Source organism: Camellia sinensis, chromosome 14 (genome assembly GCF_055761805.1).
Source record: "Camellia sinensis isolate YWXY chromosome 14, ASM5576180v1, whole genome shotgun sequence".
Classification (NCBI taxonomy): domain Eukaryota; kingdom Viridiplantae; phylum Streptophyta; class Magnoliopsida; order Ericales; family Theaceae; genus Camellia; species Camellia sinensis.
The window spans coordinates 73,620,812-73,685,819 of record NC_138974.1 but is presented as its reverse complement, the minus strand read 5'-3'; the positions used below and the strand labels follow the sequence as shown (position 1 = coordinate 73,685,819).

General features: G+C 35.6%; 2 protein-coding genes across 3 annotated transcripts in view; both read left to right on the top strand.

Annotated features, from left to right (window-relative positions):
- The first annotated feature begins 14,058 nt into the window (after positions 1-14,058).
- Positions 14,059-34,099, top strand: LOC114271345 (V-type proton ATPase subunit a1). Of its 2 annotated transcripts, XM_028212973.2 has the most exons (18): positions 14,059-14,516; positions 21,375-21,419; positions 22,709-22,831; positions 23,110-23,217; positions 23,847-23,960; positions 24,044-24,217; positions 24,446-24,583; positions 24,780-24,887; positions 24,993-25,100; positions 27,733-27,881; positions 28,588-28,741; positions 29,672-29,832; positions 30,690-30,896; positions 30,996-31,179; positions 31,269-31,352; positions 32,184-32,380; positions 32,469-32,528; positions 33,502-34,099. In XM_028212973.2, exons 1-18 carry the CDS (start codon positions 14,376-14,378, stop codon positions 33,704-33,706), a joined length of 2,460 nt encoding a protein of 819 aa, XP_028068774.2. In that variant the 5' UTR covers positions 14,059-14,375; the 3' UTR covers positions 33,707-34,099. The 2 variants fall into 2 exon arrangements, with proteins under 2 accessions (XP_028068774.2, XP_082761537.1); XM_082905411.1 differs by lacking the exons at positions 14,059-14,516; positions 21,375-21,419 and adding an exon at positions 22,327-22,494.
- Positions 34,100-63,970: 29,871 nt separating this feature from the next.
- LOC114271344 (Transducin/WD40 repeat-like superfamily protein) overlaps positions 63,971-65,008 on the top strand; it is a 6,713-nt gene continuing 5,675 nt past the window's right edge. The window contains exon 1 of the mRNA XM_028212972.2: positions 63,971-64,319. Within this exon, the coding sequence (XP_028068773.1) occupies positions 64,212-64,319 (108 nt within the window). The 5' untranslated portion in view covers positions 63,971-64,211. The remainder of the gene's footprint in view (positions 64,320-65,008) is intronic.

Here is a 65,008-nt window from a genome sequence, read left to right as displayed (position 1 = left end):
ACATAAATTTTCTATATTTGATTTAAATTGAAAAAATAAGAAATTGAGGTTGCGCATATAGGGCTCTTACATCCTTTCGCATTAGAAACTTCATTTTCCTTATATTAGAATGAAATTAATATAATAAAAGGACAATTTTACTCCTATTTTCTCCAAACCTAAAATTAAATTAATATGTTAATTAAAATATAATTAAGAATTGATTTAAAATATACTTAAATAAAATATAAAATAAACAATAATTAAGAATTGATCTAAAATGTGATTAAAAATTAAAATTAGATTAACATTAGAAATTATAATAAATAATTAAGAATTTAGAATTAATTGTGATTTAAAATATAATTAAATTAAAATTAGATTAAAAATTTAATAATTACAATAAATAATTAAGAATTTATAATTATTTGTGGTTTAATTGAATTAATACTAGATATTATAAATTATGTGTATGAGAGATGAGAGAGAAAGAAAATAACAAAAAATATAAAATTTGGGAGTGTTATAATCATTTTACATCTATAATTAATAGTGTTAATAGTTGTATTTTAATTTAAAACCGCATAGAGGACATATGACTATTTTTAAAAGATGGAGTAGGGAGGTAAATTGAATAGAGAGTTTTGCTTCCTCTATCTAGAATCAGGATCCTCTCATTGTTCTCTAGCCTTGTCTCCTTACTTGCTGGGCCATTGGGCCCAATTTCGATAATCTGAATTGTTTGTATTTTAAAATTTGTTGAGTATATCATACTTGTAAAAAATCAAATTGATTGGATATCAGAAACTAATTGTTTAGATCATTGAACTAAAAAATATTTTTTTTTTAAATTTAAAAAATAGTTTTCCGAACACATGCTTTCTGATATCCGATTAACTTAAGTTTTTATAGATATGATATACTCAATAAATCTTAAAATGTGAACGTTTTGGATTATCGAAATTGGACCCAATAGCCCAGCAAGTAGGGAGGCAAGGAGAGGATCCTTATCTCCCTACTTCATTAGACTCATTTTTTTTCGATGATTCAAACATTTTAAGATTTATTAAGTATATCATACTTATAAAAACTCAAGTTAATTGGATATCAGAAAACATGTGTTCGGAAAACTATTTATTAATTTTTAAAAAAAAATAGTTTTTAGTTCAATGATCCAAACACGTAGTTTCTGATATCTGATCAACTTGATTTTTACAAGTATGATATATTCATTAAATCTTAAAATATAACGGTTCGGATTATCGAAATTGGGCCCAATGGCCCAGCAAGTAGGAAGGCAAGGAGAGGATCCTGGGTGGAATTTGGATCTTCTCCTTGTCTCCCTACTTGTTAGATCATTAGGCTCATTTTTTAACCTAATTTCGATAATCTGAATTATTCATATTTTAAGATTTATTAAATATGTCATACTTATAAAAATTCAAATCAATCGAATATCAGAAAGTATGTGTTCAAAAAATTATTTATTAAATTTTTTTAAAAAATAATTTTTAGTTCGTTGATCCGAATATAAAATTTTTGATATCCAACCAATTTAATTTTTATTTAATAAATTTTGAAATATGAATGATTCGAAGGCCAGATGATTCGAAGGCCAGAGAGACTGGGACGATCTGAACTCACGAAATTAAACATGTTATTGGATCATCGTTCAAAAAAAAAAAAACATGTTGGATGTGCGGGTTCTGAGTGTGTACAGTTGGCGCTATTGTTATTAATGCTTGGAATAACAATGTTTGAGAACGCACATGTTATGTGCGGGTTTTTATTCTGAGTGTGTACAGTTGGCGCTATTGTAATTAATGCTTGGAATAACAATGTTTGAGAACGCACTCAATTCATTTATTATTTTGCATGGTTTGTATCTGACATTTTCCGTCCGTATTTAACTTATATTTGTTAATATGTTATATTAAAAAAATTTAACATTAATTAAAATAAAAAAAAATTAAAACTATTCACTACATGTTGATCTAATGAAACCAATTTATATTGAATCACAATTATTCATAAAAATATTTAATTTTAATTAAATTTAATTTTTAATTTCCAAGGATTATACTCCTATATAATATTTTACAAGATTATCTCAAATAGTAGACAAAAATTACATATATTCTCAATTAAAAACAAACCTTTATTAATTTTAAAATCTTATTTTACGATTTTTTAATAAGTTAGATGGATTATATAAAAGATTAAAAAATGTCATGTCATCTTTTAGTGAAAATAATATTAAAATGTTGTTTGCATCCATTTTTGTTAAATTTATGTCGATACGTAGATCAACCAAAGGGCGACGTATGATAAAGAATGGAAGTCTTCCATCAGTCAAAGGGATAGGTGGCATAAAAAGAGTTGGTCATGTGCATTGGATGATCCAAGTGGTGGAGCAGTTATTAGACTAAATCATGGACTTAGTGGGTTGCTCATAGAAACGAACATGTACAAAACAAGGAGCTTTACCTATAGTCAATCTAAGGCTCAAAGTGATGAGGAATATGTGACAACATAAAGAAACATTGGATCGACAGAGGAAGTTGATGATTGTAAAGTGTGAAGGCTTAGAAGTAAGGGAGCAGTTACAACAGTTCAGTAGTGACCGTCGCAGGGTAAGAGAGATCATGGGATCATGGATAAGTGGAAGTTACCAACCAATGGACATGTGGCAACATAACATGGCCAGTGAAACCATATAAGAGATGGAAATTCGAAGAGAGAAAGACTCTTCAACTAAATTCATAACACTTGTGAAATCTAAGAGTAGTGTAGTCTATCTAGGGGTAGTTCTTGTACTTAGGAGTAGATTATCAATAGTTCAGTATCTGTAACTCAATTAGGACCTGTCGATGCTATGAAGCTTGTAATTTAGTTCTTATAATTAAGTTACAAGTTTAAGTGTTGTTAATCAAATTTTCAGTTTGTTTGTACTTGTTTCTTCACATTACAACCTCCAAAGAAGTCTTTGAATCTGTCAAAGCATAGGACACCAACCACAACACTTTGATTAATCTGCTATTTGTGAAAATTAGTTTTCCCTGTCAAATCACCTCTGCCAATTTGGCTTAAACCTAATTTTTGCTAACATATGTGTAACTATTTTTTTTGTTAAATGGATTATTCATGTCAATTTCGTGTTATGCAGGTTCAACATTAACTCGACCTATTTAGTGTAGTTATCAGGTAGTGTTATACATGTGTTCATATTGAAAAATGATCAATCATAATCTGTTAATTTTATGTATGATTTAAATTATGTTATCTTCTTGTGTTGAGACATGACCTCTAATTAATTATTTGAGCATATATGTTGAAAAATGTTATTTGGGATTTTAATGTTAAGTCTATTATAGATACATTTTATATAATGAAAAAGTATTAAATACAATTTTATATTCCTAATTTTAATAGATAGAGACATATAATAACAATTATTACTATTTTTAATATGTTAACACTAACACAGACCAGAAATGTCTTCAATTGCATGATCAAATTTATATACTCAAAACTTAAATTTACTATAGATTCTTAATGGCATGCAATTTTATAAAATAATAATAATAATAATAATAATAATAATAATAACAAATTCACAACCATTTCAAACTCTTTATAACAAGTGACAAAATTCAGTTGTTATTAAAATTCGAGAACAAAAATATATATTTATTAATTTTATAATAATTATCTCCAGGTAAAATATGATTTATTTTTATTGTTTTATAATAATTATATCTAAATAAAATAATCAATATAAAATAGTAAAAAAAAAAAAAAGTTAAGTGAGTGATTTTGCTTTTCAAGCTTTTGCCTGTTTGTTTTTAATAATGCTTGCCACTTTTCTACCACTTCAAATATAGAGTGCTTGCTGTGTAGATGTACCTAAAATTGAATGTGTAGGATATACTTCTTTTTTTTTTTTTTAAGTATTCCAAAAAAATATTGTCACTAGGCAAGCATATTCAGTCATTCCAATTGGTTCAAACTTTGTGAGAAAAGTTAAAATAGAAGTCTCAAAAATATTATAAAATATAGATGATAATATTTTGTATTTTGTGGCCTGTTAAGATTAAATCTCATATTATAAAACTTGTAATGTCAACATCATAAATGGACCCAGTGTTGCCAAAATAGAAAATAAATAAAAATCTGGCAGTGCTAGTAAAACCATTTTCTTGTCTCAATGTGTTAAATTTTTCAGCAGTCAACTCTGAAAATACAGAGGTGATTTTATTTTTTATGTAAGTCTAAGCCAGAGAGTTCAGAATACAAGTAAATATTAAATGCAATAGTTGTATTATGTTACTCGTTGAAGTTGACCATAAAATGTCATAAATAAAATTATGTGGGTATTTTTATAAGTCATTAAGAAACAAAATGTGTATAAAATAAATGTAATTCAAATAAGAATCCTTAGATAGATTTCGGTACGACAAAGAAAAATAAAATTATAAATGACTATATTTATGAAATGATAGGAATAACACTTGTTAAGCATAAGTTGAGTGATAATAAATTAAAAATAGTTTAGTCATGCATAACAAAAAATTACATACATATACAGGTTTATTTTGGGAAGATAATTAAAAATTATTTTCTAACTTTCAACTCATTTTGGATCACATCACCTCTCATATTTTTTACACGTTTTTTTTCAAAAAAAAGGCAAAAAAAAATAAAAATAAAAACCAACTTTTAACTTTCTTTTCAAAACAACCCACAATGATATGGAATTAGGGATGCTGTTGCGCAGGCTGCGTAGCAACATCTGTTGTGTAGCAAAATGGGCCCATTTCGGGGCTCATTCTGATAATCCAAACCGTTCATATTTTAAAATACATCAAGTAGAACATGCCTGCAAAAAAATCAAGTTAATTGGATATCGTTTGCCTATTCATCCACTCAGATTTGTATCTACAAAAATAAATAGTAATTGTGATTTAAAGTATTAAAATGAATACAAATGTGAGTGGATGAATAGACAAACGATATCCGAACTTGATTTTTTACAGGTATGTTCTACTTGATGTATTCTAAAATGTGAACGGTTTGAATTATCAAAATAGATCCCAAAATGGGCCTATTTTTCCGCACAACAAATGTTGTTGCGTGAGCTGCACAGCAACATTCCCAAATCCCAACGTGTCATATATATATATATATATATATATAAAAGTAACATAATCACCATAAATGAAGTTGTAAAAGAAGGCGATAACTTACGTTCAAAAGGGATACAATGAAGGATTATCATTAGGCCACATGCTTATGGCCTAACCCAAATGAGAACATGCCTAAGCCTATGGTTTGAAGCTCGACCAGCTTGTGGGATTGAACCCATGCCTCGTGTGAGAGGAGACCTATTGAGCCATTTTGATGAAAAATTCTTTGATGAAGATAGCGTATAATGTGGTATGTCACATGATGCCTTCAATCAATCACAAATATCATGATCTCTCGTGTTGTCTCCCCATCACTCAACACATAAATGTAGTCCACACTCTCTCAACCAATAAAAAAAAAAAAAGAAGATACCACATGTCACCTGCTCTATCTGCACCCAAAAATTTCTCCATTTTGAGAGCTAGTAAAAAATCATGAAACAAAAATACACCTTAAATCTTAATTCACATTGAGCTAAGCTCGTGGATGTTTAAGCATGTTGGGCCTTTGAACCTAAAATTTTGACTTTGAAGTAGTCTGATTTGAGTGGGTTAGGTCTCTATTTCACAATTTGGTCTGATGTTGACCTCAATTGTAATAAAAAATAAAAATATAAAAAAATAATAATAATAATAATTTAATTAAATATATAACACTTGACTAAATTGATAAAAAGGTAAAAAAATTGAAAAGGTCAAACAATCATATAACTGAATGGGTAAATTATACTGACACCTCCGGAGGTTTATATTTATTACAGTTTCCCTTCATATTTGAAAAATTACACTGACCTCCTTGTCAATGTAATTATTTGACGGTGTTAATTTAAGTTAAAATGACATATTTATCATTAACCTTTACATATACTTTAAAGGATAAATTACATTGACACCCTCTAAGATTTCAATTTAATACGGATCCCCCTGACATTAAAAAAAAAAATTAATAATAATAAATATGAAGAAATATATTTAATTTGTAAAAAATTATTTCTAATCACTCGAAAGATAAAAATTATATAAAAATGATAATTATTTTTTATTTTTTATTTCTTAACCAAATTAATTTTTAATTTTTAAAAAAAATCTAAAAATCAAACCATACATAGCCTAAAAATCTTTTGATAAGTCATTTCTTACGTATTGTTAGGTCCCTTGTTGCCAATTCCATGAACAAACTTAATTTAATGGAGTTGTAATTTTTTCCTTGGTTTTGGTCTTCCCGTTCGAACGGAAACATTTGCGCTCGAGCAGAGTTTGCACCTTCTCAGTAGTTTGGCTTGTCTACACAAATACTGGGAGGCGTGTTTTTGCGCTCAAGCGTGAGTTCTAGCGCTTGAGCGGAGACCTGTTTAATCACATACATTTTAGTGACTCCGCTCGAGCGGTAAGTCCTGCGCTCGAGCGGGGTACGCGGCCCCTGTTTTCTATATATATGTGTTTAGGTCCGTTTTTAGGTTTAATGCTTCTAGATCTGTTTTGAGAGCTCTAGGGTTTTCTTTTAGAGATTGTTTTGATGATATTGGCCTTTCCTTCCACACCTGGGTTCGGTCTAAGTCTATCTCTGTTACCCCTGATCTTGTTAGAGAGCTCTTGATCTTATTAGAGAGCTCTTAGGCATTGACCCTGTCCGACCCACGTGTGATTTCAACGAGGTGACCACTGCCTTGTGTGGTACGCCTCGTAATTGGGTCAAGGGCGCTTTGATTAAACAGTTTAAACTCCTTCCCCAGTTCCGTCTGCTCAATTTTATGGTCTGTGCAAATATCATAGTCACCACTCATTATTCTGAAATCAATTAAGAACAAGGTTTTGTTCTCTTCTCTCCATCAATCTTGCCACCCTTATTCTTTGCAAAATGATTGTCGCTTTTGGGAACAAACAGTTAGGGTTGCCTTATGGTTATCTGATCAACCGTCTTCTGTCTAAACTTGAGATTCCAGTTTATGAGGAGGATGAGTATGCCACTTCCATTAAACCCTTTACTAAGAAAACCGTGTCTTAAAGTCATGCACATTTTAAGGGGGAGTCTTCTAGAGCCGGTCTTTCTTCTACAGGTGATGCTGATCTTACGGTAGAGGAGGCTGAGATTGATACTGCCACAGCGGGCATAGAGGAGCCAGATGTACCTCCTCAGACTATACGTGACTAGTTTCACTGCTTTAAGCAGTCATTGACTCAGCAGTTGGTTCATATGGATGCCCATCTAGATGCTTTCGATGGTCGGCTTAGCCATCTTGAGCAGTCAGCTACCTAAACCACTCCACAGCTGGATTAGATTCTTGTATTGCTTCAATTGCAACAGCCACATTTACCGCCGCCCGATCATTGAGTTTGTTTCTTTTTGGACAGTTTTTTGCTTCTCCCTTTTATCTTCTTATCTCCCAAACAAAAAAGGGGAGTAGTTTAGACTTATGGTGGTTGTTGATTTTGGATATTTTTGCATGTGGTTGTTATTTTTGGATATTGTTGGCTACTGGTTTGTACATGTTGGACACAGACACTGATTTTGGATATTTTTGCATGTGGTTGGCTACTGGTTTGTACATGTTGGACATAGACACACAAATCTTTGGATTATGGATTATGAGATATCTTGGATCTTGGAAATGCGATGGTTGTGGGTTTTTTTTTTACATTCATGCATTATTTCTATTTGTATCTCATCTCGTTCACAGTTTTAGTTTTTTTTGGTATTTGGTCATTTCCACAGGTGGATTGTTCAACATGTTTCTCAGTGTTTCTCTACCAACTCGGCATTTATGTTTTACAGTGTTTTTTTTTTGTGTTTGATAGGTTGTGTTAGTGAGTGTGTCTAGAGCGTGTGTGTTTAGGAAAAATTGTTAGAAAATTTTTGTCCGGAAATTGACAAAGGGGGAGATTGTTAGGTCCCTAATGCCAATTCCGCGAACAAACTCAGTTTAATGGAGTTGTAATTTTCTCCTTGGTTTTGGTCTTCCCGCTCAAGTGGGAACATTTGTGCTCGAGTGGAGTTTGCACCTTCTCAGTAGTTTGGCTTGTCTGCACAAATACTGAGAGACGTGTTTTTGCGCTCGAGGGTAAGTTGCGATGCTTGAGCGAAGACCTGTTCAATTGCACGCATTTTAGTGACTCCGCTCGAGCGGCAACTCTTGCGCTCAAGCGGGGTATGTGACGCCCCAAAATTTTTTTAAGGACATCATAATAAGATTTAGAACTTAAAATCAATGTTGCCACCAATATCACTAACATCCATTAATTAACAACCCAGAAATTGAAAGTTTTCAAATTACAATTCTAATAAAACTTAAAACTTAGTCTCAGTACCAAAAAAAAAAAAAAAACACAAATATAAAAGGAAACTAGAGAAAACTAGGAAACTTAGAAAATGGTTCGTGGAACTTGGGGACTCTCCAAGCTAACCAAGGCTGAATGTCACCTTGCAAGGCCTCGGTATTTTCTTCATTTTTTTCGGTACCTGACATAAAATGCCAGGGCAACGAGAATGCCACCGAGCGACGAGCTCAGTAATATAATACAACCAGAAAATGCCCACCCCGATAATAATGCTCACAATTAACAAATAATGCGTAGTAACAGAATAACAGGTAGCATTTAATAGGCATAACAGGAATGCCAACAGTTAAAATAATAACAATAGATAAATAAATAAATAAAAAATGGCAAACAGAAATAGTAATTCATCATAAGGAAAATGCATACTTTTCTTTTTAAATTCTCATAGATTTAGTTTATCAGATAAATTTAAGTAACTCCTTACGGAGCATTATTTCCATTCAACCGCTAAGCAATAGCCACGGGCAATTCTGACTCCTCCTTGGTCAAATATTCAAATGTTACTTGCTGTAACTACCAATGATGCCCACACACCAGGGTTACGTACCCGAGTCGTGACATCACGGTCTGCCCCAAAGGAACGGTCTATGTTGTGACACCAGCACCGCCAACCTTATATCGCCTACACCGATAAGAGCCAAAATACCTTCCTATGCCATGTTAGGGTTCGCAACTCACTGGCGCAAGCTTCTAAACTAGGCTCACCCCATCACTTTAAATTTTTAATGTAACATCGGTTCAATTTCGTGTTTCTTTACTTCGTCGAATTCACATTTTTTATGCATGTGCAAGTTTTAGCTTGATAACCACAGTGATATAATGTTTATATAGCACAACACAATCATATATGGCAACCAAAATAAATGTGATAGAATGTCTTTGGAATCATCACAAAATTTCTTAAGAATTAACACACTTTTTCTTTCAACACTGTATGGTCAGACAAAAAAATATGAAACCCATACCAAACCAAGTTCAACAATTATAATATTTTAACTACTGCTAGTTCATCGAGTTAGAAAAATATTTTGAGAAGAATACCAGGGCTAAAAATGATTTTAAAATGGAGAAATAATTTTTGGAAGAAAACTGGTTTTCTGGGACAGTGAGTTACATTAACCTCCAGCACAGGTGTTCTATGTTCAAAAAATAAAAAGGGGCCTCAAACGGTGTAAAAAAGAGGCATGGTCAAAATGGTTTGCTAAATTTTTGAGTTTGGAACATATTTCCAGAAGAGTGTGAAGACTGAAAGCTAGTGGAAAATGGTCAAATAATTTTTATAAGAAAATTGGACAGATTCTGTCATATTTTGGAAAAATTAGCGTTTCTCTCTCAATACTTAATAAAAAATTATGAAACCAATGGCATTTGAAAGGTAACTTAAAAATATAATTTTTCCAATTTGAATCACTTGAAAATTCATTCTATGGAATAAACGGTGACCTGGTAAAGTCAGCATTTGCTGTTGCCTCCAAACAGCAATAAAGTTAAAAATATATTTAGGCCATGAAACGTTGTCAAATAATTTTCTTCAATATTCTAGCACCATGAAAACATGTTAAACTAACTCCAGTAGTTTCAGATTTTATGAAAGTGTTCTCATGAGTTTGTTAAGGGTTTATTCAAAACAGATTAAAAATCTATTTTGATGGAAGTTCATTAGTTTGCGAAAAACACACTTTGTATCCACCATGAATCACATGCAAGAGTAAAAAAAATGCTTCTTACTATTATTCCCATGTGAAACTCTAACCCTTCATATTTACTTTCATTAGTGATAACAGAAAATAATATTTATGAAGAGTAAACACAAATTCAAAAGCATGCAAGATTGATTCAACAATGGAGAATACTTGAACACATAAAAAACAAAATCAGTAGCTAAACCATCTAATCCATACTTGTAAGAAAGGTAGAAATCACATAATTATAAGATTATCATTCTATCAAAATGTAAACATGCATTGAGTATTTGTGTATTATCAATGCACACTCTTGCATATTTTTAATATATAGATTTAGTTAAGAAAAATATCTAAGGGAGGATAGGGGTTGAGTATTTTTCCTCAAGAGCTCCTTACAAACTATTCTAAAAAATTTGTTTTGAATTGGTGACCACCAAGCACCCTCTCATCTTCTTTCTTTCTTTTATACTCTTTCCCTTCTTCTCTTACTCTGCCGTGTATCTCCTAAGGTGGCTGAAATGGAGTTCTTATGTAGGCATTGTGAAAAGGAAATAGGTGTTTAAATTATATTTGTTTACTCTATTATTTTGCTTTATTTTATCTTTACCAAAATTTCCTATTGGCTTCAATTTCTATCCTAAGGCATACTTGCTTCCCCTAATGAGGTTGCGTGCTGTTGGAGAGGAGCATGTTCATACTGTATATATACTACAAGCCTAAGGAAAGGCCTTAGGAGTGTGGCAGTAAGCATGTTGTAGCATGCATTGGAATTCTTGTTCAGCATTCCTTGGGAAAGAAGGGTGGTCAGATCCCTCTGCCCAAAAATTCTGATTAAATTTTTATTTTACTTTATTTTATTTATTTATTTTTTTACATTATAAGAATCAATGTATATAAAATCATTGTATATATATATATATATATATATAACATAGTCACTCGATGTTTTGCTTCCTACTATCATCTAACTAACTTAGTTATTATTTGATTAACTCATTTAGTTTCTACAACTGTATTTAGATACAAAAATTTTTATCACAGAAAGATAAATAATTTTATTTAAAGAATCTAATGTTGGTATTAACCATGATACTATTAACATTATAATTCGATAATTTAATAATCAGTGTTAACTAACTTAATATTATTATTAATCAAACTAATTATTTGTCTAAAATTCAGGTTCTTACCGGGTACGTAACCCCTGCTTTCTATATATATGTGTTTAGGTTTGTTTTTAGGTTTAATGCTTCTAGATCTGTTTTGGGAGCTCTAGGGTTTTCTTTTAGAGGCTGTTTTGCTAGTTTTCCTTTGATGTTTACTTATTAAACTCACATGGTTTGATAATTCACATTAAAGAGTTGTTTGAGTAATCATTTTCAAGAGTGTTCTTCTTTAGTGGAATCCGGAGATTCAAGCGTGGAATGTTTGAAGGTGTTCGAAGCTGTGCGCGGTCGTTGAGTCGACGTGGATGTTGTAAAATCAACATCAATCTAATCAATCCTGAGACAAAGGTTGCGGTGGAAGATATAAAAAGCATTGAAGACAAATTGACAGAGTTTGGGTAATTTGTATTCTTTCTTTCCTTCGTAGTGGATTGATTTGTGATGTTTCGCCCATGGTTTTTTAATTACAATTGAAGGTGCTCCGATAGTGATTTTTTCCATGTAAAAATCGTTTGTGTCTATTTATTGTTTCTGAAACAACAATCTAAATCACTTTCGTACGTGCTTGATGATTTAGATTGTTACTTTTAATTGTTTGGAAATTTGGTACAGTTAAATCTTGATCGAATCATGAATCACTTAGGTTTTTCAAGTAACTTATTTAACTATTTGTTAATTTTATGACATTTTTACCATCTAAGGCATGTTTGGTAACCATTTCGTTTTCAGTTTTCAATTTATATTTACAAAAATTATTTCTAATTACTCGAAAGATAAAAATTATATAAAATTGATAATAATTTTTTATTTTTTATTTCTTAACCAAATTATTTTTTATTTTTTATAAAAAAATTTAAAAATCAAACCATGCATAGCCTAAGAATCTTTTGATAAGTCATTTCTTACATTGGTAACTTATTAATTATTTGTTAATGTTACGACATTTTTACCATCTAAGGCCTATTTGGTAATCATTTCGTTTTTAGTTTTCAATTTATATTTACAAAAATTTTAAAAACTGTCATAAAAACTTGTTTGATAATTTTTTTAGTTTATAAATGGTTGTCTCAGTTTGTAAATTTGAGGAAAAAAAACGTAAATTCAAAAAATGAGTTTATGTTGGTTTTTAAACAGAAATTTAAAAATTTGACTAATAAAATTTTTTTTAATTAATTTTTTTTCAAATATTTTTTTTTTCAATGATTTTTTTTTCAACTAATACTAACCGATGGAGTAATTGGTAATGCTACTTTAAACCTTGTGGAGGGGATTGTAATTTCTAAAATGTGAGGGGTGTCAATGTAATTATCCAGTGAGGACAAAATTAGTATTTAAAAAAAATTAAATTGCTGACATTAGCAAAATTTGTTAGTTAACTTAATAGTCAACTAACTGATGAACCAATCTGTAATAAAACTTTAAACTTCAAGGGGATATAATTTTCAAAAGGTGAGGAAAACTGTAATAAACATAAATCTTAGAGGTGCCAATGTAATTTATCCTAACTGAACTCACTTGACAGTTAATTTAAACAACGGTGCTAGAGGCCTCGAATTCGAGGCCTCGAATTCGACTCGACAACAATTTTTTTTTTTTTTTTTTGGGGGTGGTGGCTGTGTGTGTTAGTTTTTTTTTTTTTATTTGGTTTTTTTTTAAGGGTGATTTATGTGGAGGGATGTGTCAAAAAATTAGACATTTTATACAAATTCGTCATATAAAATTATATGAAATTAATAAAATTTAATCAACAACCTAACTAATTAGTCAATGTTATCACTCAACCAGTCCAATCTAATTGACTGATCAGTTAAGCTGCTGGTTAAATTTTGTTAATTTTATATAATTTTATACGATGAGTTAATGCGAAATGTTTAGTTTTTTGACACATCTCTACACATAACCACCTTTAAAAAAAAAAAATCAAACCAACATAGCCCAACAAATAGAAGAAAAAAAAAAACTCAGCCTGCATAATTTGATAAGGTAAGTGAATTAGGTTGGACTTTATCAAATCATACAGACTGAGCTGGTGCGAGATGTCTAATACACATAACCACCCTTACCAAAAAGAAAATAAATTAAAAGATAGAAAAAATAAATTAAAAAAAATAAAACCAAACACCCGGCAAAAAAAAAAATTTTGAATTTCGAGCAATTCTGAGGCCTCAAGCATTAATCTAATTTAAAATGTCATGATTTGTGTTCTATATATCATCGAATTAACACTTAATTAGTCACTTTTGATTTATGTTCTATATATCATCAAATTAACACTCAATTAGTCACTTTTATACACTACTGTATAAAAAGTGAGAGGGTAAATCATCGTTAAATGCAAGTCATTAAAAATAAAAATAAAACCAACCAAGAGCAATATAAAATTCGCATCTCCGCCTTCATTTATTATTATGTGGGTGTTTGAGAAGTAAATTTTTATGTAAATTTTTTTAGTTGTAGGATATTATTGGAAAAAATATTTTTGTGTTTTGAAAAATAGTTGGGTTTTTTTTATAGTTGGATACGATGTTTGTGAGAGAAAAAGTGAAATAATTATGGGATTGACTGTAATATTTTGTTTGAATTTATTTTTTTTAATTTTGTAAAAACTTTGCCTTCTAGTGAAAAAAATCAAAAAAAAATCAAAATCCAATCTTCCCAAATACCGCCTATTATTTTGGTTATTATTATTATTTATTTAATTCAATTGACCATTTTTATTTTAATTTGTAGCGTATTTCTTCTTCAAAGTTCAACTATTCCAACACCACGATAAAAAGGACGTGAATGCTCTCTATTCCAATGGCAGTTGCCCATGGAAAACTGAAAGCGAGCCATTGAAAAAACTAAAGCGATACACACATAGAGAGAGAGAGAGAGAGCAACCCACACATATACACATTTGAGAGAGAGAACGACTCTCTGTTTGTATCATCATCAGATCTGGAGATCTAGGCAGTCCTTCCCTCCCTCCGTCCAATTCCATTATTGGAAGAAAGCACAGAGCAGTGTTTGGTTGATGGAAAATGGAATACATAGACAACTTGCCTCCCATGGATCTGATGCGCTCCGAGAAGATGGTTTTCATTCAGCTCATCATGCCTTTCGAGTCCGCTCAACGTGCCATCTCTTACCTCGGCGAACTCGGCCTTCTTCAATTTTCTGACGTACGCTCCCAATCCCCATACACTCCGATCCAATTTTATTTATTTATCCATACGTATATTTATATATTTATAATTGTGTTGAATTTTTGACGGTATTGATCTTGAATCGTGCGCTTGATTTTGTATTTGGACCTTGATTTTCCGTTGCGCGCAAACAACAAATTTCAAACGTTTAATATATATGCATTTTGGACCTTTGACTAGCTGTATGGACAATTGGACACAAATTGAACCCAGTAACTCTGGTGTAACTTGGATTATTATTATTATTATTATGATCTTGGATATTGTTGCAGTGGGTCTTTATATATGTGATGTGTTCTATCAGCAAAACGAACGTTTCACATATTGATTTATTGAAATTGTATGGGGGGAAATTTGCTTAAGGTACAATTGGGATGACATGATGAGTAACCCAAGCTTCTGCATAACCTGCTGGTTTTTTTTTTTTTTTTGAGTCAATCGGTAGGAGATAATTTACAAATATCATGGGAATTTCATGATACTTGACGTCTAAGTATATAAGAAAGTCCAACAACTCAATATGACAATCATACAAATAAAGTCAAGAACCCAACAATTATAAAAGAATGATCCCCAAATTTGGGAGTAATGACTCATATATAGGTGGGGAGAATTGAACGCTTGACCTCCTAGTGAGATACGGAGGTTATTGGCTAACAGACTAGCCCTGTTGGTTTTGGTGGGGTGGTCACTGATGCTTAAGTTAGTTGTATCTCTCAACCAATCTATGTACTCTTTAGTCTATGAATGTGCATTCATTAATCTATCTTAAGTTCCTATATTTGTACTTTTAGTTTTGTGGTCTTACGAAAGTTCTATTTGTGTTCTGGATACGATATACTTTTCCTTTCCTACTAGCTAGTTGAATCCAAGTACAACTCTTTTTGAGTTGTTGGACAAAGATTGTTATGTTAGATAAGATCATGTCTTGGCAAAGTGGGTCTTCTCTTTGTACCATTTTTGGCTCAAGTATTCTAAACATTGGTCTGAGCATGTCAACCTCTTTTCCCATTCCATTCTGGCTTGATTGGTTTTTATCCAGTCTCACAATGCCAAAAATTGGTCGGTTGATTGACTAGGATCCAACTTCATGTCTTAGTGGATTTTATTTGAAAAATCACAATAGTCAAATTTCTAAACACTTGATGTACAATTTAACCAATCAATCAAATGATCAATCCATAGTAGGATCACAATCAAATCTCATGTAATTAACAAAGGCCAATCACACAAGACATACGGAATTTTAACATGAAAAACCTCAATTGAGATGAAAAATCACAAGCCCAATGCTAACAAATCAATTCACTATATAAAATGAGCGATCACAAGAGTATCTTACGATCAACCTATGAATTCACGTTTCACAGGCTTAAGATGCTCTAGCCGAATCCACGACTTGATCACCTCCCCCAGATTTCACTAAAGGTTTTCACTATTGCCTTTGTAATCCACCTAAGGACTTCAAAATCAGTGTAGGAGAAGAGAATTGTTAGCTTGAAGATGATCAAATCAAGCTCAATGATCTATAGATCTGATAATTAACCTCCAAGCAATGTAAAACTCTCTCTAGATGGATGTATAAATATTTTGCACAAGTAGATAGAGAAACAATGTGATCAATTCTAAAAATGATGCAGTTTCACACATTTATGACTGACTTGCCAACTTAGACTGCTCAAGTGGTCAGTTCTAAGAAACATGAACACGTGACATGACACAAACATGACACGGACACTCCGACATGACAATTTTTTAAAAAGTGTAGGACAACACTTGTGGGGTACACATGCAAAATATATAATTTTATATATTTATTATATGTGTGCATCATTTAAAGATAATAAAAAAATAAAAATAAATATGCAACATAACCTTCATTCCTATAAAGTGACATTGTTTTTCTTTTATGATTGTATCCTAAATTATTTTGTTCAAATTTATAATTAGTTTCATGGATGTCTAACCGACGAACAAGTATATACTCAGGTGTTTGGGCCTAATTTTTTTTTATTTTTATAAAAAAAAAAGACACGTTTAGATGAGTGTCAAATATGTGTTGGGAAGTGTCTGACACAGACACGCCACTTGCTTAGAAGTGTCCATGCCACTTGGGGCAGATCACCACTTGAGTGGTGAATCAACACTTGCAATTCTTCACAAGCACGCTTCGAGATCTAGAAGGCATACATTCACTACTATACCATTGTTGGATCACTACTTGAGTGGTGGATTCTTAAACTCTGAATTTTGGTCTCCTGAACTGCTTTGGCTTGTCGACGACTGTTTGGTTTTCTTTAGATGATACCTAGACTTGCTTGTAACTTAAAAATGTAAACTAAAAAATACTTATGAGAGCTATGGTATATACAACACAAATGAATTTAGATTGCAACATAAATAAGTATTTGTCATACAGGATTGCCAAAACTACACTAGAGGGCCTCTAGGTCCTATCATAACATAATCCTTCTTCTAACACACATTTGCATATCTTGGACCTTACAAGTACACACACTCACCCTCTCAAGGGTTTATAATAAGGTGAATTTTATTTTTAAGTGAGTTCAGTATTTTGTGTAAGTTGAGTATGTGGGCCTCGGTGATTACTTGCTCGATGTGGTTCTGTGCATGGGAAACTGGGAAAAGCGGCATTCAATTGAAGTTAATGGTGTTAGCGCCCCTCTTTTTTATTTTATTCTAATTTTATGGGGGTAGGGGGAAGCATTGTGTTAAAATGATAGAATATCGGCTTAGTTTTCTCCTATAAACAGAACACAAAAATAAGATCTTTGCATATAGATTGACAAGAATGAGTTGCACTGCTTTCCAACTCAGATAAGTTTGTGTTTGCTTATGCAATGATTATGACAGTGTTATTATTACGAATTAAATTTTGACTGAATTAGATAGAACTGCACTTCTTGGTGGCTTGGTGTTCATGTTATTTAGAATCCATGGACAACTAATGCAAACACTGGAGACTGTTAACTTACACCCATATTTTTTGCCCAAATCAAATTTCTTTGATTTTTTGTTTTTTGTTTTTTGTTTTTTGTTTTTTTTGTTTTAATCTTGAATACTCATCTTTATGAATTAGTGGATCCAATTATGCTTCATTTCCTATTTATTTATTTATTTTTTCAAATTACTAATTTTCTTAGTGAATCTAAAAATAAAAGAAAAATAAAAAAAAATCAATTGTCTAGTTATCTAAAATTTTTAATCTGGCTATGGTTAGTTTTTTCTAATGCTTGACCTAATATATTCGGGTGTCCATTTGAATTATTTTCTAGAAAAATATGTGAAATTTTGGTCAATTTTATTTTATGTTATTCATTTATGAGTTAAGTTTTTAGTATGGAATGGTTTCACACCTCATGGCCATTTTCTGTTCTAATTTTTTGGTTCTTGTTAGAATTACTTATGACCAACACACCATCCTAGTGATAATCGGTGTGAGGATTGTGATTCATTTTGATCTAACCACCCGTTGTCCATTACTAATTGTAGAAATTTAATGTATAAAGAGAAATGATTGTATTATTGATTGTTGTATGTTGTGATGTATTGTATGTACATTATATAGGAGATGGAGATGTGAAGTGGAGGTGGAGTGGTGGAGTAGGTGAAGTGGAGTGTGTAGTGGAGTAGGTGAAGTGGAGGTGGAGTGGTGTAGTGGGTTAGGTTTAGTGGAGTAGGTTTAGGTGTACATTAACAGCCCCCCTCAAACTCAAGGAGGTTAGACACAAACCAACTTGAGTTTGAAGAGAGTAACAAAACAGGAAAGTAAACTGACAAATAAAATAAAACAGGATAGGAGACACGGTATGGTCGTGTCAGACCGATATAGCAGACAGTTTATGGGGTCATGTCGGACCGTTGTAGCAGACAGTTTACGGGGTCATGTCGGACCGTTGTAGCAGACAATGTTGTGACAGTTTACGGAGTCTTGCTGGACCCTTGTAGAAACTAACCGGAATCAATGTCGGGACAGTTTACAGAGTCTTGTCGGACCCATGAAGGAGCTAACCGGAATCAATGTCGGGACAGTTTACAGAGTCTTGTCGGACCCATGAAGGAGCTAACCGGAATCAATGTCGGGATAGTTTACAGAGTCTTGTCGGACCCTTTAAAAAGTCGCACTCTCAAAAGGTGTGCCCAATCTTTCAAAAGGCGTGCCATCAAAAGGCGTGCCCAATCCATAAAAAGGCGTGCCATCAAAAGGCGAGCCCAAGTCATAAAAAGATGTGCCGGACATGATGGCGAGGCGCGTCACCACATTGGCTTGCGCGCCCGTTTTGTCGTCTGGCGTCAAGTGGCGCGCGATGCGCGTGTCTGCCTTGGCTATTTAACCAAGACGGATGCTGAGGCTAAGGCAGAGGCTAAGACAAAAAACTGGCTAAAAACCTCTGAGAAACTCTTCGTTGTCTTGAGAGAGATACTCTGTAACACTCTGTAACCAACCCTTTTCTGACAGTACCAGTCGGAAATTGCTGCTTCGCTGAAACACTTAGCAACCCAAAAACATGGCCTCTTCTTCCCGTCCAGCTACCCAGAACATGGCCTCCTCTTCCCGTGGTCTGCTCACGCTCTTTCCAGACCTGAACGAGTCCACAAGAGAAATAACTGGTGCGGTGGCCAGTGAACCTCAACCAAACACCTCTGGTTTTGCTCCGTTAAACTTTCCAATGCGGTCTGTGGAGCAAAAAATGGCGGTGCAAACGGATATTGAGGCCAATCAGTATACTTTGAAGTCATGTGTGGAGACCATGACGGCGGTCACAAACTTGTCGCACCGGCTTCAGAGTAGGACAAATGAGGTGCAACAGTTAAACGCCCAACTGGCTCTGCTCCAACGCATGTATAAGGATGTGCGAGCAGAGATAAGTGTGCTAAAGGCGGAAAACAAGGAGCTGAAGCGGAAGGCCACCGTGATGTTCCGATTTGGAGGTCCGCCATATGCTGCAGTGGAGGAGCAGGGAGTAGTGATCGTGCCCAGTGGAGTGGGAAATACGGAGGCAGCACCAGCAAGGGCCGCCCAAGACGGAGGCAAGAAGAAGAGACCGGCGGCAGAGTAGAGGAAGTGAGGTCGGTGGGTGGCCGTCTGCAGAAAAGAAAACAAATCGTTTTGTTTTTGTTTTTGTTTGTTTGTTTGTTTGTTTTTTTTTTTTTTTTTTTTGTGTTGTAAAATTGTGATCGGGGTTGATCCCTGATATGAATAAAGCAAGTGTGTTTTGCAAACTCGAATGGTAGGTGTGGTAATGCAGAAAAATCAACTGGAATGAAATTTGGTATTTTTTGTTTTTGTTTTTGTTTTGTTTTTTTGTTTTGTTTTGTTTTGTTTTGTTTTGTTTTTTTTTTTTTTTTTTTAATGTGAAAAATGAAGATAAAATAAAATAAAGAAAGTGGGGATAGTGGGATCAGACTGATTGATTAAACAATTTGGGAAAGATGGGTTGTATGAAAAGATGGGAACAAGCCCATGTGGGTTAGGGAATGGCGGTGGAGATTTTCACACAGCCAAGTCTCAGCTCAGTGGTGGTGATAAGATTTTTCAAAAAGGCGTGTGAGTGTGAGAGAGAGAGAGAGAGAAATTTGTGCAGACATATTCTTCTAAGGATCTTGAAGGAATACTTGTCAAAAAAGTCGAGGAATGCCCACAGACAAACTATAATCAGGACAGTGTATTGGAGTTGGTGGAAGAATCTGCAAATCACGTTTTTGATGTTGAAGGAAATGAAAGTAAAGATGTTTCATCAAACTGGTGGGGCTATAAATCTGGGTTTGTGTCAAGAGGTTATCTTGGAGCCGAATCCAGGAGAAAGAAATCCCTCCCAACTAAAAATGGTCAAAATTCTTGGAACAGGGTTGCTTTTCACGAAGAAGATCAAGAAAATCTTTACAAACTCGTCCAAGATAAAGATGGAAAAGTATTACATTGGTGAAATAGATACATCAACCATCTTGGGCTTGGCATTGGCTGTTCGGAGTTGTTGTGAAGCCTTGAAAGCTGGCATACAGTTGCAGGGATGAGGCCAGTACATCCAGCTGCTTCAAGCTCCTCATGCGTCCGACGGTAGAAGGCAGTGAATCCTGGAGGTGGTTGAAGCTAACATCAAATTGGTGTGAGAGAGGTCTTGCAAGTTGATGGAGGTCTCAAATGGTTGAGATCCGGCGGGCGGTCAAGGCAAGGTTGCCGCCCGCCGGAAGGCGGAGAACACCGAGAACACCAAGATCTTTAACCTTGCTCTGATACCATGTAGAAATTTAATGTATAAAGAGAAATGATTGTATTATTGATTGTTGTATGTTGTGATGTATTGTATGTACATTATATAGGAGATGGAGATGTGAAGTGGAGGTGGAGTGGTGGAGTAGGTGAAGTGGAGTGTGTAGTGGAGTAGGTGAAGTGGAGGTGGAGTGGTGTAGTGGGTTAGGTTTAGTGGAGTAGGTTTAGGTGTACATTAACACTAATACCATTCATTTTATGCATGGTTACCAATTCATCCTTTTCCTTTGTTTCATTTTGATATAACATTTTAAAGACATTCATTAAAACCTTTTTTGGTTGTGTATATCCTAATACTTGATTGTTCTAGGTTCTTAAGATGAGTGTTACAAAATTGTCTATGTGTGTGAGATTGAACTTTAAATGGAATGTAGACTTGGGATATTTTTGTGTTCCTTAGTTGATTTAATGTTAAAAGATGAAACCATGTCCATGTTTAACACCATTTCCCCCCTCACTAAAACTTTTACAGCATCTTTAATTTTTTCCGTTACCTTATTAGTTAATCTGGTGCACTCACTGTTATGATTTGATCTTGGCAGTTAAATGCTGATAAAAGCCCATTCCAACGAACATTTGTTAATCAGGTATTGTTGATCATAGCTGCTATTTACTACTGTAGAGGATGCTCAATCAGAACTGTTATAATTTTTGTGTTGTAATGAGGGTTTGAATTTTACATATATTATACAGGAACAAAAAACTGGAACCTGATTTTAATAGAAACCTTTGTTTTTCTTAGCTTTATTAGTTGCAGAGTAAATAAAGTTGTCAGTATCACTGGCTCATAGCATAAATTCCTGCCAGTGTAACCATATTTTTTTTCCCTTTTATGTTTCCTCAACTTCTGGAATAGGGAAGTCAGCTGGTATTGACACGATCTTGTTCCTGTTAATGAAATAAACAAATAAAAATCCCCATTTTCTGGCAAATTACCATAAATGATTTTAGCAATCTAAGTGTAAAAATTATGTGCCAGTGCGATACTTGGTCACTGTAGTTATATATGTATTTATAAATTGTGCATTTGCTCGTTATCTTACATAATTTCTGTTTTTTTTTTTTTTTTGGTTTCGTTTACCTATCTCTTGGAAGAGATTTTGTGTAGTGAATTTTTGAATTGTGGGGCACAATTTGAAGTCTGAAATTTACCAGTTTGCCTTTATTTTAAAGAAAGCACCACCTTTTTATTTATTTATTTATTGGTGTAAGAATACGGGGAATGCCAAACCAATAGTTAGGCTTTATATAGTTGATTGATGAACGAGTAAAATTAATTATGCACCGTTTTAATGCCTAATTTTGTAGCCTTTTAAACATCACTATTGGTTTTGTGCTATGAAATCTACAACCAAGCAGTAGAGAGATTTTTAGAAGGAAAAAAAAAACTGAAGCAATTTTGTATGGCATAACTGCTCTTATGTGACTATTTTTGAGTAGGCATTTTCTGAAATCAAAAAATGCGTTACAAAACTTCACCAACTTGATTGGGGTACCTTTCTTGTTTTCTCTTTCTAACAAACAGAAGTAAATGAGGGACAAAGCTATTAACCTTTGTCATCATTTGTTGAGATGAGAGAGAAAAAAGAAAAGAAAAGAAAAAGAGAAAAAAAGAAAAAAGAAAAAAAGAAGAGAAAGCAACAACAACAAGAGAAAAACTCAGTAAGTTTCTCTTCTCTTTCTGTGGAATCTGTGCCAAATGAATTTGTCTACTGGATGTTGTGAAATAAATATCCCTCTGGATTACCTTCCGGTGTGAACTTAGTGCTAAATATTATTATTTCAAATTTCAATATAGTTGTCATAGTTAGAAATGATATGTGCTGTAGTTTCACCTTTATAATTTTTGTTTTCATATTTGGGAGTTATTTCACAGGTAAAAAGATGTGCAGAGATGTCAAGAAAGTTACGTTTTTTCAAAGATCAAATACAGAAAGCTGGTTTAATGTCTTCCGTTCATCCTGTTTTGCAACCGGATGTGGAGTTGGAGGAATTAGAGGTTCAGTTTCTAATTGTTACTTCCCATCTACTGACAAGTCAGCTTTTTTTTTTTTTTTTTTTTTTATACAAATATTTTTCTTTTCTTTCTGTCTGGGCCGTTTCTCTCCTCCCCCGTTGCCAGTAATAACTGTATGCTCCAAAAGATTGTCAAAAATTTAATAAGTAATTTCTCTTTGTTGTGAAGGAAGGTTTTCTACTTTCTTAGGAACATAATGTGCGTTTTCTGATAAGTTGTGAATCTAATGTGCATTATTATTGTCTTTCTCTTAATTCCAGTTACAACTCGCTGAGCGTGAACTTGAGTTAATTGAAATGAATAATAACAGTGAGAAGTTACAGCAAACATACAATGAGCTTCTGGAGTTCAAGATGGTTCTGCAGAAGGTATACTGTCTTGTAATTTTCTTGAGTACAGTGGGGACCAATGTCGTTTTATCTGTTGCTTCTTCAATATTAATGCCCTCCAATAGTTATAAAGGTAGTGGTTGTGTGGACAACTTACCGGTATTCATTGACATATTGTTCTCAAAATCTCAAATTCATATACTTAAGCTGCTCTTTGCTATTTATAGACATGGAAATCAACTTCCTTCTTTGTGTGATTGAATATTTTCTTATCTTTTGCTCATTTCTTAGCTTTTGCAAGCTCAAGATATCAAAACTTCTTTTACATTATGGTGGTTGCATCTACAAAAAATTATCTTCACTTTCTCACACCTACTCGTCAACTTGAAGCACTAGAATTATCTGTAGTTCTGTCCTCATTGTTTCTGTATTTGGCTCGCTACCAAACATTGCCTGATGAGTCCCAAGCCATCAAATTATCTCTGTTTCTTTCTTGTTAACATGTCCAGTACTTAGATGGAGTATAAATATAGTGTGAAAGTTGTGGCTGAATATCTGTGCCAAATAATTTTCGTGTTCTTTCTTTCTTGAGTATGTGCATATATGAAGCTTCAATCCAAAATATAGTTTTAGATGCTTTGCTTATGCCTTCTCATGCGCAATTCCAGGCAAGTGATTTCCTTGTTTCAAGTAAGAGTCATGCAATTGCAGAGGAAAGAGAGTTAGATGATCATGTGTACTCGAATGATGTCTATGCAGATACAGCATCTTTACTTGAACAGGTAATTGTCTGCTTTGTCAAATACTGTTTTGCTTGATAAACTACAAACATGATTTCGTTTATTATAGATAATCCATTCTACAGGAGATGCAACCTGGGCCATCAAATCAATCTGGTTTAAGATTTATTAGTGGCATTATCATTAAATCCAAAGCTCTTAGGTTTGAGCGGATGTTGTTTCGTGCTACAAGAGGCAACATGCTTTTCAATCAGGCACCAACTGATGAACAAATCTTCGATCCTGTATCAACTGAAATGGTCATTCTCTTCCTTATTTATATTATTATCTTTTGGTCTTTTGGGATAAATTTGCTTTCTACCCATTTTCTTACTATAGCTTATAATCTGGAAACCTCGAATATATTCTACTTCTTTATAGTATGCTTTCTTCACTAGAGTGCTATGTTGGTGTACTTCTATTGCTTTGAAGACTGTGGCCTGAATTTGTGAATTCAACTGAATTTGTGAAGACTGTGGCCTGTGCAGGTTGAGAAAATTGTTTTTGTAGTGTTCTTCTCGGGAGAGCAAGCAAAGACAAAAATTTTGAAAATTTGTGAAGCATTTGGTGCAAATTGCTATTCTGTACCTGAAGATATAATGAAACAAAGGCAACTAACTCAACAAGTATGCTGTTAAATTGATTGGCTGCATTTTCCCACATGCTTGCAAGAAAGATAGTTTGATTATATGTTCATTTTATTTTTGATTGATGTTTGTGTAGCACATTATGTGGTTTAGTTTTCTTATGACAAGCAAAATATGTATGAGCCTTTTTGTCTTTATGGGATACATGTATTTCTATATTTCTGATTTGTTGCAGGTTTTGTCACGTCTCTCTGAATTGGAAGCCACCTTGGATGCTGGAACCCATCACCGAAATAAGGCTCTTACTTCCATTGGATTTCAGCTAACAAAATGGATGAACATGGTAAATGTGGATTAGCATTATAACCTTTAAATATCCAAAGTGAGAGGGTACTGCACATCTTTAATTTTGTGCTGAAAAGTAAGTTCAATTATCATCCTTATCTAGGTCAGAAGGGAGAAAGCTGTGTATGATACACTGAACATGCTGAATTTTGATGTTACAAAAAAATGTCTTGTTGGGGAGGGCTGGTGTCCAATAATTGCCAAAACTCAGGTACTTTGGTCTCCTCTTATGTCATTCTTGTTTTGGGCAAAATATCTGCAATTGCTTCCATAAGTTTATTACATTATTATCAAAAAGGAAAAGGTTTTTGTCATGATCCGAACCCGCCCCTATGGATTAAGGTCATGACCAGCTAGTAATCAAGGGATTACCTATGGCCTCAAACCTGATCAAACTTATTTTCAATGGAATAAGGGGCCAAAACGGAAGCAAACTTGAAAATTTGTCCAACGAGATGTGCTTACATGGTAAAACAAACATTCCATAATAACTCACACGTATAGATAAAATTAATAGTTTATGTGTCCAGGACCTTTCAACCATACAGTCAGCCTAACAAAAAGTTCATGTACATGGTGATCCAACATATTCATCAAAATAACAAAAGGGAAATCAAAAGTAAAAAAAAACAACGCAAAGTCTCATGCGTGAGACGTACAGGCTGACTCCACAAAAACTTGACTCCTCTCATGTCTTTCACTGGGGCTGGGTTTGGACATCTCTTTGCTCACTTACACATACATAAATGAGAGTGAGTGATAGCCCAGTGAATAATATCAAAATAAAGGAGTACATGAATGAAATTTGTAGTAGCTATACCAAACGGCCTTAGGCCCATTCATGATTCTATATAGTACATCAAACGGCCTCAGGCCCAAACGTATCAAACGGCTTCAGGCCCAATTCGTTCTTATCAAACGGCCTCGGGCCCAATTTGTTCGTGTCAAACGGCGTTTGGCCCAATTCGTTTATGTCAAACGGCCTTTGGCCTAATCCTTCATATCAAACGGCCTTTGGCCCAATTCGTTTATAACAAACGGCCTTTGGCCCAATTCATTTTCATATTCGTATATATGTGCACATACCCGTGATCATGATCATATTCATATTCAATTAGTCTTATGCAAAAGACTGATTTATCCACAATTCAAAATACAAATCTATGAGGCTCATACAGAAGTAACGTTTGGAAAATAACGTACTTGAACATATTTTTAATAAGATATTACTCACAGTGATCTGACGGATGATTTGCCCTTACGCTTGACCCTACACATTTCATAAACATAATGGGTCACAAGCGATTCAATTCATTCTTAATTCATATATCCTTCTTAGGCTTCTTCTTTATCTTTTTAACTCATTTATAATGCTCAATGCATGCTTAAGAGTGCTTAGAAGTGAAGGAGAACGGAAAACAAATCATAAAACACACTTTTAAAATTTCTGAAACAGGGCTCGGAGCGCAACTTTCACCGCTTGAGCAGATCCCTTTGTTCTGCAAAAGTACTGGTTACCTCATTTTTGCGCTCGAGCATGACTTTGGACGCTCGAGCTGATAGTCAAAACATGTGACTGGCCGCTCGAGCGTAATTCCTCCCGCTCGAGCGGACATCAATGTCTGCAAAACTTCTGGGAGTTAACATTTCATGCTCAAGCGGCGCTTTCTCCGCTCGAGCGGACATGTCGAATTCTGGAATTTCCAGAATTGCATTTGAAGTTCAAACTTAGTATTCGAAGGTCCAAAGCTCGTGTTTTTGGTACAAAAACATGGAAGATCAATGCATGGCATGAGAATATGGGTTATTTGAGACCAATTGACCAAAACCATTATCTAATTCTCAAATAATTTAACATTTTTCTTGGTATGGTTAAAGCTCTTGCATTCAAACTTCATATCTTCATGAATCATTTATGCATGTCAATTATTGACTCCAATCCCTCTTCAAATAGCACAAATGATGCTCAAAATTATGGAGTTCATTAAAATTATGCATGCATGTATGATTTGGTGTCATATTCTTCATGTTTCAATAATCAACTTCTAATTACAACATAAATCCTTAGAATTGAGTTTCATATCATAATAATTCTCACATGCATGTAGTAAAGGACTCTCAAATTAACATGAACTACATGTTTCATGCTCAAATATGCAAATTCATAGCAATTTATTACATGCATGTGTACATTGACTTCAAATTCATCAAATTCAACTTAATTCTTGTTCTTGGTCACATTACAAGCTAGAATTCATGCAAGGATGAACTTAAACTCATGAAATTGAGTCCATTTACTCACCTAGGAGTTCAAATCTTCCAAATTCTAGCTAGCACTTTGAATTAACCTCTTCAATTTCAAGCTCTTAGTCCAAATCCCCAATTTTGTGCTCCCTCTCTCTCTACAATCGGCTCACTCTCTCTCTAGAGTGTTTATTTCAGATTTTTGAGCTCCAAGGAAATGAATATAAGTGTAATTAGGCCCTTATATACGCTTGCCTAATCAAATTTGATTAGGGCTAAGTCATGGTGCTTAATTCAATCAGTTTAAACTAATTAATTCATTCCGAATCAGTTTTCAATTAAATTGCACCATAGGCTCTGAAAATTATGCCAATCACAATAATACAGTCAATTTCAGTTTCTGAAACCTCTACGGTCTTCAATTTTCAAATTATCAAAGTAAGTTGGTCAGATTTTCCTACGGTGAACATATATAGTTTCAAACACATGAATAATCACATAATTACCACTAAAAATCATATTGAACATATAATCACAATCATAATTAAGATTAATTAGCATAACACGGGACAGGGTTATCACAGTTTTATTATGTGCAGATTCATGAAGCACTGCAACGGGCTACAATTGATAGCAATTCACAAGTGGGTATAATATTTCACACAATGGATGCTGTGGAACCACCTCCAACATACTTCAGAACCAACCACTTTACAAATGCATTTCAGGAAATTGTTGATGCATATGGGTAAATTAAAATATGTGGTTTTTTTTTTTTTTTGGTTGCGTAGACATGTTTCTTTTTGTTCTTATAATGATTGTTGATCTTACAATATAGTATCATTTTCCTTGAAAATATCTTAAAAAATTAAAAATTGAAGCATTCTGTGTAGTGATTTCACCATACACCCATTGGGGAAAAAAATCTATGCAGTGGTTACACCATATGATGAGTCTCTTTGTCTCATAATCTCATTTAATTCCGCCAATGTACCCCCAAAAAAAATCTTATTTGAGTGCATCACATTTTTACTGCATTCATTCCTTTCCTACTACGGTTGTTCTATGTAAGAGTTATGGGAGCTAGTTTTAAGTTGCACTAAGTGGTCACAACTTTTCTCCTAGTTAACAACTTAACATCACTAGTTACATAGCTAATAAGCGAACCAATTGTTGGCAGCCATGCTTGTAGCATGGTTTGCCATTGTGAAAGAATTTAAAAACAAGTAGAGTATCTCTAATTGTTTGTCAATTACTGGGCTATAACATGAATTTTTTAAAAAAATATATTTAATTACTTTAATATCTTGTGGTTGGTTTCACATGCTCTTCATAAATTATATAAACTTTTGGGGTGCACTATTTTGTTATTAAACTATATCCTATGTGTGTGTTTGTGTGTTGATATGCTGGTGTACAACTGGGCAGATCACTAATACAGCATCTTTTGGCAGTGTTGCTAGATACCAGGAAGCAAATCCAGCTGTTTATACTGTTATTACATTTCCGTTTCTTTTCGCTGTGATGTTTGGGGACTGGGGTCATGGAATATGCTTGTTGTTGGGAGCCTTAGTCCTTTTAGCTCATGAAAGCAAGCTTGGTTCACAGGTATATTCTCTTTTCAGATGAAAGGTTATTTTTTTAAAGCTGAAAATTAAATTGTGCTATCAAGGAAAGCAATACCAATACGAAATTTGTTGTCCTGTAGGTGAATTAAGAAATCTTCAAGTTGTTCCACACACACACACACATATATATATTTTCCTATTTTGGAAATTGTTGACTCGTTATCACTGGTTTCTAAACGTTCTAACATATGCTTTTTGATTCTGTTGTTTCTATTGAAATAGTTACCCAAAAAATCATTGCAGGTAATAATTGTATGAATTGATGTGCCTTTTCTATTATAGTAAAGCAAATTTCCTGTTTTCTCAAGACCTACAAATACAATGAGATATGTGCTCGAGCATAAGGATGTGTTTGCAGTGAAATTGCAATGACTGGGATTTACTAGAACTCTATGTTATTATATTAATAATTTTATATCAGTTCCAATTTCTGTAAAGCTCAGGATGTCAAGGAACATATATGCAAAAATAAAATCAAATTTGATTTGGATTATAGAAATTCTTTTGGTTTGAGAAAGTGCACAGTTAAACAGAAGTCTAGTAATGCAAACTAATATTAGCTCCACTGGTTATGAAGTCTCTTCATGTATAAGTGCCTAGAAAAAAAAAGTTTGGATTGAATTACTGAATACCTTAACTTTACACCCTTTGGTTGATGATTTCTAAATTCATGAAGTAACACTGAAATATAATTAAAAGAACTGGTGGCTTTTTATAAATCACGAGGAATTGATGATGATGATTGCTGTATCAAAATTTGTGGAAAGGGTTTGTAGAACAATTAACTTTTGATGTGTTTTATTTATTAATTGAATATATATCAATTTTGCCATGCCAGTTCTGTAGTACCTACAGACTGTGCTTGTGTTTCATATGTACAGTCTAATTTAAGTGTTCATTTTCCTGTCAGAAACTTGGCAGCTTTATGGAGATGCTATTTGGTGGCCGTTATGTGCTCCTTTTGATGTCGCTATTTTCAATTTATTGTGGGTTAATTTACAACGAGTTCTTTTCTGTTCCTTATCACATATTTGGGGGGTCTGCTTACAAATGCCGAGATACTACATGCAGGTATAGCTTGTTTATCTTGCTTTTCTTCTTTAATAAATCTCCAAGTGAAAAAAACTAATTTTTTTCTCAGTTTTGCTTGTGTTAGATTTCCAAAGCCCTCTTCTCTGTCAGTATAAGCTCCAGGCCTTAGAATTGCTGAAGAGGAGATACAATGTTTGATTGCATTTTATCACTACTTTTGGCCTCCAAATAAATTTTCTTATCCTTTTAGTGCTGTTGGTGTGTGCTGCGTTGGTGTAAAAATGCACAATGTATAAATTGGTGAAAACATATATAAAACTGTATATATATACTGGGAAAATACATCTACTCCATATTATGCCAGTTATGTAATGTGTTGTGCATTCTCATGTCTACTCCACATACGTATGCTTTAGAATATAGGAGCTTAGAAACATATCCTAGCTTACTAGTCCATCTGACCAGATTTTAATTAAGAATATGTTAAGGGTTGCATATATGATATCAATGCCAGATCCTTGTTCTGGCTATGCTTTTTTCCTTTTTAAAGAAAAGAATTGTATTTGCTGTAATGGTGGGATTCTTGCGATCATTTCTTTTAGCATTATTGCTATTGTGTGTTCCTTATCACGTGCATCAAATTTACTGGTCCTCAGTATAGTTATTCTTGATAACAAAATAAATTTCTATGTAATTTTTTCATGTTTCCTTCTCATATCCACTGTGCACATCTGATCATATCTGAATCATTCTAACTAATTATGTGGCATCTCCTACACATAATAATGCATACATGCATTTCCTCTCCAATTACCCATCCTTGTTCTCTCTCTCTCTCTCTCTCTCTCTCTCTCCAAATCTGTGAAATACTTAACAAGACCTGTTTTCTTTGATAGTGATGCACAAACTGTTGGTTTAATCAAATTCCGAGATCCATATCCATTTGGTGTCGATCCCAGCTGGCGTGGAAGTCGTACAGAACTTCCTTTCTTGAACTCTCTTAAAATGAAGATGTCTATTTTGTTGGGTGTGTTCCAGATGAACTTAGGAATCATAATAAGTTACTTCAATGCTCGTTTCTTTAGCAACTCAGTGGATATTTGGTGTGTATTTTCTCCCCTCTCCTTCCCCTTTTTCTACCAGAATGCAATATCTAAGTATAACTAGATTAACATGGAACTTACTTTTTGCTTTGTGGTTAGGTATCAGTTCGTGCCGCAGATGATCTTTCTAAACAGCCTTTTTGGGTATCTATCACTTCTCATTATCATCAAGTGGTGCACCGGTTCTCAAGCTGACCTTTATCATGTGATGATTTACATGTTTTTAAGTCCCTTTGAGGATCTTGGTGAGAATCAGTTGTTTTGGGGCCAGAGAGTACTTCAGGCACGGCCTTTTCTCATTCTTATTGTAGTTTGAGTGAACTCAGGTTCTTTACTTTTGAGTGTTGTTGATTCATAGTAGATATTTTGCAGGTCATATTGTTGCTTTCAGCAGTTGTTGCGGTTCCATGGATGCTTTTTCCAAAACCTTTTATTTTGAAGAAACTTCACTCTGAGGTACACTCCGGTCACCTTTTCTATGTTTATAATTCCCGGACTAATTGATGAGCTTTACTGAATACAACTCAGTCTCTGTACTTATGCTTAATTTATTTGTGTTTATGTTTGTAACAGTTGTTTTCCTCATTTCTTCATGAACTTTTGTTATTGCCCTAGGACACTCGTATAAAACTGGAATGTTATTGTGGTCAATTAAGTATAGTAATTTTAGTCTGTGCTCGTGTGTGCATGCAAATGTGGTTTGATCTGCCATTCTTAGGATTCCAATGCACAATGAGTTCCAATGGGTCAGTGGCATTGCTAGTTCCTGGAGAGCTAGCAAAACAATTGTTTTTATCAGCAAACTTGCTCTTCTTGAATAGTGGTTGTGGACTAAAGTTTGACATTGTTGAGTCTCATAGTCTTATATAGTCAGGTTTCAGTCTTCTCTCTCTGTATGGTAGCAATACATGGAGAGGAAGTTGTTTGAAGGGCTTGGACTTCTTGAAATTAGTAAAGGCCCGTTTGGTTGGACAAATGAACTCATTTCATTTTAAACTAACTAATTCAAAATTTGTCAATTATAAAAGAATCAATTCAAGTTTTTTCTATTTGCTAAACAAAACATTTTTATATCTCTCAATTTTAGATTAGGTTATCCTGTCTTAAAAAATATGATCAAATCTAAGTTTGATGAAAAAAGCAAATTTTACAGTTATTTCATTTTTACGACCAAACACATCTAATAGTCTAATTTGTGAATGGAGTTAATTCTATATTGCACAACTCATTTATGGGGACAAGCAAAGGTATGTAATTAATTATTTTGTGTGTGGCAATGTTTGCTAGAGATTTCAAGGGCGTACATACGGGATGCTTGGAACCTCTGAGATGATGGATCTGGATGCGGAACCTGATTCTGCAAGGCAGCATCATGAGGAATTTAATTTTAGTGAGGTCTTTGTACATCAAATGATACATTCTATTGAGTTTGTTCTAGGTGCTGTTTCCAATACTGCATCATACCTTCGGCTTTGGGCTTTGAGGTACAATTAGTGTTTCTGTTTTTCATAATCGCAATTTAACTTATTTATTGTAGTATCTTGTTTTTGATATCTTCTATTGTTATTACAGCCTGGCCCATTCTGAATTATCAACAGTTTTCTATGAGAAAGTCCTCCTCCTTGCCTGGGGGTAAGTTTAGTTACCAAGCTTTAGCCTATTGTATGCTCTTCTTCTGCAAATTTGTCTTCCATTATTGTGCATCTCTTTGTTGGCTCGCTCTTAACTATTGCAGGACATTGGCAACTCAGCCCTCAAATTGACTATTATTTTGTGTGTTGTTTGGTCGTTAGTGTAGACCAAGGACTATGTATTCTTGGTGCGGTTGAATCAATTTAAGAAAAATATGTATCTTGCTAAGGCTATGGGTACTTATTTTTTCGACTTATATGTCTTTATTGAAATTTGAGTCTTTTTTTTTTTTTTTTACTTTGTAGGTTAGTCTTGACTAGACGATTCTAGAAATTAAAAAATTTACTAAAGACAAAAATAAGAACAAATTTATCAAAAAAAATCTTACAAAAATTCATTTATTTTCGTCTTTTTTAAACTTTTTTAGAAAAAAAATTCATATTTTTTAATTTTTAATTTTAGGGTATCTAGTCAAGGCAAATCTAAAACATAAAAAATCATTTGAGTCAATTTTAAACAAATTCATTAAAGATGAAAATAAATCGAACCCAACAAAAGCTAAAACAGCTGATTCCCAATAGAATGCTTTTGTTGTGTAAGATGGTTTTGTCATGTACGGTAGACCAAAAAATGTATCAGTAGGGAGGGTGATTTTCTTCAAGTTGAAGGTGTTGAAAGACCATTCACAGACTGCACTTCACATAATGAATCTATATCATTGTCATGATTTCAAGTTCTAAAGACTAGGAATTATTTAGTGATTAAAGTTCCTTTATTGTTTGATGGATCCATGCAACTCTAATGTGCAATCAATTTTCTTTATTATTATTATTATTATTATTCTATGACATAAAGAGGGTACACCTGCATCCTTTAGCCTTCCTCAGACCCTTTAGTGACAAAAGTCTTGTACATCGAGCTACCATTTTTTATTAACTTTTTTTAACCATATAAATAATGATTTTTATTGCAGGTATGATAACATCATAATCCGGTTGGTGGGGCTAACGGTTTTTGCCTTTGCAACAGCCTTCATACTGCTAATGATGGAGACCCTCAGTGCTTTCCTTCATGCCTTGCGTCTCCACTGGGTCGAATTCCAGAACAAGTTTTATCATGGAGATGGTTATAAGTTCAAACCTTTTTCCTTTGCTTTATTACCTGACGACGACGACTAGAGTTCATTTCTACTTCAATTCTCTCATTTTTATTCTTTGGCAATGAAGAAAGTGCAATGAAAAAGAGCAAAGAACTTTCCACAACACCACCAGAATCCAAGGGTTTAATGGAGAACATTCCTACAAACCCAACTTTGGCTGCAGGCAGGCAGGCAGGCAGGGAAGAATTCTTAGCTTTTAACACCATGCGGCTCGATTAGCTTAGAAATGTAAAATCTTATCTTAGCTCAGATTCTTCGGATTTTGTGGGTATACAAGGATTCTACTTAGATCACCAAATTGTAATTTTCCTTCCCCTAAGTCTAGATACAAAACGAACAGATTAAATGATTTTGATCATATACACCAGATGATGTGGTCTATCATTTAAGATTAAAGAGACTCTTTCACTCATATTGAAGCCAACTGTTTTTTTTGGATGGTTGGTTTTGTGTTCCTGGACTTTTTATTTTTTTTAAACATTTCATTGCTTCTAAAGCTTCTGAAAAACAAAATAAAAACCAAAAAGGAATGAACAAAAGCCCAACCATTGAACTAACGCTCCGTTTACTTGGACGGAGAATATTTTCAAATAAAAAATACTTTTAATGAAAAATCTTTCTAAGAAAATATTTTTCTGTATTTGATGGTAATGGTGGAATGAAGGTGGTGGTGGGAGTGACGGTGGTGGAAGTGAAAGTGGTAAAAACATTCTAAAAGTGTAAAGAGTAATGTTAAGAATTATGTTTTACCAAATATTTTATTAAATGTCTCACATGGGTGTGGGACTCACATGAGACCCATAAGTTGTGAGTCTCACACCCATGTGAGATATGTAGTAGAACATTTAATAAAATATTTGGCATTCCTAATATTTTTCAAGCGTAAAACACTTTCTATCCAAATAGGTTTGTTTTTCATTGATTATAAAAAAATAAGGTGAATTATACTAATAATTCATGTAGTTTGGGGTTTGTGTCATTTTGATTATTGATTTTTTAATTGTAATACATTTTACTTTAAATTTTGAATCTTATTTCAAACAAGAACAATTGAAGACACTGTTGTGTTGGTTAATTTGTATAGTATTTGAAATGTAATGACCATTTTTATTTAATGAATAATGTTAGAACTTTGTGGTTATAAAGTTCTATTTGATTTGGTTTTCACAACCTATTTTCAGAAAATCCTTTTAAGAAACTAAAACTTAAATCAGTGAAAAAAATTATAAACACATCATTTTTATATAATTTTATTTTTTGAAAGGATAAAAATGATTTTTTAAAATATTTTTATTACATTTATTTTCGTTAAATTAGTTTTTATTTTTCAAAAGTTAAATATGATAACGACTTTGATATTATTATTAAACCAATCCATTAAATTAAAAAATCCAAAACTAAAAACATTTCATATATTAAACATATGGATTATACATTAAAAGTTTAATAACCACCCACAACATGATAACCATTCAAAAATATCAACTATCGATTACATGATTATTATCCAAATACATACTAAAAATTAATTTGATAATTAAATAAAAAAATAAAAAAAAATTATCATTTTTATATAATTTTATCTTTGATGAGTAGAAATAATTTTTAAAAATTCAAAAATAATTATTTCACATTTATTTTTATCGAACTAGTTTATATTTTATCAAATTAACGACGTTGCCCTTCAAATTGAGTAATAGCGTTTTCAATTGTCCTTGTTTAGAACGATATTTAAAATTTAAGGTCAAATGTCTCACAATTAAAATGTTAGGGACCAAAGTGACACAAATTCCAAATTACATAGACCGTTAATGTAATTCGCTCTAAAAAAAATTTGAAACCAAAGTGAGCTCCATGAAAATGGAGTTTTGGTGGAAATTTCTAAAAGGTGTGGTTTAAGGCTTGTCCCACATTGGTTTGGTGGGAAGAATTTTGTAGTAGGTTTATAAGGCATGGGTTTGTAACTTGGGGTAGACCCCAAAAGGCACCCAAGTTTTGTAGAAAGGGAGGTTATGGGCAAATTGGGGTAGACCTATTGAACCCAAAAATAAACATAAAAGGGCCGCCGTTCGTCCGGTCAGGCGGGCTCGACCGGGCTTGGGCGCAGGCGCGGGTGCGTGGTGCAAGGTTTGACAAGTTTTGTAAAGAGGGAGGTTATAGGCTAGACCCATTGGACCCAAAAATAAACACGTGCACACCGCCGTCCGTCTGGTCGGTCGGGCGAGCTTGGGCGCGTGTGCGTGGTATGAGGTTGGGTTGGACTTGTCCAGCCCAATATCTATCTTTTTGGGTCAAAAATATTTGAATTTTATTTTATTTTTTGGTAAAATAAAATCTCTATCCAGAATTCAAATTAATTCTGAAAAAAATTTGTCCGGTTTTCCCTACACCCAAATAAGTCCATATCTGTTTAAAGAAATCGAACAGATTCAGTTATCTGTTCAAATTCAAACCCAAATAATGTCATATCTATTCAAACAGATTTGCTACCTGTTTGATTCAAATTGAACAGCCACCAAGTCATCTATAAATAGGCAGGCCCTCATTTGTTTTTTTCATTCAATTTTCGTCCAAAATTTTTTTGTAATTATTCTTTGCATTTTGTTGCATTATTTTCTTGTGAGAAAGTGTATAAAAACAAAGTATGTTCGTTGTGCGAATAATTTGTAATGCTGCAATTATTAGTTGTTGATCATTTTATCCTGGGAGATAGACGTCCATATTCTGAAAATATCGTGGAGATGACGAATCTGTCTTAAGGATACAGTGTTAAACACCGGACTTGATCAAAAAATTTGTTCAACAAATTAATTTGGTAAGTAATTAATTTACTTTACTATTTTATTTTTTTTTTTGTTTCAGATTTTGATTTTGTTTTTGTAACAAAATAAAAATTTGTTTTAATTAAAATTATTTTATTTTCTGGTTTGATTTTTGTAATCAAACAAACTCTTTCCTTTCATTTATTTCTTCTGTATCCCGTTTGTTGTTAAGTATACAAACATAATTTATTTTTTAAATACAGTGAAGATTGTCCAACAATCTTAAGACATGTTATTTTTTTGGTGTCTTCATTGTATTTAATTTTCTGTGCTTTCATAAAGTGATATTCTAGTTGAAAAATATAAATAATAGTAATATACTGTTTGACAAATAGTAGTAATATATTGTTTATTTTATTTGACAACTAGTAGTAATACACTAGTGTCATTAACAATTACAGAATATTATTTTGTGTTACAGAAAATTATTGTGGTATTTTATTTTTCTAGTTTTAGTAACAAGGAAAATAAAATTATTTTGTGTTATAATTTATTTTCTGGTTTTAGTAACTAGAAAATTAATTTGTGTTTCGATTTTTTCTGATTTTTGTAATTAGATATTATGACTGCTGAAAATAGTACTCCAAATCCGATCATTACAACGACTCCGGTCCCTATCCAGAACCATGTTTAAGTGCCGATAAATCATGGAGAAAAATAGGAAAAATTTAATGGCACTAAGTTTAAGAGATGGCAGCAGAAAATGTTATTCTATCTTACAACTTTAAATTTGGCCCGGTTTCTCCATAAAGAGGCTCCAGTACTTAGAGATGATGAAAGTGATCAGCAAGTTGTTGTTGTTGTAGATACTTGGAAACATTCTGATTTCCTATACAGAAACTACATCCTCAATAGCCTTGACAACATGTTGTGTAATGTTTACAGCCCTCTAAAAATAGCAAAAGAATTGTGGGATTCTTTGGAGAAAAAAATACAAGATAGAGGATGCCGGCAGAAAGAAATTTTTTGTCGGTAAATTTTTAGACTTCGTTTTGGTAGACTCCGAAACGATAATTTCTCAAGTTCAAAATTTTCAATTAATTTTGCATGATATTCATTATGAAAGTATGTCTCTTAGCGAGTCTTTTCAAGTCACTGCTTCAGTGGAAAAATTACCACCGGCTTGGAAAGATTTCAAAAATCATTCTGAAAAGAGAAATGATAAAAATCTTATTGAGTCCAAGGCTAATGTGGTTGAACAAGTGCACAAACCACATAACAAAAAGAGAAAGTTTACTGGAGATGGTCCTAAATAAGGCGACAACAATGGCAACAAAAAGTTTAAAGGAAAATGTTATAATTGTGGCAAGACTGGACATCGAGCTTCTGACTGTCGCCGCCCTAAGAAGCATCGCGGAAGTACAAGCAAAAAGACCACTAATTAAGCAAATGTGACAGAATTAGATTACATCTCTGACGGGGTAAATGACATCAACCTCTCTATTGTGGTGTTTGAGACTAATTTGGTTGGAAATCCCAAAGAATGGTGGGTTGACACTGGGACAACTTGTCATATTTGTGTAGACAAGAAGATGTTCACTACCTAAAATGAGGCTGCAAATGGTGAACAACTTTTCATGGAAAATTCTTCTACTTTTAGTGTGGCTAGACAAGGAAAAGTGATCTTGAAGATGACATCAGGGAAAGAACTTACCCTCAACAACGTACTGCATGTACCAAACATCTGGAAAAATTTAGTTTCTAGTTTTGTTAAGTAAAAATGGTTTTAGGCTTGTATTTGAGTTTGGAAAATTTGTATCAACAAAAAGTGATACGTATATTGGTAAGGGATACATGAGTGATGGTCTCTTCAAGTTGAATGTAATGACGGTTGTACCAAAACTTGCTATTAATAAGAATAACGCATCTTTTGCTTATATTCTTGAGTCGAATTTATGGCATGGTAGATTAAGAAATGTAAATTTTAATGCTTTGCGTAGATTAATTGGTTTGGATTATATACCAAAGTTTGAAATTGATTCTAATCACAAATGTGAGATTCGTGTAGAAGTGAAACTAACTAAGGCTCTATTTAAATCAGTTGAAAGAAAAATCGAATCTCCAGAATTAATTCATACAGATGTTTGTGATCTTAAATTTGTTTAAACTAGAGGAGGCAAAAAGTATTTCATAACATTTATCAATGATTGCACAAGATATTGTTATGTATACTTACTTAGAACTACAGATGAAGTTTTAGAAATGTTTAAACTCTATAAAACTGAAGTTGAAAATCAACTCGATAAAACCATTAAAATGGTTAGAAGTGATAGGGGTGGTGAATATAATGCACCATTAAATGAATTTTGTGCACAATATGGCATTATTCACCAAACTACAGCACCTTATTCTCCACAGCAAAATGGAATTGTTGAAAGAAAGAATAGAACCCTTAAAGAAATGATGAATGCCATGTCACTAAGTTCAGGCTTACCACATAACTTGTGGTGGGAAGCAATATTGTCTGCCAATTATATTCTTAACAGAATACCCCACAAGAAATCTAACAGCACTCCTTATAAATTGTGGAAAGGTCGACCACCTTCCTACAAATACTTAAAAGTGTGGGGGTGTTTGGCAAAAGTTGAAATTCCTATTCTGAAAAAAACTAAGATAGGACCAAAAACAGTAGATTGTGTATTTATTGGTTATGCTCAGAATAATAGTGCATATCGGTTTTTGACTTATAAGTCAGAAATACCTGATATAAATGTGAACACTATTATAGAGTCAAAAAATGTTGTGTTTTTTGAACATGCCTTTCCTTACAAGAAACGACAGGAATTAAGTTCACAAAAAAGAACTTATGATTGTACACAAAGTCAAAAGACTAATGACTATCAAACACAAAAGACTAGTAATGGTCTCGACTAGCAGGATTTAACTGATGATGAACCAAGACGAAGTAAGAGAGTAAGAACATCAAAATGCTTTGGTCCAGATTTTCTGACATATCTGTTAAAAAATGAACCTCAAAGCTTTAAGGAAGCAATGACGAGTCCTGAAGCACCTTTGTGGAAAGAGACTGTTAATAATGAAATTGAATCCACTATACAAAATCATACTTGGGAATTGGTGGATTTTCTACCTGGTTCTAAACCTCTTGGATGTAAGTGGATATTCAAGAGAAAAATGAAAGCAGATGGTTCAATAGACAAGTATAAAGCAAGACTTGTAGTAAAATGTTATAGACAAAAAGAAGGTCTGGACTATTTTGACACATATTCTCCTGTAACAAGAATAACATCCATCCGCATGCTTATTGCCATAGCAGCGTTGTATAATTTAGAGATACATCAAATAGATGTTAAGACAGCTTTCTAAAATGGCGATCTAAATAAAGAGATCTATATAGAACAACCAGAAGGAATTGTAGTGCCAGGGCAAAAAAAAAAAGTTTGTCGGCTTGTAAAATCTCTTTATGGATTAAAACAAGCTCCAAAGCCATGGCATGAAAAATTTGATCATACTATGCTTACTAATGGGTTTAAGATAAACGAATGTGACAAGTGCGTCTATGTTAAAAACACTGACCAAGGATATGCCATAGTTTGTCTTTATGTGGATGATATGCTTATCATTGGAAACAATCAAAACATGATCAAATCAACTAAGCAAATGTTGAACAAAAGATTTGATATGAAAGATACGAGGGTCGCAGATGTAATATTATGAATGAAAATTACTAACACATCTGACGGATATGCATTATCTCAATCACATTATATTGAGAAAATTCTTGATAAATTTATCAAGGATGATATGAATGTAGCTAGAACACATGTAGACATCAGTCTTTATTTATCGAAAAATAAAGGTGATGCGGTGTCTCACTTGAAATACTCCCAATTCATTGGAAGTCTAAGTACCTAATGAATTGTACTCGTCCTGTTATAGTTTATGCTGTCAGTCAATTGAGTAGGTACACTAGTAATGCCGGAAAAAACCATTGGAAAGCGATCATTCAGGTTCTTAGATATCTAAGATTTACCCGTGATTATGGTTTGAACTTTACTCGATATCCTGTAATACTAGAAGGTTATTGTGATACCAATTGGATATCGGATACTAAAGATTCAAAATCCACTAGTGGACATATCTTTACTCTAGGAGGCAATGTTGTTTCTTGGAAATCCACGAAACAAACATGCATCGCACAATCTACAATGGAATCTGAGTTCATTGGTTTAGACAAAGTAGGAGAAGAAGCAGAATGGCTTCGTCAATTCTTAGAAGGCATTCCAATGTGGCCAAAACCTGTGCCAGCTATATGCATTCATTGTGATAGTTAATCTGCAATAGGCAGGGTACAGAATCATATGTATAATGGTAAGTCACGACATATTTGTCATCGACATAATACCGTAAGGCAATTGCTCTCAAATGGAATAATCTCAATAGATTATATAAAATCTAAAGAGAATATTGTGGATCCGTTAACAAAAGGTTTGACAAAAGAGCAAGTATATAGTTCATCGAAGAGGATGGGATTAAAGCCTATTACGTAATAGTCATCATAATGGTAACCTTACTTATATGACCAGAGATCCCAAGAACTAAGTTCAAATGGATAACTAAGTTATATCTGGCTCACCAGAAATCACCAAGGGATTAAAATTTCTTACCCATTCCTATGATGAGAGTGATATCTGTAACATTTGTTGTATGCAGGGGTTTAAGGATAAGCTTTACTTTTAATGATTACTTATATCTTGATTTAGGCATAGAATCAAGACGAGTATAAATGAGATACTCATAATAAGAATCACTTATATGAGTGTCGAATTGGGGCCAATTCTATGAGAATAAAGAGGCTAAATTCTCTAGAAAGCACTCATAAACAACTAGGTGCGTTTAAGGCCAAAATGAACACAACCGTGAGAACCACGATGTGTCAGAAGATATTTTGTGTGAAACTATTGTCTTGGCTTACGCAAACGGCTGAACAATTCAAGGCATCGCGTCCATTGATTAGCTAGTAAGTCCGATAGGTTATCACTAGGGAAGGTTCAAGGCCGAACGCTACCTATCCTGATGCAAGATATTTTCGATTTATATTCTTTCGACAAATTCTGCATATTGTTGCATTTTCGTTGTCATCAAATTCCATTCATGTGGGGGATTGTTAGAAATGGTTTTTGAAGTTTTGGAAAAATCAGATTTTTCCTTAACGTTGGTCTATTTTTTAGGTGGGACCCATATGCCAAAGTTGGCGAGTCTAAGTGGTAACGCGTTCTATGCCACGTTGTGATTCACGTGGTATATTTAGTTGCTCAAAACCATTATCGGGTGAATGGGAAATTGAAACCAAAGTGAGTTCCATGGAAATGGAGTTTTGGTGGAAATTTCTTAAAGGTGTGGTTTAAGGCTTGTCCCACATTGGTTTGGTGGGAAGAATTTTGTGGGTTTGTAAGACATGGGTTTGTAACTTGGGGTAGGCTCCAAGAGGCACCCAAGTTTTGTAGATAGGGAGGTTATGGGCAAATTGAGCTAGACCTATTGGACCCAAAAATAAACACACACGCGCGTACTGCCGCCGCTGGGTCGGCTGGGCTTGGGCTTGGGCTTGGGCGTGGGTGAGGTTAGGTTGGGCTTGTCTGGCCCAATACTTATCTTTTTGGGCCAAAAACATTTGAATTTATTTTATTTTTTGGTAAAATAAAATCTCTGTCCAGAATTCAAATTAATTCCAGAAAAACTCTGTCCGATTTTCCCTACACCCAAACAGGTCCATATCTATTTAAAGAAACCGAACAGATTCAGTTATCTGTTCAAATTCAAACGCAAACAATGCCATATCTGTTCAAACAGATATGCTACCTGTTTGATTCAAACTGAATAGCCACCAAGTCATCTATAAATAGGCAGGCCCTTATTTGGTTTTTTCATTCAATTTTCGTCCAAAAAAATTCTGCAATTATTCTCTGCATTTTGCTGCATTATTTTCTTGTGAGAAAATGTGTAAACACAAAGTGTGTTCGTTGTGCGAATAATTTGTAGTGCTGTAATTATTCGTTGTTGATCATTTTATCCTGGGAGATAGACGTCCATATTCTGAAAGCACTGTAGAAATGGCGAATTTGTCTTAAAGACACAGTGTTAAACACTAGACTTGATCAGAAAATTTGTTCAACAAATTAATTTGGTAAGTAATTAATTTACTTTTCTGTTTCATTATTTTTTTTTTGTTTCAGATTTTGATTTTGTTTTTGTAACAAAATAAAAATCTGTTTTAATGAAAATTATTTTATTTTCTGGTTTGATTTTTGTAATCAAACAAACTCTCTCATTTCTTTTATTTCTTCTATATTCCGTTTGTTGTTAAGTATATAAACAAAATTTATTTTTTAAATACAGTGAAGATTGTCCAACAGGTGATGGTAGTGGTGCATAGTGGTAGTGAAGGGGGGATTTATAGGGGGTTTTGGGGTTTGCATGGGAAGGACGTGGAGGTGGGGGGTGTGGAGGGAGGTGAGGTGGAGGGGTTGATTGTTCCACGTAGATTTACATGCAAGTGATGCCATGAGTTGTTTGGTTCTTCAACTGCTTGGGAGTTATTGAAAGCTAACTGCTTTGGAGTTATTAAAAGCTGTAAGATGGGAGAAATTATATTTTGCTTAAGAAGCAAATCTATGTGGTGTTCAATTTGTAGTTAATTGGCTATAAATAGTAGATTCCACTATTTTTGTATCTTTTTTGAGAAAATAACAGAAATCCTTTAAGATTATCAAATAATTTCTCGTGAGATGTTGCTAGCAATATTTTGAAAGGGGTAAATTATTCTGTAATTTGATTCAAATTGTACTTTGGTTTTCATTATTTTAATTTGAACAATTTGATAGTAATATATTTTTAAATTCGATTATAATTGATTTTTTTATCCAATTTTCTTTTTTTTAATTGTACATCTCAAGTGATCGACAAGTGTTTTAAAATTGTTAATTTTGACCTCCAACTTAAAACCAAACTAAACTTAAAACATAAAAATTAAATTATCCAATTTAAAATAATAAGAATCAAAGTAAATATTGAACCAAATTATTTACCCTTTTGAAAGTATTGTTTAGTAGAGCCAAGGAACTAGACCACCCAATTATTAATATTTATGTTAATTTGAAGGTATGCTTTTCATAGCCTTTTTATGTTTTGATTGTTAGTTATGGAAGATATACAAAGATCAATAAAAGTGCAATTAGGAGCACAATTGTAAGTGTTAACCGTGTATGGTAGAAGTGTAAGGATTCTCCTGATCACATTGTAAGTCTGCTAATCGCAGACATGGTTGGCCTCTCTTGTGAGAGGACTTGAATGTGAGTGAGTTCTGTATGTGGATAGGGTACATTCATATTGATATGGTACATTTCACTATGATTGGTGAAAAGTAGTGAAATATGAGTCATATTGTTAGGTATTTAAGGAACACTAGGTACATATATATTTGTGATAGGTGAAAAGATAGTGCTACTGGATACGACTGCAAATGAGTCGAGTCGAGTCGAGCCGAGTCAAAATTTGCTGAGCTCGAGCTTAGCTTGTTTGCTTATCGAGCTCGTTTATTGAGTTTGAACTCAGCTTGGCTCGTTAATATTAATAAAACTTGAGTTCGGTTCGGCTCGGCTGGCACTACAAGAATTTACACTTTTGGCGATCAAATTTCACGACTAAAAGTATTTTAGTCGCCAAAAGTATCACATTGGGCGACTAAAAAATTTATTAGAGCATCTCCAATGGTTAACCTTTTTTTTCATCAAATTTGAGTAAAAAAATGACAATTTTCTCAATCTGATATAGGCTGCTCCAATGGTTGTCATCAAAGGCAAGGGTCGACCGGCCGGTCCACTGGTAAGGCAAATTTTTTTTTTTTTTTACTTGTTTGAACCTAAATATTTGAACTGTTTGAACCTTTTACCGGTCGACCGATTGGTCGACCGGCTGGATGTCCGGCAGGTTGACCGTGGCCCTACTTGCAACATTACAGCACAACGAATTGGTGAAGGCTCATGCAGATTCTCAATTTGATGAAAAATTTGCTCCGTTCTCAGTTTAATATCGGTTTGGTGAAACCATTGGAGCAAAAAAAGTGACTTTTTTCATCAAATTCAAATTTGATATTGAATTTGGTTCACCATTAGAGATGGTCTTAGTCGGCGTTGGTTTAGGATTTAGCTACTAAAAATTTTTAGTCAACAAATATTAATTATTGGCGACTAGATTTAGTTTTAGTCGGCAAAAAGTTTACTTTTGGCAACTAAAAATCGTATTAGTCGCTGTAAGTCTATATTTTAGGCTACTAATTTTTTTTTAGTTGTCATTTATTGTGTTTTGCCAACAAAGTAAATTTTAGTCACCAAATAATAAGCATATTCTTATGGTAACTCTTTGGCGACCAAAAAAATTAGTCGGCATTTGTTAGCTTTTACAGACCAAAATTATATTTAGTCGCCAAAAATACTTTGGGCGACTAAAAAGTTAGTCGCCGTTAATTTATCTTCGGCTACAAAATAGAATAGTCATGATATATATTGCATTTGCCGACAAAACATTGATTTAGTCACTAAAAATGGTAAAAGTTTAGGGAGGGAAACAATTTATTGCTGCCCACGCTTCCTCTGTTAGACAAAATGATATTCAAACTCTCTCACACCCAGACTGTCTCACCACCAAACCTTACACGAAATCACTTCATCGCAGCCCACCGTACGGAGGACGTTGGCATGGCCATTGCCACCACTGAAAATCACCACTGCCACAGACGCAAATTGCAGGTGCTCTCTCTCACTCTCTTCAGCTCGATCTCTAGCTCTCCATCTGTGTGTGTGTGTGTATGTCTCTCTCTCTCTCTCTCTCTCTCTCTCTCTCGCTCGAGCTCTCTCGCTCACAGTCTCTGTCTATCTGTTTATCTTTCTCTCTCGTTCCCATCCTTTGTTTCCCCATTTTCTGATTGTTGATTTAGGGTTTAATTTCGTGTTGATTTAGACTGTTCCTCTATTTCCCCATTTTCTGAAACCCATATATGTTGATTTAGGGTTTTACTCTCAACGTCTTAGGCAAATGTCTAACTTTGGCGATTAATTAGCTACACATTTTATGGATTCCTCATAAGCTTGCATGTTGAAACAAGAAAATTTTTTTGCAGAAATACTTGTTTCCTTGCTGACTACACTGTTAGCAATACTTGTGCTAATTGATATACAAAATAGAGCATGTTAGTCTTTATATAACAGTGCAGCTGCATTACAAATAATGTTTTCACAAACAATTTATTTCTTAGATTGCTTGCTCATGAGTGTATTGTTTGATTCTTTTGTATTTTTACTTGTGAAATTCTCTTTTTTTGGAACCCCTTTTAAATTGTTAATCATTTCTTTTGTTGAATTTTAGCTTGGATTGAACCTCAGAGATAATTTATTGATCTCGGTTATGCAATTGTTGGTGAAAACAAAGTTGTTGTACCCTATAATTTAAATATTAAAAATAAAAAAAATAAAAAAAAAACAAGAAAATGAGGGAACCTAATTTGGTCATTCGTTTCAAGAGGCCATTGAATTTTATCTTCTATATATTAGTGTGTGTTAGTAAATTTGTATACATAAATTAATTCTCATATTTCTTTATAGATTTGATGACGAGGGTTTAGAATTGTACAATTTGAATCATTATATCTTATGACATATTGCTATTTAATTTTATGTGTAGGGATTTCAATGCACTTTCCTTGGCAGGGGAACTTGCCCCAGACCTTTAGAAGCTTTCTCACCTAAGATCTCTGTAAGTATTATTTGGTTTTTGTGGCTTTGCATTCACAATTGGGGGTGAAGATTCAAAACAGTCCCCAAACCACCGTGTGGTTCTCACAGACTGCTTCCTCGTGACAACTAACTGAATGTAATTAGGACCCGTAGGCTTGGAGTTTGAGCTAAAAACACCTTACACTTAGTCGAAAAACTCGCAACACTTAGTTTAAAGAGTGACAACTTTATGAAAATAACATCTACATATTCTAATAATTGCCTTTATATATTTATAGGGCGAAGAAATTACATATTAGATTGTTTGTTCAGTTGGTTGGAATAAATATTGCATGACACATATATATACTTTCTTTTATTTCCAAGAAGACATTTCTCGATTGTTCTACCTTAAATGCATGTTAGAACATGTTCCCCATGGCTGATTGAATTGATATTTTGTAACCAATTCTAATGTTTTGTTTTTTGTTTTGTTTTGTTTTTTTTTTTTTTTTTGTAGATGGCTTTGTTGCGTGGACTTGTGGATAATCCATTTTGGTATATGGAGAAGAATTTCCACTTTTGTATAGAACTAACATAAGACTTTTGTTGTCCTCAACTTTTGTGTAGTTCACTATTACTGATACAGAAAACTTTTGGCAATCAATAGATAATGACTGCCCTGGTACATAGATCACCTTCTGTCATAGTACATCTATGACCATTTGTCGGCATACATATATGACCTTTTGTCATGGTCTATAAAAAAACTTTTGTCGTGGTACATAGATCAACACCTTCTGTTGTGGTACATATATATGACCATTTGTCGACATACATATATGAGCTTTTGTCATGGTCTATATAGAAAAACTTTTGTCGTGCTATATATATCACCTTTTGTCGTGGTACATATTACGATGGTAATTTGTACCATGCCGAATGGTAATTTCACTTGTTAGTAAATGTATTTTTTGTACACGGAGGGCTTTGATTTTTGTATGATATATTTTGTATGGAATTATTATTTTAGTTTGGAGAATAGTTGGTTTGTATGGACTTTGACATTTAAAGTTATTTATTTTTTGTATATGGATGCAGATTGTGGAATGATTGATAGTATATATCATTTTGTTTATATACGTATTACAGGATGCATGGAATATAGACGGTTGTGGAAAAATTATAATTTTTCGATAAAACATAATATCATGTTTTTGGCGACTAAATAATTAGTAGCTAAAAAGAAATTGGGAAAATACTTTGGGCAGCTAAAACTTTTGTAGCCAAAAAAAAAAAAAAACAGACATTTGGCGACTAAGGTTTTGTAGCAAAAATAAAAATAAAAAATAGACAATTGGCGACTAAAAGTTTTGTAGCCAAAAGAAAATCAAACATTTGGCGATTAAAATATTCCGTAGCTAAAAACAAAACCTAAAGAATAAAAAAACTTTTGCCGACTAAAAATTTAGTAGCAAAAAACATGGGACTTTAGGCGACCAAATTTTTAGTAGCCAAAACAAGAACTCTTTGCCGACTAAAATTTTAGTAGCTAAAAATGTGGGATTTTAGGCGACTAAAAGTTTGGTCGCTAAAAATGTACAAATTTAATTTAATGTCCAACCTTTTGGCGACTAAAAATTTAGTCGGAAATTGTATACATTTGGCGACCAAAATAATTTTAGTTGTTAATTACCTTTACCGACAATTCTTCGACGACTACTTCTGTGACCAAATAATTTAGTCGCTGAAACCCTTCCGCAACTAAAAATTTAGTAACCAAAAGTGAAAATTCTTGTAGTGTGGATAAGATTTTTTAATATTATTTATATTATTTAATATATAAATAATATATTTATTATATAATTTAAATAAAAACAAGCAAGTCGAATTTATTCGAGCTCTAGCTCGGCTCGTTTAGTAAACGAGCTGAGCCCTTAACGAGTAGAGCCAAGCCTGTTCATGAACAATTCAATTCATTTGCAGCTCTAAGTACCCTATTAATATACAAAACTTTTTCCTTAAATGTCGATCTCATGCTACATTTCTATTTTGTTTTAGTTTTTCTGTCTCATAACCAAATCAAACCAAATCTTTAGCCTTATTAAATGAGGCCGGTTATATGAATTCTTTTTCTCGACTTGACTTTATTAACTGCTATTTGGTTAGTCAAGTTAAGGAGATTCATATCTCTATTTACTACACTAGCCCACTTCAGTTTAGGTCTGTCCCTTCCCCTAACACTCCCATCGACCGCCACTCTACTGCCTTTGTTGGTCTTCGTTATATATACCAAACCATCTCAATCTATTCTCTTTCAACTTATCTTTTTTAGTTTTGCCACACATCTATCTTAGCATCCTCATCTCAGTAATATTCATCTTATTTACATTTTGTTTCTTAGTTGTCCAACATTCGTCCCATACAACATTAAAAAAAAAATGCAGGGTAAATTCTGTAGACTGTGACACTTGTCGTTTATATCTTGCATGTATTGCACCTGTATGTATCAAACATGTAACATATTTGCACATTTATCATATTTAAAAAATATAGTTTTAAGGTGTAAATGTTATTTTTCTATTTTTTTTTACAAGAAAAAAATCAAAATATTAATTGTAAGTTCTATTATGAGAGATAGAGAGAAAGGTCTTAAAATTTAGCTATTGTAAAATCTTCTGCCAAATTTGGCAAGATTTTTAGGTAGTCATTAAAGAGTTCAATCTTCAAAAGCCTTTAGAGCATGTTTGATACAATAAAATTAAATGAAATGAGAATAAAATGAGAGTAAGAATGGGATACAAGGTGGAATAGAATGGAATGTCCATTCCCATTCCATTGTTTGGTTGCCAATATGGAATAACATAGGAATATAACGATAATTCTTATTCTCATATTTGGTTGTACCTATTAAACTCTTGGGATGGAATAAATATTTACTATTTTTTTATTTTTTTAACAAACTAGTAACAAATAAATTAAAAATTTATATAAATCATGATAATATTAATAGTTGTAAAAGTGATGGTGTGAGTCGTAGTAGCGGTGGTGGTGGCAGTAGCGGTATCAGTGGTAGTGATAGCAATGATAGTAGGATGTGGTAGTAGATTGTTGTGGCCTTAGTGGTGTTGTGGTTGCGATGGCGGCGGCGGCGACGACGACAACGACGACGACTATGACAACCAACCAAAGTGGTGGTAGTAGTAGTGGCTACATTAGTAGTACGGTGGTGGTAATATGGTGGTGTGGTGGTTGTGGCGGTCACTGTGGTGGTGGTGGTGGTGACAATAGGGTGGCGACGGTAGTAGTGGTGGTGATAGGGTGATAGAAGAACAAAATGGTGGTAGTAGTTAAATAATAATATTTTTTTTAAATGCCAACAAAAAAATTAATAATAAAATTTTATGGTAATTCCATGATGGAATAGAATAGTCATTCCTTAGGTTGGAGGAAAGAATAAGTATTTTCACATTTTGTTGGAATAGTCATTCTAATGGAATGACTATTCCACTTAAATAAGGCATACCAAACAAAGGAAAGAGGATGCAAAGTTAGAATAAGCATTCAATTTTAGTATATTCTATCGTATCAAACGTGCTATTAATGAATTCCATTTGAAGCGAAATACTTTATTGTTTTAACCAATCAAAAAATGTATTTTATCCCCCTCATTTAGAAAGTGGGAATAGGTTTGGGACAAATTATCATCCCTAAGTGAAAATACTTGAGTATCTCTAAAACTACTAAACACTTTGCCTAACAAAAACACAAAAAAATACGATATATATTTTTGCTTGCCATATTTTGGTACATATATTTTAACAAGACACTTATATTGGATAGACATTTTTATTTTTTATTTTTGTAATGACAAGAAAAAAATTGAGAATGTTTTACTTTGACATGCTTAATTAATTTTCAATGGTTGGCCAAATATAACCAACAAACAAGAATGGCGAGAAGTAATGAAGAGCACGTCAAAATGACTTCCAAATTGTGGAGCATGTTATGAACAGTAGATGAGAGGGTAATTTATATGTAAATTGGGCCGAGCTGGGTAATGGGCCATTCAATGGGCCACAGTAAGAAGGGCTGAGTAAAAGGGCCTTGTAATTAGTCCGGTCCAGAGGAGCCTTGCAGATAGCCCGGTCCGAAGGAGCTTGGTGGTTAGCTCGGTCACCACGGTCGGCGCGGTAACAGTTAGCCCGGTCAAACCATCTTGAGCCGAGGTATTTTTGGCTTCTATTTAGGACGTTGCTGTTGAGTAGCTCAGTCCAAGTACGCTATGGTTAGCACGGTCTACAGGCAAAGCCGAGGTACATGTTACACATAAAGCGCCGGGATAAATGTAATCTGAGTAATTTTAGCTCGGTTACATTGTCATTGTATCATAGCAATGCTAGCTCGGTTGTTTGGATATGCCACCGAGCTAAGGCCATCTCACTTGGTTTAAGCAGTGAAGGGGGTGTTAAAGGATAGGCATTATCTTTCAGGAGTGTGATTCCTAGGAGGACTCTGCATGGAGGAATAAGAGTCCTACTAGGATTGTGCCACACGGAACCTATAAAAGCTCATGTCATCACCTATGGAGAGGTAACACAACTTTGATTCTCGAATACACAGAGCTTTTGTCTATTTGTCTATTTTGCTAACTTAGGCATCGGAGAGGTATCCGGCACACACCCGCCGGCTAGCTCACGTCTGTGTTTTCAGGGAGTAAAGCGACGACATTTGGAAGAGCGCAGACTTGATCAACAGGATTATACGAGAAGATTATTTCTTGCTCGTACAATTGGCGCCGTCTGTGGGAAACACAGAAAGAACAAAACCTCTTGATCAAAGTTCTCCTTGCAAGATTAGACGCAATGGCGCACAATGACGATTTGCCTCAGTCCGCCATTGACGGACAAACCCCAGAGGGAGGTGGGAGGCGCGAAGGTTTGCCTTCCATCCCTCCCATAGCAGATCTAGAGCCCCAGCGACAAAATCCTCAGAGGGATGCAAGGGAGAGGTGGAGTAACAGCCCCCGTCGCTCATCAAGTCTCGATAGACAGAGGCGAAGGATCGACCCTCAAGTTTTGGAGGATCGGGTAAAGGAGCAGGACGAGTTAATCAGGAAGATGGTGGCGGACATGGAATTGATGAAGTGCCAGATAAAAGGAAAAGGGGTGGCGACAGGAGAGGGGCGCAAAAATAATACGCCTCCTCGCCACTCAGAAGATCGTGGTAGGCATACCACGCCATCGCAAGCAGAGGGTAGGAGCCTCAGAACATGGGACACTCAATCAAGGACTTCTAGGACTCGTTACTCCAGGTCTGAGAGAACGAGAACATTGAGGTCCTATGCTGAGGGAAGCACCTATCGGCCCTCACATACGCATCAGACGGCATCCAAGCAAACGGAGTTGCCTAGATCGTCCGACTTACGAACTATGCTTGAAGAAAGGGCACGACGGAAGGAGGATGCCAGGGCACGCGACCCGCACAGAGTTTCAGCCCTTTAGCGGTTGGCTCCTCGGACACATGGAAGCGTCGAGGTTGGAACGTCAATACCGCACCTTGCCTACGAAACAACAGATAAAGCATTGGCAAAGCTACATAGCTCGCCGTTCGTTCTAGCGATTGAGAACGCACCATTACCTTCAGGCTTCATCCAGCCTAAGTTTACGATGTACGAGGGGAAGACAGATCCTTACATGCACCTAAGCCACTTTCACCAGGTTACGGCGATATACCGGCGGAACGAGGCTTTGATGTGCATCCTATTCCCATCCAACCTTGGCGACCTAGGTTTAACCTGGTTCGAAAGGCTACAAGAAGGCAGCATAGCCTCCTGGGCACAGTTAGCGGAGGCATTCGTGACAAGGTTCAGAACGAACACCAAGACACCAAGGAGGCTACTCTCCATTGACATGGGCGACAAGGAGACGTTGAGATCCTACAACAGTCGCTATTGGGAGACCTTCAACCAGATAGGAGATTGCCCCACAAATCTCGCCATCGCGCAATACAAAAGAGGTCTTCCAGTCGGAAACAGGATGAGGGACTCAATTACCATGACGCCCCCCCTCACAATGGAAGCCTTAATGGAGAGGGTATACCAGCACATTCGGGTGGAGGAGGATGACACCCATGCTAAAACAAAGTCTGGTACAGCCGTAATACCAGATAAAAAGACTTCGGCAAAAGTCAACACGATAGAACGTCCAAACAGAAATGGGCGAGGCAGGCGGGACAACGGAGAGGACCAAGATAAAAGATGGTTGGGAGTCCACACTGCTATTACCACGGTATTCAAGAAACCAATCTACCGAATTCTTAGTGAGCGACGAACCTTTTGTCCAATGGCCAGCTAAACTGGGGGAAGCGCAAAAGGACTACGACGAAAGATCCCGGTGCACCTTCTATAAGGAAAAGGGGCACCGCACTGAAAATTGCACGCCGTTGAGACAGCATCTGGAGGAGTTAGTGGCAGCTGGTCACCTGGATCGGTATATAGAAGGAGGGACGCAGCCAGCCCTCCAAAACCACGATCATCCAAACAGAACGCCGATCGACACCCCACCTCAAGGCGTGATAAACATAACACATGGGGTATTCGAACCTGAGTGAGTATGTGAGCTCAGGGGAATGATAAAGAAGGCTGAGCACTTAAGGGAGGTATTAAGGGCGCAGCCTACCATTAAAAAGGGGAGAACAAAGGCCATGAATGTCATGTCTTTTTCAGACAAAGACTTGGCAAGGATATATTGCCCTCACAATGATGCACTGGTCGTCACTCTCCGCGTCCAGGATTACGACATCAAGCGAATTTTGATTGACCAAGGGAGCTCATGTGAGATAATGTATTACGAAACCTTCAAACAACTGAAATTGGAGGACAAAGACTTGGCACCTGCCGTATCTCCCCTGATCGGATTCAAATCAATGCCAGAGTGGCCAGTCGGCAAGATTATCCTCCCAGTCAGAGCAGCAATCATGACGAAACAAGTAGAATTCTGGGTATTGAAAGTCTCTTCCACTTACAACATAATCTTGGGGAGGACATGGCTGCACGCCATGCGATCGGTAGCGTCAACCTACCATCAAGTAATGTGGTTCCCCAACAAAGTCGGAGTAATTGAAGAGGCCTATGGAGACCAAATTATATCCAAACAATGCTTCGTCACAGTAAATGGCAGCCGAGCTGCCAAAGGGTTTGTTCAGATGGTGGAAGAACCTGAGAACAATGAATTGGGATATTGGCAAAGCCGCTGAACAAAAGGCAGTGGAAGACTTGGTACAGGTAAGAATAGATGAAAAGGACCCAAAAAAGTTCTTTCTGCTTGGCTCATCTATGTCCAGCACCGAGAGAATAGAGGTCATGGAATTCTTGACCTCTAACATCGAAGTGTTTGCCTGGACACCGTATGACATGCCTGGCATTGACCCAAATTTCATCTGTCACCAATTGAATATCCACCCAACTGCAAGACCAATCATACAGCGCACTCGCAGATCAGCATTCCATCACGCCGAGATAGTGGCGGAAGAAGTGAGAAACCTTCTAGAGGCAGGAGCTATCAAAGAGGTGCACTATCCCAAGTGGATATCCAACATAGTAGTGGTGCCAAAGAAGAATGGAAAATGGCGTGTTTGTGTAGACTACAAAACAGTCAACAAGGCGTGCCCAAAAGACAGCTTTCTCCTACCACGGATAGACCAACTGGTAGACCTAATGGCAGGACACAATCAACTTAGCTTTCTTGATGCATACAGAGGTTACCATCAGATCGCTATGTATAAACCAGACCAGGAGGTCACATCCTTTACAACGCCAAGAGGACTGTATTGCTACAAGGTCATGCCCTTTGGCCTAAAAAACGCAGGGGCAACATTCCAGTGGATGATCACTAAGATGTTCGAACCATTGTTAGGTAGAACAATGGAGGCTTACATCGATGACATGGTGGTCAAGAGTAAGGATGAAAAGGACCATCTCAGGGACCTAGGTGAGATGTTTCAGATCCTAAAGAAGCACAAGTTACGCCTTAATGCATCTAAGTGTGCATTTGGCGTAGGATCAGGCAAATTTCTAAGCTTCCTAGTGACCAACCGAGGTATAGAAGCAGACCATTCTCAGATCAAAGCAATCCAGGATCTAGAGAGGCCTAACTCAGTGAAAGAAGTACAACATCTCACCGGTATGGCAGCCGCACTAAACCGGTTCATAAGTCGGTCGTCAGACAGATGTCGACCATTTTTTCAAGCATTAAAGGCCAAATTTGAGTGGGATGAAGAATGCGATCGCGCCGTAGAAAGTTTAAAGGAATACATGCCTTCTCCACCGCTGCTAGTGACCCCAATACTTGGAGAAGAACTATTTTTGTACCTGACAGTCTCACAGCACGCAATTAGCGCAGTGTTGGTCCGAGCGGAAGAAATCTAACATCTGCCCATCTTTTATGTCAGCAAAACATTGCTGGGCGCAGAAACCAGGTACTTACCACTGGAAAAACTGGTCTTAGCCTTGATGATGGCCTCAAGGAAGTTGTCGCACTACTTTCACGCCCACACCATAATCGTCCTCACAGCTTTTCCATTAAAAGCTTTGTTTGAGAGGGTAAACTTTTCTGGGCGAATCTTGAAGTTGGCAGTAGAGTTGGGACAGTTTGACATCAAGTTTCAACCCAAAATCGCGATAAAAGCCCAAGCTTTGGCAGACTTTGTCGCAGAATTCACACCAGGAAATCATCACGTCTGCCTAGTTGACTTAACGGGAACAACAGAAATAGGGATGGAAAGTGGCGCTGGAATAGCACAACCCCTAATACAGGATACTCAGCTACCTCCCAAGACAGACCAGAGAGAACAAAGGGAGGGAGAAACAAACCATGCTGCACCAAGCAAAGACCCATCAACAAATAAAGACTTGGTACAATCAGATAGCGAGGGGCGAACAGTAAATGTGGACTTTGAAGAAAACACCAGCAACACTCAGGATCCCAAGGCATCATCCGATCCCTCTACCTACTGGAAGCTATTCGTTGGAGAGATGTGGAAGCTCTTTGTGGATGAAGTATGCAACAGGCACGGAGCAGGACTCGGTATAGTCCTCATCTCATTGGATGGCTTAGTGGTGGAACAGGCAGTCAACCTTGGCTTCCCAGCATCAAACAACGAAGCGGAGTATGAAGCGCTTTTGGCAGGACTAAAATCAGCACTCTAAGGCTACCGAGCTAATGGTTTACAGTGACTCACAGCTAGTGGTAAACCAAATTTCAGGCGACTACGAAGCAAAGGATGAAAGAATGGCTAAGTACCAAGAGTTAGTCAGAAAAGAAATCGCGAAGTTCGAAGTAGTGCGGATAGAGCAGATTGGCAGAGAAGAAAACAGCAGAACAGATAAACTAGCAGGCTTTGCTTCAATGACAGATACATCCATCCCACATCTACTACTGATCGACTTCTTACCCAGACCAAGCGTTGAAGAACCTGAAGTAAAAGAAGTATGTTGCGCCGAACTAGGCCCTTCATGGATGGATCCCATTATAACGTTCCTAAAAGACGACACTTTGCCCGAAGAGAAGAAAGATGCCAACAAGATTAGAGCAAAGTCACAACGATTTTAGCTCTCCCCATCAATGGCCTTGTACAAGAAATCCTTCACAGGACCTTACTTGAAGTGCGTCCATCCCAGCAAGGTCGAAGCATTCCTATTCGAGATTCACGAAGGCGTATGCGGAAGCCACCAAGGGGGGAGATCATTGGCTTACAGAGCAATTTCGCAAGGATATTGGTGGCCTTACATGCAAGCAGATTCGGAGAAGTATGTCAAGAAGTGCGAGAAATGTCAGAAGTTCGCACACCAAATTCATCAACCAGCCAGAGAGCTTCTACCTTTAACTAGCCCATGGCCCTTTACAATGTGGGGCTTGGACATAGTAGGACCACTTCCAATAGCACCCAGCAACAGAAAGTTCTTCCTTGCAGCAACAGACTACTTCACAAAGTGGGTGGAAGTAGAAGCACTAGCATCAATAAAGGAGAAAGATGTGAAGAAGTTCGTCTGGCAGAATATCATCACTCGGTTCGGCATACCCAAGGCGCTGATATCAAACAACGGCACCCAGTTCGAGGGCAAAATTTTTAGAGGCTTTTGTGAGGAGTACAAGATAGAATTCTACAACTCTACATTGGCATACCCCCAAGCAAATGGCCAGGCAGAAGCATCAAACAAGGTTGTCTTGGATGGATTGAAGAAAAGGTTAGAGAAAGCAAAAGGAAAGTGGGCTGAGGAGCTTCCTCATGTTTTATGGGCTTACTGTACCACACCTCGACGATCAACTGGAGAAACGCCATTCTCCTTAGCCTACGGCATGGAGACAGTAATCCCACTGGAAATTGGCCTCCCCACCATCAGAAGCGAAAATTTTGATCCAGACTTAAATGGAGAAGCCATCGTATTAGAGCTTGACCTTGCAGAAGAAAGAAGAGAAAGGGCACTGGTTCACATCGCCTCATACCAATAGGAGTTATTCAGGAAATACAACAAGACCGTACATCCAAGGCAATTCAAGATCAAAGATTGAGTACTGCTCAAAGTAATGGGGAACGCCTTAGTACCCAGAGATGGCAAGTTAGGGCCCAATTGGGAAGGACCTTACAAAGTGGTTGGATTAGCTGGCAAAGGGGCATACCACTTGGAAGACGAGGACGGCAAAGCCATTCCCCGGCCATGGAACACTGTCAATCTCAAACTATTTTATTTCTAGCTTTACTTTCAAATATTTGTAATTTTTTCTTTCTCAATAAAACAAGTAGTTCCTTTTCAGTATAGCTGTTTCCTTCTGTAAAAGATTGTTTTAGTGAGTTAGGCGCGCCGAAAGCATAGTTGGCCGGAATAACCAATTTTGCACTCTCTTCAGCTAAGATTAGGATCAGTGTTGAAGGAGTTGGCTGGAATAACCAATACCCCTCCTAAGCCCAAGATAAGGATCCAGGCTGCAGGACGTTTGGTCGGAATAACCAAACACTTTACTCTAGGTTGGCAAGAATAACCAACTTAGAGGTTGGCTGGAATAACCAACACCCCTCCTAAGCCCAAGATAAGGATCCAGGTTGCAAGACGTTTGGTTGGAATAACCAAACACTTTACTCTAGGTTGGCTGGAATAACTAACACCCCTCCTAAGCCCAGGATAAGGATCTAGGCTGCAGGACGTTTGATCTGAATAACCAAACACTTTACTCTAGGTTGGCAGGAATAACCAACTTAGAGGTTGGCTGGAATAACCAACACCCCTCTTAAGCCCAGGATAAGGATCCAGGCTGCAGAACGTTTGGTCGGAATAACCAAACACTTTACTCTAGGTTGGCAGGAATAACCAACTTAGAGATTGGCTGGAAAAACCAACACTTATTGTTCTTCAGCCGAGATAAGGATCTAGGCTGAAAAGGTTGGCTAGAAAAACCAACACTTATTGTTCTTCAACCGAGATAAGGATCTAAGTTGAAGAGGTTGGCTGGAAAAACCAACACTTATTGTTCTTCAACCGAGATAAGGATCTAAGTTGAAAGAGGTTGGCTGGAAAAACCAACACTTATTATTCTTCAATCGAGATAAGGATCTAAGTTGAAAGAAGTTGGCTGGAAAAACCAACACTTCTTGTTCTTCAGCCGAGATAAGAATTTAGGCTGAAGAGGTTGGATGGAAAAACCAACACTTACTGTTCTTCAGCCGAGATAAGGATCTAGGCTGAATAGGTTGGCAGGTGTGGCTAGTTAGATTGCAAAGTTAAGACCGGGCTAAAATATCTCGGCCAGAGAATTTACTTCATTCAGATTATATCATACAAATAAGCCGAACAGACAGTTGAGGAAAACAAAAGATGATTTCATTGATGATGCAAGGCCAAAGTACAAGAGATAAGGCCGTAGCCCGGTTACAAAAACTTCTAAAGTTAGCACCTAAAAGAAAAGAAAAGTGCATAAATCAAGCAAAGAGGTCATCTAGGTCAGCATCCAGAACAACCTGGTCTTCACCCAGAAGTAGCTCGGTTGTTGCAAGCACCTCTTGGTTCAGCTCGGTTGGAGGCACCGTGTCAGACACAGTAGGCAAAGGTGCGAGGGAGACCACTGGAGTTGGGGAAATAGACTGGCAACCGGGCTGGGTGTTGTCTTCTGGAACAGCATCTTCGTCCTCCTCTTCCAGAAATTTTTGTTGAATGGTGGCAGGGTACTCTACCATAGAGCTCGGTATGAAATACGGAGGAGGGTTGAAGACCCCGATCTTTGGGTCATGACCGAGCTGCGCCACAGTCGCCGTCCAGCCACACTTGAAAAAGAGATCTTTTGCAGCTTCGCATTGCTTGATGTACGTGGCCTCCCCCTCCTTGAAACTGCGGTCTTCCGCATCCTCAACCTTCTTCTCTTGCTCGGCTATCTCTGCATTCTTCTTGCCTTCAAGCTTGGCTAGCTCGCGCAGATATTTGTCTTTTACCACGGCCGCAGCCTTTTTCTTATCTGCCTCAGCTGAATTGACCAGGCCAGCAAGCCGAGCCACTTCGGCCTGTAGCTCGGCCATCTTCTGCTGGGACTCTTTTAACTCAGCCATTTTAGCATTGGCCTCTGCCATGGCCTCTCTCGTAGTCTTTCGAAGCTCCAACACGCGCTTATGTGCAACGTGGTTCTTCTACAAGGCCTGCAAAAGGAGAAAAACAAATTTTGAGATAAACCGAGCAAAAAGATATTGAAATTTGGAGAAGGAAAAGGAGAACTTACCAACACCATTGATTTGGAAGCCGAGCGAATGGCCTTCAGCTCGGTAAGATGATCGTGGTGATCTATATCAGCTGGAAGGCAGACGCTCTTGGCCAGATTAAAGGCCAGCATATGGTCCTTTTCTACGACCACTGAGTCGAAGTCAGTGATAGCGCGGTTCTTGTAGGTAACCTTTGGCACCCACTTGGAGGAGCTAGCTCGGTCTGAGCACTCTGGCTGTGGGCTTGGTGGACTGGATTGTGTGAGAACGGTGTCTTCTTCATCAAGGAGGCGCGGCTCAGTCATGGAAGTCCGGGCGCGCTTGTTTGGCTGAGATGAAGAAGGCTGAGCAGTTGGTAAGACTACCACGGTCTCTTGAGGTTGGCTTGCTGGTGGTACCTCGGCCTGGTTTGTTTCGGTTAGAAGGGCCCTCACTGCTCTTTTCTTGGCCATTTCTTGTTCGGCAGTTAGTTGGATGAGATTGATTTGAGGCAAGGATGGATCTGGCTCTGGCGAAGGTTCAAAGAGGAAATCGGTCACTCTGATCTTTTTGCGGCTACTATATCAGTAGGTCGGTTCAAAATTCAGTAGCTCGGCCCAGCCTCTGTTTGGATATCGGAGTGCGGCACGAAGTACGTTTAAGTTTGGGTAGCTGTACTGAGACTTAAGAAAATTCAAATCTGCATGAAGGAAGGAGACTACAGTTAGTACGGTTCAAGATAAGAAAACCAAAGTAAAGAAAAACATGGAATTGAGCCGAGGTAATCCTACCGGCTTCACCCTTGTTCCAATTTATTCTGTCGCCTGAGATTTGGCCTTGTTGGTCCTCAAAGTTCCCAGATACCCAAAAGAAATCATCATCATTCACATCTTTATCCGGGGTATTTTTTATTATCTTTTCACGACGACGTCTTACTCTTAAATAGTAAACCCAGCCATCTTCAGCTGATCCTATGGAGTATTGGTGGAAGAGCTCGGCTATACCGAGATTAAGGCCAGCCCGACGGTTTAGCTCAGCAATGCCGTTTATTATGTGGTAAGAATTGGTGAAAAGTTGGGTAGGGCAAAGGTTTGTTTGTTTGAGGAATTCACAAAGAAGGGGTTGTACGGGGAATCTTAGGCCGGTTTCTACAATAGAAAGGAGGGTGAAAGGAATGAAGCCAGGGTTTCCCCAGGGTATGGTATCTAGGTTGGCCAAGATAAGATGGACATCATCAGAAATATGGTAGTCCTTTCGGAACTCGGCCATGGTCCCTGGTGAGTTTATTAAAAATCTATATTTACCCATTTGCTATTAAATTATGAATAAATTAGCCTAAGTGTTAGCTCGGCGCTGAGAAGATGTCGGATATCTTGGTCGAACGTTCAAAAGGAGTACCTGGGCAACCTAGTCAAAGTCTGCAAAGTAAAAGAGAAAAGTGTTAAGCACAGATCGTTGGACCGTGCTAAGTGAAACAAAGATAAATAAAGTCCTAGCTCGGCTACGTAGGGTACTATTGTTCTTAGTTCGGTTTGAGCGAGAGACTTTAGCTCAGTTAAAGCTATTGGAGCAGCATTCCTAGTTCGGTTTCAACTAAGGGAGCTGGTTTAGCCTTAGTTGTAGCTTGGTTGGCAGTTGAGGCTTTCTAGCATAGTACTGCACGAACCTAAGGTAGTCCGCTAGCTCGGCCAGTAAAGCACAAGGTATTTAGACTTATTGAAACTACAAGTATGACATGAAGTGTTAGTTCGGTTGTTTAGTTTAGCTGGGTTCGCACCTAATACAAACAACTTCCTAGTTCGGTTGGTGTGTGATTTTGGATCAAATGCATCGTTCTTCAGATTATTCGTGAGTACAAGTGGTTCTATTACATGGTTTTTCGGAGAAAAATGGAAGCACACATGGCATATGTTTTGAAAAAACATACAACTAAGTATGCTATATAAACATGGACGATATCAGCAAACAGGAAACAGATTTGAGTTACTTACTAGTTCAAAATGGAGGGACCAAAGATGAAAAGGATCCCAGCAAGAACGCGAGCTCCACAGTTGCAAGAGAACAAGGGAGAATAAGCTCGAAGAGAGAGAAAAAATGATGAATAGTAGACGTGATAGATTCAAAATGAGTGGTTTTTTTGTGAAAAAGGAAAAATTGGGCGGGACTGTTCAAATTACGCGAAATACGAAGATGGCGCAACAGCTGCATTGGGCCAATGATAGTGTGCCACGTGTTCTTGGAATAAGAAGCGATTCAGTTACATCGACTGAAAAGACGTTTTTGATCGGACAGATGGGTAGCACGGTGTGAATTTAGCTCGGTTGGAAGGCTAAAGTGTTTTAGCTCAGTTGGAAGGCTAACACTTTTTTTAGCTCGGCTGGTAACAGGTAATCCCTATCATGCTGCGCAGATGGAATTAAGGGGCAATTGAGAGGGTAATTTATATGTAAATTGGGCCGAGCTAGGTAATGGGTCATTTTGTGGGCCATAGTAAGAAGGGCTGAGTAAAAGGGCCTTGTAATTAGTCTGGTCTAGAGGAGCCTTGCAGATAGCCCGGTCCGAAGGAGCTTGGTGGTTAGCTCGGTCACCACGGTCGGTGCGGTAACAGTTAGCCCGGTCGAACCATCTTGAGCCGAGGTATTTTTGGCTTCTATTTAGGACCTGCTGTTGAGTAGCTCGGTCCAAGTACGCTATGGTTAGCACAGTCTACAGGCAAAGCCGAGGTACATGTTACACATAAAGCGCCGGGATAAATATAATCAGAGTATTGTTAGCTCGATTATATTGTCATTGTATCATGGGAATGCTAGTTCGGTCGTTTGGATATGCCTCCGAGCTAGGACCATCTCACTTGGTTTAAGCAGTGAGGGGGTGTTGAAGGATAGACATTATCTTTTAGGAGTGTGATTCCTAGGAGGACTCTGCATGGAGGAATAAGAGTCCTACTAGGATTGTGCCACGCGGAACCTATAAAAGCTCATGCCATCACCTATGGAGAGGTAACATAACTTTGATTCTCGAATACACAGAGCCTTTGTCTATTTGTCTATTTTGCTGACTTAGGCATCGGAGAGGTATCCGGCACACACCCGCCGGTTAGCTCACGTTTGTGTTTTCAGGGAGTAAAGCAACGACGTTTGGAAGAGCGCAGAATTGATCAACAGGATTATACGAGAAGATTATTTCTTATTCGTACCGTAGATAAATAACTATTTTACTTCGAAAAGCTTGTAGCAGTTGCTTGGATTATGAAAGATCCATTTTCTATTTTAATAATAATATTGTCATGTTAAAATTTGTGTATTATTTTCATTTTGTGATTTTTTTATTTAATATTTTTTGAAAACTCGTATAAGGTGTGTATTATATGTCTATGCGTTACCCATTTTGTTAGTTTATGTTAGATATTTTTGTGATAAATGTTATGTAATTTTTTTAAAAATATAATTACGATAATTTGTAATTTGGAAATGAAATTATACATTTTGTGATTCAAAAATTTTTTGATAAAAAAATTTGTAGCATTATCGAAAAAAAATGTATAATTTTATTTCTAAATCACAAATTATTATAACTTTATTAAAAAAATTAGGTAATATTTTTTATAAAAAAAAATTATAATAAAGTACATAAGATAAAAAAATATTCCCCCATTGAAATAATAATGCAGTCAATACAAATATCAGATTATATGAATAAAATATGATATATAAATGTCATGGTGATAAAAAAATTATTGGTTAGTTCAGGGCGTGACCGTGCTTGTCATCAATCACAAATCACCTTGTCCATTATATTCTTCAATCATCTAATATAAAATTATGAGTCTCACCTTTTTCACCAATTATAACATTATTGGAACACCACACAGTGTCCACGACCAACCAATAACTTCTCGGTGTGGTGATGGTATTATTTGATGGAAACAAATTATCTCCAGTCCATTATGTGAACTGCATCGTGTTGTTCAGTCTCATGTGGTTCATCATGAGTCATATTTTAATAATCCAAATCGTTCAATCTGTAAAGATCGTTGAGTATTTTATTCTTGCAAAAAAAAAAAACGTTGATTGGATATCGATAATTACTTGATCAAATCCGATTTTTGCTAATAATTTATTTTGAAAATCATATTTACTGTTGATAGAAATATGATTTGATCAAGTAGCTATCAATATCCGATTAGCATGATTTTTTGCAAGAATGAAATACTCGACAAGTTCTATATATCAAATGATTCAAATTATTAAAATAAGATCCATAGTGGGCATCCACAAGCCTAACAGTCAGACTAGAGAAACTGACCGTTATTTGATTTCAATTTACTCCGTTATTTCTCATATATTTGCAATCAATAATATTTAGAGATGCACGTTTTACACCTGCAAATACATTTATAATAATATAACAAAAGTAATAGATTTTATAGAATTTGGGGTGACTGTTGTTTAGGGGCACAATAATCACTGCTGTACAGTTAAATGAGCCTATTTCAGAGCTCATTTCGATAATCTGAACCGTTCATATTTTAAAATATATCAAGTAGAACATATTTGCAAAAAATCAAATTAATCGAATATCGTTTATCTATTCATCCACTCACATTTATATTTACAAAGATAAATAACAATTGTGATTTAAAATATTAAAATAAATACAAATATAGGTAAATGAAAAGGTTAACGATATCCGATTAATTTAATTTTTACATGTATATTTTAATTAATATATTCTAAAATATAAACAATTCAAATTATTAAAATAAATCCCAAAATGAATCCATTTAGCTCACAACCGTCCCAAGTCCTATTTCGTATTATTAAGGCCAAGTTTGGCATCTACTAAATAATACAAAAAGTTAAAAAGTTACTATCCTATTTAAGCTACATCATCTTATTTAAATCACATCATCTCTCTATCACATCACGTCAAATCCAACCCATATAAACCAATAAATCAAAAAATGTACTTTTTTAACCTCCCAAACCAACCCTAAATGTTTAATCAATTAATAACTGACCTTGTCATATTACATGATTATGGGTTGAATGGTAAGAAATGTATGAGACTCGCAACCATTCCCCTTTTGCAATTTTCCCTTTTTGGCGATCCTCTCCCAATCAAACGCCACGTCTGAGCGTCTCCTTCAGGAAAATTCTCTCTCATCATCAGTATATGCAGATCATTGATTTTGATTTGAGCTATCTGTATGTATGTATCTAACACACTAAACACTTGGAAATTTTAGTAAGAAATGGAGAGTACTCAGAAGGGTTCCCAATATGCTTTTTCAGAGGTTTTTCGGAGAGAGATGGGTTTTTCTCAACCCCAATTCTTCACTCGCCGAATCTCTTCTTCTGAGGTTCCGATTCTCTCTCTCTCTCTCTCTCTCTCTCTCTCAACCAGTAGTTCACTTCTCTCAATTGTAGAATTGTAATACTCTGTACTTCTTTACTTTCTTTTTTTTTTTTATGCCAAACCAAGTGTAAATATTTCAATTTTCTATGATAACTCTTTGATTTGGTTGTGTTTGGATGCAAAGTGTATAAATTTATCAATTGGGTAGTTATCAGGGTGGGTTTGGTTATCCCATGATAGCTAAAGATACAAGTCAATCATGTTTTTTTTTTTTTGGGGGGGGGGGGGGGGGGGAGTTAGAAGAAATTGAAATTTTTGTGACAGGTGATCTCATGGAATCAGGAGTTTTATGATTTTGATGAAATGCCCAGAACTCAAATCTGCACAGTTTGCACTGATCAACCTGGTTTTCTGTGATTTACGCATTTATAATATTGGATTTGGACATGAATTTATTGAGTGAGATAATATGATGACATGTGAAAATTTCAGAACAATAATAAATAGCTATACGAAGTCGAAGAACAGCAAAAAGAGGAAAGCTGCTATCTATGCTAATAGTCAAGATACAAGAAACAAAAAGAAAATATGCAGAATAATTCAGCAGAAAATAATACCCTAAATATTATGTATCACTCGAGTGCTTTTTGTGGCTCTTCAAGCTGGGCTCTTGGGTATATCACACATCTAACA

Coding starts and splice junctions, on each gene's coding strand:
- LOC114271345 (XM_028212973.2), top strand. CDS start 14,376: ATGGAATACATAGACAACTTGCCTCCCATGGATCTGATGCGCTCCGAG. Junction 23,961..24,043: donor CAGCATCTTTACTTGAACAG/GTAATTGTCTGC, acceptor TCCATTCTACAG/GAGATGCAACCTGGGCCATC. Junction 28,742..29,671: donor AAAGCAAGCTTGGTTCACAG/GTATATTCTCTT, acceptor TTTTCCTGTCAG/AAACTTGGCAGCTTTATGGA.